Below are 71,659 nucleotides of genomic sequence, written 5' to 3' on the forward strand. Positions count from 1 at the left end.
ATTATTATTATTATTATGTTTAATTAACTTTGTTTTTGTTTAGTTTTTATGTTTAATTTTATGTTTTGCCATAGGTGTAGCATACAATGACTAAGACAGGTAATGTTGGAGATCATTATTCAGGATGTCCAGACATTATATAGAATTTGTAGGCATTCTACGGAATTTATTTTTTTTCTTCTTTATACTTTGTCAATAACACAATCTGAAAGTGACTGATTCTCCAGTATTATCCATTTTCGAGGCATATTGTCTGCTGGAGTCAGTGACGTCACCAGGGTTGGTGTCCCCCAGCGTGGTAACTCATGGTGTCGCCCCGTGGACCTCCTCCAGTTCCTGACCACATACAAACAAGGACACACATACACACACATGCAATTACATACACACAGTTACATACACATTCATGCACACACATCATACGTAATCACACATTCATGCACACACATACATAATCACACATTCATGCACACACACACAGTCACATACATGCACGCACAGTTACATACACAATCACATACATACACATAGTCACGCACACAGTCACACACACAGTCGGTCATTGCTCCATGCATGTAGGGGGGGGGGGGGGACAGCAGTTTTGGGTACAGCGCTACGGAATTTGTTGGCGCTATATAAAACAATAAATAATAATAAGACCCCAACCGATGGTGTCACCCGGTGCGGTTCGCACCCACCTAGTGACGCCTCTGATCGGAGCTGATTAGATTTGTGATAAATCTTATTGTAAGGGCCACCTTCTGCCATTTTAATGTCCCGTCTGCAGGGCATGATGTAGATGAGCCGTAAATCTAAGCGTTGCCTAATAAAAGAGGAGCCTTTAGGAAGCAGATGGAGAGGGGTCCTGTCATTATAAAGGATCGCTGAGCTTTAATTAGGCAAATATGTTGAATAAAGGCCACGGTCAGTAATGCAGAGGGCTCCAAAAAGCACCGAAGTATCATTGCCAGCACGGCGCAGGCAGGTTGCCGGCAGGCATCATTTTTTTCTGGTCTAATTATAAATATTCCAAGTGTTGCCTGGATGTCGCTGGAAGATAGGGCAGGTTATGGGGTCCCTGGTTACTGATGGGGGTTGTTTCTGCAGGAAAAACAGAGCAGTTACTATTAAAGAGACCTGGAAATATGTAACTATTACACAGAATAGAAACATAGACCCATTCAGCCCCATCTAGTCTGCTGGGAGGCTGTTCCACTTATCTGCCACCTTGTCTTTAATATAAATCTTCTTTACATTAGACCTAAGCCTCTGACCCTCTGGTATACGCACCTTGTAGTTTACACCCATGCTGATTAACCCATACTCTGCTTCTCTGAGCCCATAGTCCCCTCTGTGTATGCTTAAGTGTACTATTTTTATTTAATGTTTGGTTTAAGCTTCAGCCTATAATTCCTTGTCCTTTTGTCTAAACCAGAGCTGTACGACCAGTTTCTCAAGGATTTCGCACCGCAAAATGGTTTAAAATCTACTTATAGTAATGGAACCATAATTGATGTTACGTTAATTACATGACTCTAAAGGTTGATAATAATCTTATCTTTGTAATATGTGTGTGTATATATATATATATATATATATATATATATATATATATATATATACACTCAATGTTCAGCACTGTGGAATATGATGGCACTATATAAAACAATAAGTGATTGTTTTGGCAGACCCTTTGAATGAAGGGACTATAAGAAGCACACAAAATAAATAAGATAACTGAACGCACGTTATTAGTAGGGACCTTTATTATCAATACAAAATGCACCCTCTAGTGTCCGTTTGTGGAATTGCACGTAGGGTCTTTAGAGCTTCACATTGTAACGCAGTTATTTGGCCACTTAGTGGAAGGTGGGAGCAGCTGTAAATTTTTGGGGTCCTAAAAAAAATATTGGGTCCCTTTTTTTTTAACACAAATAGTAAAAAATAGTAAATGCAATAACCACAGCTGGACTGCCCGTGACTAAGCAGCCCTGGCACTTTAAGGCTAGAGTGTGGGTAAGTATGTGGCCCTACCAGCCACCAGCACACTAGCATTTGTCCCGTGCGTCAGACTGCAGATCCGGAGCTGACCACTCGACTGTAAATAAAGGGTTAATAATGGCAGGGCATGTTCAGCCTCTCTTGCAGGGGAAGATCGACGAGAGAAATCAATGGCTTGAAAATGTTCATCTCACCTGTGAACCGCTTTTTGATTAAATGCACCTCGGAGGCATCGACCAATACTAGGCAGAAGAAAGAAGAAACGGGTGATTTGAGCCGCATCTCTGTCATTGTCAGTCCGAGTTGATTCGTTATTTGTCATCAGGGTCTCTTTTCCAGCTTCTCTGGCGTCCGAATGGTTAATTCCCGTTGTACCTGCGCAGTGATGGATTGCAGCCGCCGCTGCGCTGACCCCGGAGTCACCCACAGATCGGCCCGCGCCTCCGCACAAAAATGAATCAAATCTTTTATTTATGGACTGCTTCGTTTTCCTTCTGATCCTGGCTTCTGCGGAAAGGAGCCGCCTGAATCTTAATGCGATTTCCGCTGGAGGATCCGGCGACAAACCGCAGCGACTATTAATAACCTAAACGTGTATATTCACTAAACCATGCGCTTTCAGTGCCTTTATCAAGCGATCCACTGCTCCGCAGGTACCCGTGATATAGCCCTTCTGTGATATACAGAGGACAGCAAACCATGTTCAGGGCATACCTCCCAAGTGACCCTCTTCAGGGGGACAAATCCCTCTTTAGAATCAAATTCCCCTTTTTTTCCTCCCCAATGTCTCACTTTCCTAGTGGCTCGGAATGTTTGCTGGGTATGAGGGTATCGCAGGGTTCTACAGCCCTAAAATCCCCGATCACGTGTATAGAAACAGCAGGGAATGTGTTTATATATTAAACTGTGACAATAAAATACACTATATTATTCTAAATATCTCTCTCAGTGACAAGCAATAAAACTAAATGGCTTGTGTGCATTAGAAACAGCCGCCATTCCCATACCGGTGAAGCTTTTGGATCTGTGAATTCTGAGGTTTCACAATCGGTGACCTGACGCGTTTTACAGGCGACCTACCGAGCTCTCCCAGTGAGATCCAAGTATCTCTCTCTCTCTCTATATATATATATATATACATATATACAACAATACACAAGTAGTGTATATACATATAGCGTACTGTAGGACCAACGATAGTCCCCAATTTCCCACTCTATCTCGCTGTCCCGCTGAGCCCTATCTCTGTTCTGTTCTCCGGGACAAAGGAAGAGGTCAGCGTGACAGCGGGATTCACGCCCCAAAACCCCACAATTTCATTCTCCGGTGTCTGGGACCCCGCAGAATGCATACTGCACGTGCTCAGAATTCTGCACATGCCCAGTAGCGCTGTCAGTTTGAGTGACACTCTACCTCCCAATCCCCGCCCTCCCACGTCCCGACTCCCTGCGGGTAAAAGTTAGGAGATACGTAGACCTGTGTATCTGAGAGCCGATCACAACGACGAAAGAACGTTTATTACTCGGAGGTTATATCAGTAATTCATCGGACTCCATTACCGTATAAAGTGGTCCTCGCCGTGATTTCATTGGCTGGAATATAACGCGCTCCTTGAGGGATTCTATTAAACTGTAGCCGATTATATTATAATATTGAGCAGATTTGAGATTTCCTCCCATACCATAGTTCTTATGGTTTAGGACTACATAGAGCTGGAAGGATAAAGAACATTATGACCTACATTTATAAAGCCGTAGGGCGCGTATTTGGTAAAGCTCTTTATACGGCTGCAACAAAAATACAGTCTAGGGGCGGGGGGTATGTGGAGTAGGGTATTTATTCCTCCCCTTAAAAGATTTATATTTTCAAAGTAACACTTATCTATTGTTGGAGCTTCGGCGAAATTCTGATTTCTGTTTGATGAGGTCCTGCAGCCAGTAAGCTCTTTTCTATTGGCAATATAGATTGTATAGGTGGAACCTATTATTTAGGAGGAATGGGCCCTCTTTCCTCCCCCGATGCCCCTCTTTTCTAGGAGCTCGGAACGTTTGCTGGGTATGAGGGTATCAGAGGGTTCTACAGCCCTAAAAGCCCCGATAACGTGTATAGAAACTGCAGTAAAAAGTAAATTACGTCAACAAAATAAATTATTTTTTCTTGCACTTTATAGCTATCACTGGGTCACAAAGTCATATAAAATGCGTCCGTAATGTTTCCTCCTAGGCATTCCTCTAACTACGACCTCACCTTCATAGCTACCAACAGTTCCAAATTTGCAGGGACTGAATAGCTGATTTGGCAACGTTATTACCCAACTTTAAACACTAACATACCGGAACCCTCCATAATGCAGCAAAAAGTGGGCGGCGAGCAAATCAGAAAGGATCATGCATAAGTGGGCAGGGCTAGCTTTAAGCTCCGCCTCTATGCAATTTTTAATTCGTTTGATCTTGGCTCGCTTTATCATCCAAAGGCATTCTCCAGCACGTCGGTTTTCCTCCCCAACGATCACTTTTGCTCTGCGTCTCACAAAGGGTTAACCACGAGTCATATTCATTGGTAAGAATGGGTGAGATGGTTGCTAGGCAACACCACGGCTATGATCTCCGATTCAAACATATCCCTCATTTAATTTAAAGGGACAGCATGATGATAAAAAAGTGCTATAATATGAAAAATACGATTATCATTTTTATTTGCTGGCAGCTGTGCTTCTGTATCGGCAGCTTTATAAACCGGCACCGCCGTCTGCCTACGTCTGGGGCAAATGTGACACATAGGGGTCTGTTATGCATTTTGGGGATACATCTATTCTCCCACCCATTACGGATTGAAATTAGAAATATATTATATATAAAACCTCTTGCGTTTTTGGTATCTGTTAAACAAATACCATTTTTTGTTTACAGAACAAAAAAGTAATTTAAAATCTATTTTCCCAATATATAGAGCACCTTTGTACGTAAAACAAAAAATGTATTTGAAAACAGCTAAATTGGAGGCAAATGGCTACATTTAGTGCAATCCGTAAATGTAGTTAATTTAGTTTATGTATGCAATAATATATCACACAGCATATGCCTTCTAGCTCTTGTCACATTAATCTTTCAATATTTCGAAAAATAATTTTATGTAAAAATTCCTGGATTTATCACCAAAACCTTTAATTCTGTATGGATTCTAGTCCAGAGATATCCAGCTGTCTACGTGATTAACCGAATTTTACACAAACTTTCTTTTGAAAAACTTTGCTAACAAAACGGTAACTCGTGTCTTGTTAAATCGATCCCAGGACGGCAAAATATTTCACATTTATTTTATTCCAAATAAAATATCACAATGGGAGATATGATCACAAAGGAGAGGTCTGGGGGACGAAGAAAATAATAATATTAATAATAAAAAAAAAAAGTGAATGCAACATACAAATATTTATATAAAAAAAGTTCTGTTTTCTATTGGAACACTAAAAATGTCCTCGAGGGGGCAAACGAAATTGACTCACATCCGTACTCTGGGGTTCTCTTGTAACCAAGTCTGCTCGCTGAAAGCACACAACCTTTCATATCCCAATCCACCAAACACATGTCCGTTTCACGGGAACCCCCTTTATCCGTCCAGTAATTTTAAAATGCTCTCCCTTTCTTTGAGGGCTTTCCAGGCCTGATCCTTCTCTTTCTTGGTCGGGGTTCTCTTCTTCTGTCGGGCCGCCATGATCTTTCGGAAGGCGTCCATAACCTCGTTGTCGGCCATGCGCACCCTTTGTCGTAGCTCCTGTTTATTCATTTCTTCCTTTGCTAATCTGCATCGGCAAAAAAACCCAAAATAATCATTATAAAAATATAGTACAAAGTAACACATTTATAACACCGGACCAAACATCTCCTGCACAGCTGGAGTGTCTGTGTAAGGGGGCTCAATTCACCAAATGGCTCTTTTAGTTAATAAAGCCCTTTATTGCAATGTAGTTTGTGACACCTGGGATCATGATATTAAAGAACGAAGGCATTGCATAGAAGCAAGAAGCCGTGGTGCGTGTCAGAGGACGTACTCTTTAGGCTGCGGTGGGACTCCTTACCTAAGCAGCTCTTGTTTCTTGGCTCGATTGTGGGCGCTCAGAGCTTTAAGCTCGGCCTGCCTCTTGCGTAATTCTGCCAACACCTCGTCTTCCGAGTCTTCGGCAGGGCGATCCTCTGACTCCAGCAGACCCTGAGCGATCAACTCCTCCTTTATCCGAACCTCTAAGGACTTTGTGTGGGGGGCACTGAAACAAAAATGATCACCGATCAGTCGTAGAAAATCTTATTTGTGTAAAATATATATGTTTAAATGAAAGAACCGCACATCCTCCTTGCCAGAAGATCACAATGTTTCAGTTTGGGCATTTATCTATACACAGGAAAGACATAGCGCTGCACGAAAAAGTTGGCTTCCACTACAAGAATGTGCAAAGGAAGGGGAAATCGAGTAATTTTATGGAAATTGCTTCATATCAGTCTTTGGTAGGCCGCAGGGGTCTTAGGGATAAAGAAAACGTACCTCGTCCACATGATTACATATGATTAATACATTAATAAAAAAACACAAAAAAAACCCACACACATTCATGCACACACACACATTCATGCACACACACACACACACTCATGCATTAAGCGGCCTTACCGGCAGGGACTTTATCATCCCCACACAGTATAAAGCATTTTGGAACATCTCTCATAATGTAGATGTTGCTTCCTCTACATACACAAATTTGTCATTCTTTCTTGGCCCCGTTTGGAAATATTGCTACTCTAAACTCCTTAAATCAACATCTTAGGTAGCGAATAACATGTTAATTACCTGAACGGTTTATTTTGGCTTCTGGGAGATGTACTTGCGCCGTCGGTTCCAGACTCCTTCCCAGATATCTCTGGAATAGACGAATCTTCTATCGGGGATATAATGTTCTCCTGGTTTGGGGAAAAAAATCCAGTAAGTTAAAAATGATTTCCATTTTTTTCCTTTTAAAATGAAGTATTTAATCTGATTTATTCATTCATAAGTCATTAAAGGACTTTCAGGAATAGAAGGGGTTGCATTGGATAAAACAAGCATGAAACCTAACCGCGCATGTTAACGTGGGCAATTACCTCAACGAGAGCCTGCAGGAGACGCTGTGTCAGGTGACCAAACGGGCAGCCGTCTTCTGGCTGATCGTGCTGGGATTCGGATTTCTTTAGCAAAGAGTCCACATCTAAAAGCAGCCAGGACAACGTGTGACATTAATCTGCCCCGGTGTATGTTACGGAACGTTACGGTATAAGGGAGGCTTTCTTTACTGAATGGAACCAAGAAGCCGTGATTGTGTTATGTACTTGCCGGGCTCTTTAGGCTTTGATTTCGCAACAACGGCTACGTCACACATTACCTTCATATTATGACGCTAAGGTTTGGGATAAAGATACGTAAAGGGCTGGCGAGTTTTAAACACAAGCCCCCGTGCCATGCTGGTGAGCAGTTAAATGCCCGTAGACACAGTTTTCATACAATGTATTCTCTAGGCATCGATGCCAATCGCCGTCTGGGAATGAAGGGTCCATTTTTAAAAGATAAGTATCTGCTGTTAATAAAACACACGTTGCCTTGTAAGTGTACTTAACCGCCACTCCAGGAATTTTAAAGTACTACTACCTTTGGAGTCGAGTTCGGTCAGCGGTCCCAGGACACCTTTCTTCTTGTCTCCGGTTAGAGAGGCGCGGGCTCCATCTTTCTGCTCTTCCTGCAGGTCCTCCTGTGCCCACCGATGTGAATAGTGTTTCCCAAGTGGTGGAATCTTAAAGCAAAAGACACAGCATATATTTAAACAAAAACACCCCCAAAAAAACTGTGCACATTAGCTTTGTGGATTTTGGATGAAGGTGCAGCACCAGCGAAACCAGTACGTGCCAAGCGCCACTCGATTCACGTTTTATTCTTACCTTGTAATAATCCGCCTCGTCCTCGGGAGGCTTCAGCAGATCTTCCAACACCTTTATCTCTTCTGAAGTGACGTCCGCACAGTAGGGTTCCACGGAGGCCCAAAACCTGCATTTCAGATCCACCAAGTCAGCCGAGAACATGCATTATTTATTATTTAGCCTCATTAAAAAATAAGAATCGCCAAAACCTTTTATTAAACGCTGCCCCTCATCCTGTCGTTAAGGATGCTTCCGCCCAACCATTCCGTACTCCAAGAGGCCTTAAAGACTCTTCATAGCGATAGGAAAAAAATGAGGTTTAAGTTAAAAATAGAAATAACGTTACCTGTTGGGGGCATCATTTTTGGGAATTCTGGGCACATCTACGGGATCTTCTGTCATCTCATAGTCCTGGATCTTGGGCTGCACGTTTCTGGATTTGGGCCGTCCGGGGCCAGTGTTGGCGGCGTGACTACCCTTTCCGTCCAACTTCTGTTTCTTGGGTTTGCTGTGTTTAATGGGTGTTCCCGGCTCGATCTCCTTCCCCACCTTGAGGAATCTTCGATCTCCTTTTTTATCTTGCCAGTCTGTCAGGATCTATAATTAAAAGAGAGGAGGGGGTCGTGAATAAAGAGCTGCAAGAGAGGAGTCAACAAGAAAGACGCACACTGCGCACTTGGAGAGAGAGACATATTCGCCATTTCCTGGACAAACATTAAATATTTGTGACCTCGAACAGCAAAAGTCACCTGGGTCTCGGCTTCCAGGACACGGAGCCGCCGGCTCGCTGATGACAGCAGAGTTTCCAGTTCCAGCTGCAACGTGTCGAGCTCCTCGATGCCGATTCCATCGTCTTCGGAGCGGGAGAGCACCGCGGTGTACCTGGGGCACAGCTTCACGTGGTCTACGGACTTAAACTCGTGGAACTGCAGCGGACAATCCTTTAATTCACTCATCATGGCAACAGAGAGGCTGAGGAAGGGGAGAAACAAACGGTTTACTGGCAGCCAACTTACTCCACACAGCAACACTACTACCACCTCACATAACACTACTGCAGGCAGTGCCCACTCACACACACACTACTGCAGGCAATGTCCACTCACACACACCACTGCAGGCAATGTCCACTCACACACACTACTGCAGAGAGAACCCACTCACACACTACTGCAGGCAATGTCCACACACACACACACACACACACACACACACACTACTGCAGGCAGTGCCCACACACACACTACTGCAGGCAGTGCCCACACACACCCCCACCCACACTACCGCAGGCAGTGCCCACACACACCCCCACCCACACTACTGCAGGCAGTGCCCACTCACACCCACACTACTGCAGGCAGTGCCCACTCACACCCACACTACTGCAGGCAGTGCCCACTCACACCCCCACCCACACTACTGCAAGCAGTGACAACGCAAGCAATAGTACCCATTCCCACACTATTTCATGCAGTGTTCACTCACACACTATTGCAGGCAGTGCCCATGCATGCCCTGCCCCCACATACCCCATCAGCCATTGTACCCACCATTCCCTCTCCAGCACTAAACACTCACACTTCCGCCCCACAGCTTGGTGGTTCCTGCCAGCCCCTCTCCACCGCCACCAGCAGATGGCAGGCCAGGGGCACCAGCGGCCGGTGTCACCTCCTCTCACTTACCGGGAGCCTCCGGCCTATACCACTGCAGAACAGGGGAGTCCGCTTGTAGATTTTAATTTACCACGAGCGCTTCACGTACATTTAATACCCCCTTCAATATACGAATTATGTACCAATACCATCAGCCGCCTCCATAAAGCTGAGTCATACTCAGGCATAACATTTACCTCAATGACCCCTCTTCAGTCACATGGATTCGCCCAAACCGCTCACCGAGAGGGCTGGCTGAGCTGACAATGGACATGTCGCACTCCGCGAGAGGGGAGACCCTCTGAATATTTTAAAAACAACAGAAACTCTGTGACATGAAATAATGTAAAATAAATGTTAAGGGACGTATGCTTTTAGATATTCGTCTTACTTATAATCTTCCACGTAATGAATGTCAGTCTGAATGGGGCATCAATCCACCCCCGACAGTCTGACTTGGTCTGATCCTTCAACATTCCATATTCCCTAATATGGCGAGAAGCTTTCAAGAAGGATACATTTTCAGGGTAGAGGGAGAGCCCATCGAATATTCATTTCTTATGTTCAAAATATACGTCGTTGAGTCAACCCGTACCAACGGTTCTTGGGTTATTTATTACTACGAATCATGCTGTCGTAAATCCCGAAGTAGCGGTTGTAATTAGAATCAAGGAGAGAAAGCAGTGGAATAGTTCCTCCCTGTCACAGGAATGGTATAGGCCGGTCGCTGGCTGTCTCAGTGAGGGGGAAGAGGGTGGTTGCGCCTGCGCAGAGCCGCCACTTCCGCTATCGGGGAGACCGGAGCGATGGTGAGGGGGATGTTGGGGTCCTCGGGGATACGGTGGGGTTGTCGGGGATGCAGTGGAGAAAGGGGCACCCAGGCCTGCGCCGGGAATACCGGAGGCATTGTGGGTGGCGGTAGGGGGAGAGTGTCCGTGGCATGGGCATGGGAGTGGCCCTGAGGTGAGTGAATCAGTCGCTGCAGAGAGCACAAGAGCGGGCCCAGCCCAGGGGCCTCCTTAACATACCGAGGGTGCAGTTTCCGGCTGTCTGCCTCTGACAGGGGTCAGTCCAACTAGCACTTAATGATTTCGGGTAAATTTGGCTTCAGGACAATCTAAATTTTGGTTCAACTCATTCATTATCCAAAAAACAAGGGCTAGTTGTGCCAGCAGAACTGGTGCAGGAGCATTTTGGCTGGCATTTGGCTGCCGAGGCACCTGGGCTGACGGGACTGTGTGGTGCCGGGGGGCACCTGGGCTGTCGGGACTCTCTGTGGTGCCGGGGGTCACCTGGGCTGTCGGGACTCTCTGTGGCGCCGGGGGGGCACCAGGGCTGTCGGAACTTTCTGTGGCTCCGGGGGGGCACTTGGGCTGTCGGGACTTTCTGTGGCTCCGGGGGGCACCTGGGCTGTCGGGACTGTGTGGCGCCGGGGGGCACCTGGGCTGTCGGGACTGTGTGGCGCCGGGGGGCACCTGGGCTGTCGGGACTCTCTGTGGCGCTGGGGTTCACCTGGGCTGTCGGGACTCTCTGTGGCGCCCGGGGTCACCTGGGCTGACGGGACTGTGTGGCTCCAGGGGGGCACCTGGGCTGTCGGGACTTTCTGTGGCTCCGGGGGGCACCTGGGCTGTCGGGACTCTCTGTGGCTCCGGGGGGCACCTGGGCTGTCGGGACTCTCTGTGGCTCCGGGGGGCACCTGGGCTGTCGGGACTGTCTGTGGCGCCGGGGGGAACCTGGGCTGTCGGGACTGTCTGTGGCGCCAGGGGGGCACCTGGGCTGTCGGGACTGTCTGGGGCACCTGGGCTGTCGGGACTGTCTGGGGCACCTGGGCTGTCGGGACTGTCTGGGGCACCTGGGCTGTCGGGACTGTCTGGGGCACCTGGGCTGTCGGGACTGTCTGGGGCGCCAGGGGGGCACCTGGGCTGTCGGGACTGTCTGGTGCCGGGGGCTCCTGGGCTGTCGGGGACTCTGTGGTGCCGGGGGGCACCCAAACTGACAGTTATGTTACCTTTGTAAAAAGAAGTTGGTGCGTTGATATCTTTAGCGCCAAAACTATCTGTGTTCAATCCTCAACTTACAGTTGCATCAGCTGTATGACTTGTGCCAAACACAAAGTCCCCTGTCTGTTTAATGCTAAGCCAGCTGTTTTCCTCACACAGCAGGAGTCCGTACGCGGCCTGGGCATCCATCATTAGTTCCAGATGTTAACATTTTAAATAACACCTATTTTTTATTTTACTCCTTAATACCGTTATTTGAAGCGCCGCATCATCTAATTCATCATCTGAAAAAGAACTAAACTCCTGGCTCGGGACAGAATTTCCAGGTTACATTGTCCTTCTTGAGTTGTAACTGAAAGATTCAGAAGAGAGAAGAAAAAAAACCCCAAAAAACAGCCTTTCCGCAGCCTTGTGGTTTCCTTATTTCTCAATCTCTTTATGCAGTCATGCTTCTGACATTTGAATCTGTTACCCAGCAAAGACGGTTCAAAATGCGGGCCTTCCGTCCCTCAAGAATAGCTGGTCTTCCGTCCCTCAAGAATAGCTGGTCGGCTGCCATGCATGCTAATAACGCAACGTATTGTGTTGACAATTAATTGTATAAAAGGGAGTACTTTATATATGTATATAGTGTGTGTGTGTGTGTCCATTCATTGTCCGGACACTTGGAATGAATGTTACTTTGTGTTTGTGTTTTCTTTGTTAATCCTTTTGTGTTGTATACATAGCCTTTGTTGTTAAATGTTTGTTCTAACAGTAAAATCCTAGAAAAGGTATAAATATATGTAATATGTGTAAATCTCTGTATGTGGAAATGCCTCGGTTTGGGCAGGGTAGATAACGTGTTGTGATAACAGATTGTGAGCTTCTTGGCCTGTATAGAGGTTAAAGGCGTGTGGTTTTAGTGAAACGTTCCAGGTAATACTCGTAGTCGTGTACGGACGCGTCGAAATGCCTGTGAGCTACTGCGTGTGTTACGGGCTTTGGGAATTTTGTAGAGGTATGTTGTGAATTCTGGTGAACATCTTACTATCTGGATCGTGTCGTTAGATCTATCTTTATGGTGATTTTTCACCCTCTTTGTAATGCTATTTCAGCCGTTATCAAATAATAAGAGAGCAGGCGTGATGGGTTTGGGTCATCCAGCGGCGGTACAGCTCCTTTACCTGCCCGTTGCTTGTTCCGGAATAGCGATTGCTTTGGTTTAACTCATTCAAAGCTGGAAAAGCTGCTTTTCTGTAACGTCTTCCATCTCTGCTGAGAACAGCCGGCTCCAAAAATAGACGCGGTTTCATTATTGCCGAAGCTTTGCCGTTATTCTGCTCGTGGGGAAGCTTGTTTGGGAAACTGTAAGATGTTTTCTTTTTTTAGACATTACAAAAAGATAAGAAGGATTTAAGTGTCAATCTGATACTTTTGCTTATTTTTGTTCCTAAAAGGAATTCAAAGGAAAGTTTGTGTTAAATAAAGAAGAGAATTTCATTGAAATAGCTGAAAGCATTAAGTAGCAATACGTATTCCGGAAGTGTTTACCATCATTTATTTATTGATACGTTTATGTAAACAGTGGGGTATTGTGTGCCGTTCCACGCTGTGTGCACAGGAGCCGGGTTATATGGATCTTTTTATGTTTGGCTGTATTCTAGGAACAGGTTCTCTGCGGTTCAGAGGCTTATCTAAGGATTTGTTTACTTAAGGCTAAAGCAGATCTATCTCTTTTCTGAGTCTTTATTACTTTGTTTACGTTCTATGCTTTTATATATAATTATATATATATATATATATATATATATATATATATATATATATATATATATATATATATATATATACACACGCATTCCGCGTTCTCAGGATCAGCCTGTGTGAGGCTAGCGGATGAGAAGGGAAGTTCAGGAGATAAGATACATTGTTTATGTTGTTTACTATGCAGTAATCGTTAACGTCTGCCATGCTTCCTCCGTAGACCGCCACACTTCGCCCGTACCTCTGCGCAGTCCGTGCCACGCTGCATGCAGCGCTATGTCTGGAAAACTTCTCGTCCCAGGTGGTGGAGAGACATAACAAGCCCGAAGTCGAAGTCAGGTAAAAAAAAAACATGCCGTGGAGGCCATATTAGTGCCCATCCATTCTTGATTAGTTTATCAGAAAGCTAGCTTTAAAACACCTGCTATTCTGTTTAACCACATTTCAAAATGCTGTGCTTATGAGTGGCAGCTGAAATATTTGACAGTGGAAATATTTCTGTTAAATACTCTTATCAAATCACTGATTAACTCTTTAAATGCAAGAGGTTGAGACATGAATAGAGAGCTCCACATAACAGCCAGACTCACAGAAGAGATCCATCTCCTGTATAAAGTAATGTGATTTGTGATTGGATGCAGGCTGCATGTTTACGAAAATAATATCCCAATATTTGCACATTTTTAAGGGAGGTTTACAAATAAAATGCGGCCTGTTTGATAACTAACTGGTTTATATAGTATCTTGTCTTTCTGCTTTTGTCACCATATAACCTTGTATTACAGGAGTAGCAAAGAGCTGCTGCTCCAGCCAGTGGTCATTAGCAGAAATGAAAAGGAGAAGGTTTTGATTGAGGGATCCATTAACTCCGTGCGCATCAGCATTGCAGTAAAGCAGGTGAGTATTCTGGAAATAGCTAACGCTGCCATTTCACGTTTTAGTTATCAGGCGCAATAATTGTTCAAATTATTAGCAGTCTGTGCTGGGGGACTGCCATCTATGCACAGGTTTCATATGGAGTATTCTGGTTGTATATTATCTGAAATAACTCTCACCAGTAACCCAGAACTTTGTCACTGGAGCATATAAAGTAGCCTTTGTGTTTGTAATTTGTTTTAAATACATCTTTTAATGATGAATCTCAGCTTGCCATAATGCGATGAGTTATCCAGGGAATATCTAAACAAATCACGTTTAAAATAACACATCATGTTGATTTTCATTCAAGTCTTAGCCAAGGCAGTGTAACTTTTTTTTTGTCTTCCTTTCAAAATACAACTTGATGTCTTCCTTCAATTCAACTACACTTCAGCAAATCGTAATTTATTTTCTCGTCTTCTCCAGGCTGATGAGATTGAAAAAATCTTGTGCCATAAATTTATGCGCTTTATGATGATGAGAGCTGAAAATTTCTTTATCCTCCGTAGAAAGCCCATTGAGGTAAGGACCAGGGGAGGGGGGGGGGGGCTACTTGTATTTTTGACTTGCTTTGCTCTTGATTGAGCCGACAATCTCTGGGTCTCTTCCATATGATCTGTAGTGTCTTATGTAATGGATCCCACCTGCAACAAGGACTTGTTGCTTATTGATCTATATAAGAATCCCCCAAAATACATTTTGTCTTAACCTCTTACCGTGTAATAGGTTTATTTTCCCTTCTGCTAATCCCCCCTCAGTCATTTATTTCACCAATTTAATACATTTTATTCCTCTATGTACATGCCCAGTTCTTTGTTCAGAATTCTTTATATAAATGCCCACATGCTGTCTGAAAGCTAATTGCTTCATGTGTAGGAGTGATGAGAAGTTTTTGCTCTATTATTGTATTGTTCTCCTGTATCTGAAGAACGTGTTCTTGTTCCCAGGGCTACGATATTAGCTTCCTGATCACAAACTTCCATACGGAGCAGATGTACAAACACAAGCTGGTCGACTTTGTGATCCATTTCATGGAAGAGATAGACAAGGAGATCAGCGAGATGAAGCTGTCGGTGAACGCAAGAGCTCGTATCGTAGCTGAGGAATTCCTTAAGAACGTAAGCTTGTATTTTCTTGGCTCTGTGATCCTTTCTGTTGGTTTTGGTAAGACTGGGTACAACCTGGCTAGAAGTCATCATTACATGGGTGGCTCTTAACACTTTTATATCTGTGACTTACTGTTTTTATTTCTCTCTTTTTGCAGTTTTAAAGGCTGTGGATCAGACTGCAGGATGTAACTTCCTCAATTCGTCCCTCGATCTCTGCCTTGCTATCCCCCCAAAAAAGGGAGCCAGGCAGGGGATAATAGGGCCAAGGGAGGGGGCTTGCATTTCGGGGCAGAATAGCGAGGCAGTGAATGTTTGTAAGGGAGACCTCCGGGGGGAAAATGTTGCTTAATGGCATTTATCTTCATTCCAAATCCCCGACAGGATGGGACAGAATATTTTTATTGTTTATTTTGAGAGAAATTATGTGCTTGTCTTTATTCTTCCTTTTTTATTGTTGCCTTTTTTTTTTTCTTCTTCAAAGACATTCTGAGAGACATGAAACCAATAACCAACCGTCATAAAAGTGACATTTAGAGGGGTTTACAAAGCCTACCTGCCTCCCAACACAACAAAATTATTTTTAAATCTTTATTCAAGAACCGATAACCTGCAGCGATACAAGTGATAAATGATACATATGATACAAGTGATAAATGATACATATGATACAAGTGATAAATGATACATATGATACAAGTGATAAATGAGTGAAAGCACAGATGATAGAACTGTTCACTTGCTCCGTGAGGCGGTGACCCAACCACCTGCACTACACGAGGTGTGTGATTAAAGTGTGGTTGTTCTGCTAATTAAATACAATTTCACTGCCCTTGTATCCGGAGGTTCTGTAATAAACACCTTTCTTTCTGCTAAGACGGCTGTGCGCCCGTTCTTATTGACAGTCGTAGTGAAGGAAAGTAATGAGTCTTATCTCTGGAACAGGCATCGCTATTTTTTTCTCTCTCCCATAGACCTTTTTTTGCCAAATACCACGGTGACTCCCTGAACTTCTTTGTAAACGATTTAAAGGTTTACATGCAGTCCAGGTCCAAATGAAAATTGGGAAGCTAAAGTTGTATCTTCTGTTTCTTCTGCTTTTTGCACTTAACTGTAGATTTTTATTTTTTTTTCTTTTTCAAAAAAATAAATAAAGCCTTTTTGTCCTGTCTCCTGTGTGCAGCTTTGTGCATGTTGCTTAAACTCGTATTTTTCAGTAGACTATTCAGTGATCAAAAATGTACATTTTACAATTTTGAGCGGATTTCTACTGCGTTTTTGCTGTTCATTTTTAGTAATGGTTATTAATGATACATCTGACCCAATAGCACGTGCATAATTTCATGGTTGAACCGCGGATGGAGCTTTCTCAGATCCAGACCCTCACCCGCCGTACTGTTTGATTTCACGTTGCGATTGGTCAATCAGAATGACAGAGCAGTTGATTTATCATCCAATTCTCTGTCAATATCGTTTAAAAGGAAACTCCACCGTCACAGTTTGTGGGTAGTTTTATTTTTTTATCTTTCTGTATTTCAATCAATATGACTGGGAATTAAATGGTTTAAAAGTAAGGAATTTGTGTTTTTCTCAAAAGACTACACAACTGGTGTAAATAACCAATATTGCCTGTTTTATATTTTTCCTCCCCACCCTTGCTAAGGCTTCCAGAATAAATTAGCTGCCACTAAAGAGAGGGAAGATATGTATCAAAGAGGTAGAAGTAATGTAATGGGGAGGAATAGTTCTCCACACCCTTTTGAACAGAAAGGTGGGATGTCTGCTCCCGCGGTAAACAGGTAAGGTGAGTTTCTAGTATACTTTTTAATGTCGTGGAACTTGAGTGCAAAGAGTGTGAGTGCCGATGGTAACACCGTTGGGGAAGTGGTCGAAGTGTTATTTCAATAACGTGTTAGTATGCAACTTCCTCTACTTAGTTCTAGCGGGCGAGCAACGCAATTCCTGATACTCTTTACGCCGCTTTGTGTATTACGCACCTCGGTGCGCTATGGGGAGATGTTGGAAACTTGAGACCAACGGATAAAATAGTAAAACAAACCAAAACCCATTTTGTTGGCGGCGCACGTTATTCAGTCTGATTTAATACAAATCAAGACAAGAAGGTGCCACAGAAGGGCCACTAAAAGGATCTAGTACAAATGGTGCTATATACTTTAGAACACTGGGCAAAACATTTTACTTGGCGTGGTGGTTGTAGCTACCGTTGACTGGTATAAGTTTCCAAGCTGTCGTATCGATGTATATTTATCACTCGTCGGCTAGATTTATCATTCGTTTACACGGGTCAATACACATTTATCGGTAGCAGGGGATCGTCTTCACTACAATTTTAGGGGTATCCATGAGGTGCAGTCAAACAAGTGGTATAATACAGGTACACACAGCCGCAGGGGTACAATCAAGGGGTATAAAAGGTATACAGACAGTAGGTAAAGGGTGCAGTCAGGGCACAGATTGTTCTCCCTCATACCTCCATTATACACTCACAAATCGCAAGGGGTATCAGCCCTCCCCACTGGCACTGAAAGGGTTAAATGCCGCCTGTGTCCTGGGGACAGTCCACAAGAGGTCACTGAAGATTGCCCGTCCGGGCCAACGTCACGATGGCTTTAGTTTACCTTGTTACCCTGGAAATGGTTGTCACGTGGACTACAAACAAAAGGGGCGGGATTACTCCGAGCAGGCAGTGTCAGACCGACTGCAAGCGACGGTGCATGCTGGGTGTACCGGGAGCCGGTGATACCCCCAACCCGGGCCAGGCCTGGGTCTGGGACTACCTGCGATGCCCCTCCTGCGATACGGTAAAGTGTATAAGTATATAAATACCCACTGCATTATATAATGAGCAGAGAGCATATTATTATTAATATTACTTTTAATATTATTACTACATATAGCATGACATCAATAAAAAACACAAAATATTGGGGTTTAGTCACTGTTATATGAAAGTTACTGCATTATGTGAAAACATGCAATTTTTGTAAATTGAGGAATAAAATAAAATAGGAAATGAGTACAAATTATAAAAAAAAAAAGAAAGATGGGGGGTATATTAATTTCTGTGTTTGGTTACCATATAGCCCCCTTTAGATAATGCACGGTAAGGGGCAGTTATGATGTTAATGCAGCCCTTTATCAGGATAGATTATTCTCCAGTATGTTAAAATACTTTTTTCTCACACAGGTCGGTGTATTTACCGTTTATCTGGTTGGACTGCGTGGCTCTTTCTGAAAGAGCACACATTTGATTACTGATTCCCGTTACCGGTTGAGTCAACCCGCCACCATGGTGGTGCAGAAGGTACCGTTCATTTTATTATTTCTAATAATGGATACATTCAATAGTGAAACAGGGACCCCTCTTCCACTGTATCAGAAAGTCCTTTTTTGGCTAAATATTGCTTTCGATTGTTTTTCCACAGATTTCTCCTGAATCGCACAAGGAAGGGGGGGATTCCATCGGGAAAGGAGGTCCCAAAACGGGTAGGAATAATGATATTGACATGACCTGTACTGTATTTAATATATATATACTTTTATACCTCTATACATTTTAAATCCTTATCTTATCCTTAAAATATATTTACACCAGCGCAAACACTGATATACAGAATTATTACACAGAGCTTTATTCAAAGGGAAAATAATACTTTTATTTTATTTATTCTCATATTACTCTAGAAAGAAGAGCATCTTCTTCTGATGGGCGTCTGCGGAAAAGAACCCTTCACTCAAGAATTAACCCGGAACAACTGAAACAGGCCAAACTCCTGGCGGATAACGCCATTAAGGTCAGCAGAACTCACTGTTACTGATTTAGTTATGTTATTTACAGTAAATCATCTATAGAATTTCCATTTCCATTCATTTTGTCATTTTGAAGCTTGGGGGGTTACTGTATGGTCTGTGTTCTAAATTAGAACTCCAAGCTCCGTATTGTTACAAACATTTCACTTTTTTCCATGGTCCTCATTTAGATTTTTAATACAATTTGTCATTTGGATGGAACAGAGACGTGCGTTCCTCAACTTTGGATGTTCACTTGCTTTTCTTTTTAATTTATTTGAAGGAAGGCTGGGGGGGGGTCCCCCGATTCGTTAGTGTAAATGTTGGCAGAGTATGATCATTTAATGTGCATCTCCTCTGCTAACACCGTCGTACAGGAGAAGAAGATTTTTACCATCCATGGCCCGTACCCAGTGATCCGTAGATGTCTCAGAGAGCGAGGATGGGTGGAGAGAAAACTCCCCAGCCTTACAAAACCTCGTAGGAAAGGCATGGACGAGGAAAAAGGTGTTGGAAGTGGGAACGACGATGAAGGTAATAATACAGAGGAGGCGCTTTACTCATCATCGAATGTCTGCCGTTAATTAATATTTTTATACCAGCTTGTTTTGACGGCTCTTTAAATTATGCTCTTATGTGTTTTTGTTTTGTGTTTTTTTAAATTATAAGATGAAGATGGTGACAACATGGACAAGGATAGTGATCTAGATGATTTTCACAACCTCACGGTAAATATTTAATTTATATATTAACGTACATTACAGATTCTTATTTCTAATCGTACATATTTCAAAGTGCCGAGAAATATGCTGATTACCACGTTAGCTGAACAATTACCAGCGGACTTTAATCATCTTTGGGGCTCCTTTTAAAGACTGAATGGGATAAGAATGAATGTATCCTTTACACGTTTCCTCTTATTTCACTGGGTTTGGATGCTTTGAGTATCCATTGTTTTTTATATATATATATATATATATATATATATATATATATATATATATATATATAAAACCCCTGGTGTGTTTTCCCCATGTAGTCATGTCTTGTCCGCAATGAAGATCCCTATTTTTTGTGGACAACCAGACGCGACTCCGTGGACTGTCGTTGCCTGCGAAAGGATCAGATAACGAACCATTACGCGCATGCTGCAGCTATTACAACCAAGGTAAGAGGATGTAAAGACTTACAGTCCATTTAAACACAGGCATCAGTACACGGAGAACTGATCTGTCTCCATCTATGAAAGCAGAACTACAAGTTATTTTTTTTTTCTTTTAATTGCTTGCAGTGGTTAAAGTTAAATCTCTGTCGAGGTTATAGAATGATCAGAGAAACCATTAACACCCCAATATATTAATCATAAATCGCCTGTAGGTAGTTGTTTGCCCCTTTGCTTTGGAAACACACTTAAGTTACTTCCTGAACTGTGGAAGAAATGTGGCGGCTGTTTATTTTTGGGGTGAAACATGCTGGAAGTCTGCTGACTTGACTGGCCTAATACTTGAGTCTCTGATAACAAATAAGTTAGCAAAATGAATTACTTTTATTATAGGTTGGCTTATGTGTGAATTTGAGAAATCTGCGTTGGTTTGATGACACTGTTCCAGACGCCTTTTTCCCGCGTTGCTACAGGCTTGGAGTTTTTGATGAGAAGCGAGCGTTTATGGGTAGGAATACTTATCATGATAACTGCGTCCTCTCTGAATTGTGATATGTTGGTCAGATCTAGATGTAATTCTAGCGTACCGAGTAATGATACATTCTGTAAGTTACAGCGAGGAGGTTTGTATCTTGCTGTTATTTGTGAAAATCTCTTTTTATTTTAAAATCAGAGGACTTTTGGCTAACTGCTGCCCAGAGTATCCTGAAGCTGGTGTCAGGAAGCCAACACAGAAGTGGCATCATTTGGGATGGTGAGTAGGGTTTATATAAGACCAGCATAGAAAAAATGTAGTTATAGAAGCTTTTGTTCCATCTAAGGCACTGAAAGCTTATGTAATTTTACATTATTTTCTATGTTGGTCTAGTAAAAGTTGTCAACTTTGCATAAATGTTCCATGTTCTCCTAAACCAATATGACTATATCCAATTTGCTTCCCAGAGATGTTAAAGTAAATATCTAGGACTATTAGACGGATTAAAACACAGAAAGCTCCAATCAATTAGTTATTTCAGCCAACAGATCTGCAAAGTGCATTCATTTTAACTCTGCGTGTTCTTCTCTCCAGGAAACCGCGTCCCAGCTCAGGTTATTGTGACTGCCCTGCAAGCCTGTGAATCGTATCTCGGCACATTGGAACATCAAGATATCGATACAGAGATTCCCATCGTCACTGACGCAGCATGGAACGAGTTCCTACGCAGCTACTATCAGATCATCCAGTAAGTGACGCCGTACAGCGCAGATCTAGCTGCGATTAGAAACTAACTTATAATGAGAGAACATGTAGAATTAAGAGCGTTTCTGAAAGAACCGGTCAATCGAATTTTTATTTGTTTGTCAACCTAAACCCAGAGACCCAACTTGGGTCGCACCAACATTCTTTCGGTGAACTGGAGCAATGGCGCTTCAGGTAAAAGTATATGAACTGTCCCCTTTTATTGTTGCAGTGATGGTGCTGCGATTGAAGACTCGGATCTGTTTGCGAATCGGTGCAACGATGTGCTGGAGAAGTTAAGATCAGTGAATCCACAGCTTGATATCGATGGCGTCAGGAACATCTGGATTGTAAAACCAGGAGCTAAATCCCGTGGCAGAGGTGAGTAGGTTGAGATGTCACTGCTAGATAGAGTTTCAACCATTGCTGAATTATAGACAACCGTAAAAAAGGAAAAGGTGAAGAATTTTTTCACTCCTCTAGATGAAGTCCAAAATAAGAAATACACGAATTCTGGGTCTCATTTTCTCTATTTACGAGTAGCTCGGCCTCCATCTGTGTCTCTCAACGCCTGTCCGGATCTTCAGAATCAGCACCTGCATTCTTTTTAATCAGGAAAGGACTTTAATCAACGGCCCAAAAAATTCCCCGTGGTATTATGATAGCTGCTTATGTAATTGCATCTGAAATGAAATCCCTGTGCATTTCACATGTTCAGTAGAATGACCAGTTTCTACTGTTATTTGAAGCTGAGAAACCTTGCATGTTGTTAGTTTGTGAATAAGATTCTAAAGTTAAATGTTTGTTCCGGGGTAGGTATAATCTGTATGGATCGCTTGGAAGAAATTCTTAAGCTGGATAGCAGTGATCCAGGGATAGTCAAGGAGGGGAAATGGGTCATCCAAAAATATATTGAGAGACCGCTGCTGATTTACGGCACAAAGTTCGATGTGCGCCAGTGGTTTCTGGTGACCGACTGGAACCCTTTGACGATCTGGTTCTACAAGAAATGCTACATTCGCTTCTCATCACAGACCTTCTCCTTGGAAAATCTAGACAGGTAAGTTAGTGGTGGGATTAATGTTATGTTATTCAAGTATCTTACTAACATTTAGTTTTCAATGTCCCATAACATACAGCCTAAACCTAGACAAGTAGTTTTTCATTGACTTGAAACTAAAAGCTAAACACCTTCTCTCGTTACTACAGCTCCATACATCTCTGTAACAACTCCATACAAAAGTATTACGAGAACTCGTGGAGCCGCCATCCTCTGGTGCCTTCTAGCAACATGTGGTCCTGTGATGATTTTCAGAAATATCTACAAGAGATGCGAGCGGGACGCGCCTATCAGGAGGTGATTGTGCCAGGAATGAAATCTGCCATAATCCACGCCATTCAGAGCTCCCAAGATGTGATGGAGCCCAATAAGAACAGCTTTGAATTGTACGGAGCAGATTTCATGTTTGGAGAGAACTTCCAACCCTGGTTGATTGAGATTAACGCCAGTCCAACCATGGAACCATCGACAGCAGTGACCACCGAGCTTTGTGCTGCGGTGCAGGAGGACACCCTGAAGGTGGTGTTAGATTGGAGACGCAACTCAAAAGCAGATGTGGGGTTATTCGAGCTCATCTACAAACAGGTATTGCCCTGAGTATCCTTTCTATATTTTGCTTTAACATATTTTAACCATGTTTTACTGTATTTTGTTCTTGTAGGCTTCTGTAGATGTTCCTCAGTATAAGGGAATAAACCTGTTGGTGGAAGGATCCACTGTTAAGAAGCCACGTCCCCCTCCACAGAGACAGTCCCACGGTGGATTTAATATGGTTATCGCTCCTAGGATAAGACAAAAGTCTTCGTCGATGGTGCAGGCCAGCGTCTCAACAGCAACTTCTCAGGCTAGTCAAGAGGCTAGTACTGGGTCACCGGCAAGCCATCTGTGTACATTAACCAGGCCAAAGACAACAGCGACTCTGACACCACCTAAAATATCTAGGGCAGAAAACAAAGATGAGCTAGGACTGGCACATGGTGGTAGATTATATAGGAGCGGAGTATCTACTTTCCATCATCATTCTCCAATCGACCTAAAACTGCGCCTGTCTGAGAAGCCGCCTGTCCTGCGTTATTCTACCGGGCTACGTGATAGAGGCTACATAGACATGAAGCTCACCAGCCTTGACTCTAAAGTCTTGCCGATTCTTAACAAAGGGGCAACAACCGGTAAGATGACTGACAGTAGAAATGTGTAGAACCAAGCGATAAAAGACCTTTTATATTTTTGTTGAGGCCTTCTCCATAAGCAAACGTTTATTGTTATTAAATACATGTTACAGGTTCCCATTATTTGATACGTTTGTTTATTTGTGTGTCCATGTTAGAAAATTCTCTTCCATAGTTTCTGTTCATTTAAAACAACGACTTGCTTTCCCAGAATTTTTTTTTCCAGTTGCTACCCCATCATAACACTTTTTCAGGATCTCCACAAGCGAGGATGTCCTGAATTCTTTGGGGTAGAGAGAACAACTTAAGGGCAGAATTGTCAACTGTAACCAGCTAAAAGTCAGATTATTCGAGACTCTGCTGAAACATCCTTATTCCTTTTATCCACAGGTCCCATTTACCAACAAAAGATGCCCAGCGTCTTCTTTAAGGGTCCGCACTCCCTGAAGATCCCCTATGTAACAGGTTCCAAAAGCGGCAGGCTACTGGCTAAATCTACCTGCTTACACCTGTCCATGACAACCAACCCTATTAAGCGCCATGAACGAGCACCACCATATATTCGGAACCCCGTTATCCCCACGCCGCTTCGAATGTGAATACCACAGACCTGTCATCTGCTGCCGAAAAAAAGTTTTTTTTAACAAACATTTACGTTTTCAGGACAAATACCTAATTGTATAGACTTGCATAATTTACTCAGGATATTTCCATGTGGGACTATGTTTATTTTTTTTCTTCTGCTTAATGCAGCCATTCAAGCAATTTATCGATATGCTGGTGCTTTAATATCCTCCCAGGCAGAGGGACAAAAAAAAACCATCAACAAAATATATCTCAGGTTTTTAACAGATTAATACCCGTTTCAATGTGGCGCAAAAGACTGTTACAGCCAACATAATGTGAATAAATTACCGATACTATGTATAAAATATACATTTTAGAAATGTGTTACAGGGATATGGGTAAAAAAAAATCAGACACTGGTTGTATGCATAACATGCAAAACACGAAGCAAATTCAAGTCAAGCAGATAAGCAGCGCACGGACTTGTATAGAATGTAGAGTCCAGTACGATTCAAAATGTCAATCTTTATTTATCTTCGTAAGGAGATGAGCATCTGATCAAATGATGAATTGCGCTGGATTCATGCAGATGTCATTTCTATGACGGGAAATCTGTCGCGGCGGCACCCGGCTGTCTGGACCTGTATTGCTGGGAGAATTGGTGGGTGGGATGCCTGGTCCACCGGGATCCATTTTTTTTTTCATGTAAAACGCAAAACTTGAACATTCATTCATTCATTCTCCAGCCCGGTACTGTACAGACCGCCTGAATCAGTGTTGAAAATTGACTGAATGGAACAATGCTCTGTTAACACAGACGTGCTGATCAAACATAAAGAGAATATACATTGTTTTTTTTCAATTATCTTTATTTAATTTTAACCCTTTAAAGACCGGGCCGTTCTTTAAATTTTGTACCCTTCATCACCGTGAGTGTTTTATCATTTCTGTTGTGTTTGTGCTTAGCTGTAATTTTCTCATTTACTGTGTTCACACACTGTTTTTTTTAGAAGGGCTTTCTTTAGATTCCATTATTTTGATTACATCGTCAAAATTACTATAAAATTAATAAAACATGGCTAACAAAAAAAACCAAAACATTTTTGTGGACTTTTGTTTAAATAATATTTAGAAATGCCTAATGTTTTTGCGTGTTACAGGGCAAAAAGTACAAGTAGCATATTGCTATTTCATAATCCTTTTCCCCCTAATCCGGTCATCCTGCACTCATGTCTTATGTGGGACTTCTGTGACTCATGATATTTCTTGTGTGTCTTTTATAAAATAAACATTTCTTAAGGCAAGAAAATTATTTTATCAGGTTTATATTCTATTTTGCTTGAATTTAAGTTATTTAAAAAATAAAGCCATCAATTACTAGTGGGTTTTTTTATGTTTTGCTATGTTTTTAAATTAGGAATAAGTCAGATTCCAGTGTCCCAAAAAGCATATTTACATCCAGCTGAATATCCTTAGGAGACCCCCGTGACAGTATACGTTCTGTTGCCTTTAGACATTACATTATTGTCCCAGGTAACTGACTTTAGGCAATCGGCTTCTTGCCTGCTATTGGAAAACACAAAATATCATTGTTGTGGCCCGGCTTCTCTTCCATGGTTAGTCCCAAGAGCTGGAGCGTCCTTTGGAAGAAAGGTGGAGGGGGAGCCGTGATGAGTCGAGATCCCTTCCCATCAGGCTTGTCTGGTATCAGGAGCTGATGTAGATGGAGGTGAAGAGGCATGCGGTGCATCTGTTGCTGAGTAAAGTGCATCCTACGCAAAATCTTCTCTTCTAGCAGCTTGTGGAACAAAGTAAAGTAAAGGCATGACTGGAATTCACAAACAATTCATGGTTTTTTACATTTTATTTTTGCAGGCCATATTTTCCCTAATTTTTTTATAGACACTGTTTATAAACTCTTAAAGATAAATTAAGCGAATGAAGAGCATCTGCATTGCGTTCTAAATACATCTAGAGTGATGCAGATATATTTCTATCACAAAAATATGTTTTTGCTCTGAATCTGTCCCTCTATTATTTTATGCCCCATATAATTAATGGCAACATTTAAACACACTACACTTATCTGAGACATATTGGGATGGAAGCGACTACCCCTTTTATGCACATAACTGCAGGAAAAATACATGTTTTTTTACTACGCCAGGACTCATCTGACAAATCAAGACTTACCTGCGTCCGGGGGACAGCATTCTCCAAAGGCACATATATATACTGCCCCAATACCCTCCCGACTCGCGAGGAGTATGTGTGATCTCCCAGCACAGGACAAAGCAACCTCGTCATGTGAACCAGAAGCTGAGACTGGAAAACTATAAATATACATGGAAAAAATATATAAATATTTATCCAAAATGCACCATCAAAATGAAAACGCTGCTGCAAGTTCTTCTGGGCCCAAATTCCAAGCATGCACTGATTTTATTTCTGACAGCCTTCATTTATAAGACATTTAAAATAAAAAAGATCTAAGATTACATTAAAAAGGAGTCTCTTTGAAAATGTATTTCAGAAAAAATGGCATTTAAGGGATTAAGGGTGTAACTTTGACCATTTGAGTCATATTGTTTCATGTTTTTTCGTGTTTGCCTGACGGAGGTTCTACGTCCTCACATATCACGCACATACCTGACATGGGCTGCAGCTGTACCAGAGAACAGCCGTCTGCGGAGTCTAGAACCTTATACCGGGTCTCTGTTCTCTTCACCTCTCTTCTCTCCAACTCTCCTTGCGTTGGATGGACAACAGGAACAACCTGTTTGTAAACCGGAGATGAGAAACACTATCAGTTAAAGTTATTAATAAATACCGTTTCACAGGCTGGACAGAATTCTATTTATTAAATTAACATGTAAAAAGAAATGGTTTTAACATTATAGTTCAGCAATAATTACACCATATAAAAATGTAAACTAAATTTTACATTTTGATTAAAATCAATGATTACATTTATTTTTTTACTAAAAATCAAAATGCATTACTCTATAGACATTGTTTCATAAAAGGTCATGCTTGTTCTGGATCGGACTACTTCCCCCAGGTCTCGGATCAGCCAGCCACTCAGTAACCCCAAGTCACCTGCAAGAGGCTCTGGCCATTAAAAAACAAAAAAAACCCTAGCCAGCGATCTGCTTAACCTAAACAATAACATCCACATCATTCCTTTCACTGGCCATCGGCATATGGTTCTTACCAGCTTTTGACCTCCAATTTGTTCCACCTTTAGTGCTACCTTCACTTCTCCTTCCAGAGGGTTAGGGACCCCGACAGTCACTGCGCTGGTAAACAGAAGCGGATTATTTGTTTATTGTTTTTTTTCTACTATCCTGTCTTCTATAAAGGTGCAAATCTTGTTAATAAAAAAATAAAAAGAAAGGCAACCTGGTTCCCCATCGGAGTTTAAATTTCCTATTCCTTAGTTTTGTTTTCCAGGTAGCCTTACATTAGTCCTACACAACTCTATGAAAATGTTAATTATACACAGATACTAAAATTATGAGTCTGAAGATGCAAGACTCTTGGAATATAGAATATTAGTATTTTTAGCTCATCAGAGATAAGTATATATAAGTGCAGATGAGTAGTTCTATACTATGGCCCATGCAGAAAGCTCAGTTACAGTAAGCTACTGATCTCAGCAGAAACTCACCAGTAAGTTGTCACTGGTGTCTGTGCTTTGCGACACTTGGCATAGAAATCTTCGAATTGCTGTGAAGTGGTATGACAGGTGGAAAGGAGAACCAGACCAGAACTTTCCCTGCATCGAGGAAAGCATGCGAGGTTACAATGGGAATCCCTGCTTCCCAAAATCTACCCTTTAATACACACACAGCAAACCGTAAAGAGGAATGATAGTCAATAAATGGGATATCCCAAAATACAGCTCTCATTAACCATTCTTTAGTCCAAACAAGAATGTGAGGACCAACTGCTGGTCTATAACATAATGCTTTGTAACATTCAAAAACACGGGATTTAAAAAAAAACAAAACAATTGTAATAAGCGTGAACGTCTATTGACAGGGATCACATATGCCTTGAGCGCACTATACACGTACTTTGATGCAGCTTTCACAATGTGCAGTTCAGAGCCGATTCCCAAATGATGCTGCAGGTGAGGGAGTAGTGAAGATACAGAGACCCCCTCCGGACTCCCTAAACATAAAAAGATATATAAAAAAATGGGACATTCATAGAAAACGACAGCGGTTATTCTCACTAGCGATTGTACTGAAACAAAAGCCATCACTGTGGCGCCAGCAGTAGCCAAATGACAGGAGTGACTCCCGAGTACAGAGATGAAACTGTACCTGTAATAGGCAAGCCTTGAGGTTTGTTGATGGCTACGATGGGACCTGAAAAATAGAATAAACGCTTCGGTTAGAATGATTAAAGTAAAGGCTTGCACTGGGAACTTTAACCGTGTGAGTTACAGGGTGCGAACCTATCCAAAAGTCACGTTAAAACACGTTCAAGACTTTTTCACTTGTAACTTGATCTATACATTTCTGCTCGTATCATTATGCCATCGACCGCTGTGCCAGTAAGAGGGGTATTCTACGGATAATGCTGCGATGTATTATATGCTCAAAGCGCACCATTTACACTAAACGTTAAAACATTAGTGGCATTCGCTTTAAACATTTACTGTCGCAAGGTACAAATATTTTCTTTATTCTATGTTTGTCGGATACACATTGAACGCTGTGTTCTTTGCAAACCACTGCGAGAGTGAGATGTCCTCATTCCAGCCTCCGCTTCCACAAACCCACCATCCGCGTGGACAACATTTTCCGTCAGGAGTTCACAAAGTTTATCTCCGGTCAGATTGAGAACCGAAACGACTCCCGGATCCCGCAGAATGCCGACTCTGCCTTCTTTCGTTGCAAAACGCGGCTTTCTTCGTTGGTCCTTTACATCTAGCTTGGTCTTATACCTTGAATTTAATACAAAAAAAACCCCATACATTTATGCAGCATGATTACTGTCAAATCACACTATGATACAATATAGCATTATATATATATATATATATATATATATATATATATATATATATATAATTTATTTTTTTATTTCATTTAAAAATCTACAGTTTTGGACCATTTCAGTTTGGCAAATTTCCACAGGAATCTTTTTTTTTAATGCTGCTAAAGTTACCAAAATTCTCTGTATACCAACTTGTGCTGTTACCGTGTCGTAGCCGTTGACTTTTCATTTCATTGATATTTCATATAAATGAGCTTTTAAAAACCTGACGGGGCAGTGCATACATGCCATCACACACAATCACACTGCCTGCCATCACACACAATCACACGGCCTGCCATCACACACAATCACACGGCCTGCCATCACACACAATCACACGGCCTGCCATCACACACAATCACACTGCATGCCATCACACACAATCACACTGCATGCCATCACACACAATCACACTGCATGCCATCACACACAATCACACTGCATGCCATCACACACAATCACACGGCCTGCCATTCACTTCTCACAGAAGTGCCTTAAATGCTCGGTTGACTTACCAGGACTCAGGGTTCTTGGTAGTGACAGCAGACATGCACCTGGACACCCTCCGGTAACCCGCCTCACATGATGCCAGCACGGCCCTGCCGAACACTACCTGCCTACACAACACAGCCATCCCTAAAACCCCGATACTTTACTCCATGCGAAAAAGAAAGATCGCTGTCCTGTACTGAATATGTCACACACTCATACTGCCTGACAGGACGCCGCCATCTTGGATTCCTCACCGCACATGCGCACAGCTCAATGCATTCTGGGATGTGTAGTTTATGTTACCCAATGAGCGCCGCCCGTGTTGCTACTGCAGTAATTCGGCTTTACCAGCAGAGGGCAGTGAGTGCTTTGGAATGGAAGGAAGGAGAAGAAGGAAGAAGAAAGAATAAATAATCAGATGCTTTCTTAGCTGAAGTGCCAGAAATAATTCAATGCTTTTATTTTTTTCCATGGGACTTCCTTTTACCTGCCAAGTGTCCCTCTTTAGGAAGGCTATTCCCTCCTTGGGATCCAAATTCCATTTCTCGCCTACTTTCTAGGAGCTCAGAATGTTTGCTGGGCATGAGGGTATCAGAGGGTTCTACAATAATAATGTGTATAGAAACAGCAAATGAAATGCATTATTCTTGGGAATGCCACACGCAGTTCCGTAAATTGCCATCCATAGGTCGCCAAGTCACGCTAATTATTTATAACACGTCACCCTTTGCCACCATGGGTGGTATGGATCGGGAGTTTTGGATGCTGGGGGTGAAGCTTTCCAGGAGACTGTTTTTATTTTTTAATTCCTTGTAACAATAGCTCTCAGAAAAGTCATCTACAGCTTAATTTCCAAGTTTATTATAATCCAGTATTAATAAAGACTTAACGAAGATGGTTTCTCGCTAGTGCAGGGAAATGTATTAAGTATAAAAAATTCTTGTCGTCAATATTACCATCAAAGGATTAATTTATGTGATTTAATTCCCTACATAGTTCACAATACAATAAAATCAGCACATGATCATAAGATGATTAGAATGTTCATGTTAACCAAAAACTGGATTCCCTGAACATGAGATATAACAAGTTCTGATACACAAAGACACTAATGAACCAATAAAGCAGTCGAACTTCACTGCCATGGTTCATAGTCCTCGTTCAGGCCATGGGGATGTAGATACTAGACTTGTGCATTCGTCTTCGGGAGAACATGGAAACGAACACGAAGAGTGCGTTTTCGTGTTCGTTCCGAAGACACGCCGAAGAGAAGACGGCGGCGGTAAAACGTAGGCGAAGACAAAGACACACACCACGAAGATCTTCGTGATCGTCTTCGTCTACCATTCCCCCCCCCTTCTAACTTACCTTGTCTTCGCGGCTTCGCGGCAGTTCCCGGAAGTGGAAATCCGCAGGTTCGCCGTCACGGGTTACAGGGCAGTGCGAATGAGCCTATTGGTCGCCTACAGGGACCAATTGGTTGATGCCAGTGGAAGACCCTGCAGGTGACCAATAGGCTCACTCGCACGGCCCTTTAACCCATTAAGGTGCAACAAGGGCACCAGGAGCCTAAAAGTCGCTCGTACAGACTTTTAAAACCCCAATGCTGCAACTTACCCGGCACATCCCACTGGTCTCCCTCCCTGTTCAATTAGTTAAATGTCCGTACGAGCGACCAATAAAGTCGCTCGTACGGACATTTAACTAATTGAACAGGGAGGGAGACCAGTGGGATGTGCCGGGTAAGTTACGGCACCAGGAGTTTAACAGTCTGTACGAGCGACCCTATTGGTCGCCAGCAGGGGGCTCGTCTGCAGCCCCCTGTAGACGCCCAATAGAGTTGCTCATACGGACATTTAAACTCCTGGCGCCAGAGCTGCTGCGGTACGTGTAACCCCGTATTAACCCCTTAACCAGAAAAACAGAACACGAAGAATGTCCACGAATATTCGCCCGAAGAGAAGACGGGAACGGGCGAATATTCGCGGAATACGAAGAATTAATTTTTTCCTGAAGACGAGCATGAAGAGCCCCCTGGTGCCCAAGTCTAGTAGATACCCCCTAGCTCTAAAAACATTGTCCATCGAGGAATCATGAGGGTCAAAGACAATTCTTCTGACATGTACGGTGAATAGGGTAGGACTGTACGGGCATGTAAGGGATCAAGCAGGTTATATTCGTCAGTGGGTTTTATGTATAGATCGGGTTTAAGTCCTGTCCTTATCCTCTTAATCAATATGTCTAAATATCAAATGGTTAAAAGAGACGAGCACATTGCATTTGTATACTATGAACGTGCCACGTTTCACATATGATGGGGAGTCGGTGGGACGGGACAGTTCAGCAGGGTTTGTTATAGAGTGCAGCGCATCGCTGATAAGGAAATGCAACCCCACCATGGCCTTGCGTTGTTCTCCGTCAGGAGGAGGATGAGGCCCCCGGGACCAGCCGACTTTCTGGGGGTGCTATTCTGGGTCCCCATGTCCACGGGCAGCAGTGTCTCCGCAGAAAACCATGTGTCTGGTATTATGGGACACGGCACTTCCCCTGCAAAGGCCCAATCAACATAGGAGCGACCCTCTGACAGGTGTAGCCTCGAGAGGACCCCGGGGCCACAAGGTGCATTTTAGAGTCGCAAGATGCTCTCGGAGGAGACCCTACAGGAAGGCCTGGGGACGGGGGGTGGTGGGGTGGAGAGACAGTGGGCGTCCTGCCTCCACCGCCTCATCTTGCTCCCTGTCCTACAGCCGTTCCGGTTATGGGGACTTGGCAACTGGATGAAAAAAGACTTAAAGGGATAGAGTGTGGATGGCCTGTTGTGAGGGGGAGGGGGCTTCTAAACCTTCAATGCACCCCTCATCCCAGATAGGGGTGAGGTGCACATAAACGAAACCCGGACAAGCTTGATGGAAGCCGTTTCCTCTGGCAAGGACGCTCCTTCTCGAGTATCCCTTTCGGCTGGCATAGCCTGGACACCCCCTTCGGGGAGATTCTTTTGTAGATTAAGTTATGGAGCACTCTTTATTTGTACTTTTTTTTTATTTTTTATTTGGACATTTACTTTGTTTAGCTAGTCAGGTTTGATCTTTTCTTAGCGCTGTCCCAGGGCCATCGGTTACCACGACAGGTTCGATCTGAGGACCTCACTAATCCATTCAACAGGTAGCGAAGGGCTTATGACCAGCACTAACTGGGAATTCCTCATTCATGGGAAATAATTGCATTTGCCAACCCCTATCATGAACGGGGTTCAGTTGGTGAAGGGTAGACACACGCTGATCCTTTTGACAAATCTATTTTCTCTCAATCTCAAATGGCAGAATGACACTTGTCCGTCTAAGAAGCTGTTGGTAGAGGCATCACCCTAACTTGGTTTCCATTCTACTTTATATTATATTGTTTGTGCCGATCATCAGTACGTTTCCAAACCTGTAAATGAGTTTTAATACAATCCACTGTTACAGTATCAACAAAACAATCAACAAATGTTGTTTTTTTTAATTTTTAACATGCCGTAAGTCTTTGATAACAAATAAGATAAAACAATGAATTATTTTTCTCCTAGATTGGCTTAAGTATGAATTTAAGAAATCTGCATTGGTTTGATGACGCTGATCCAGACACCTTCTGGATGTCCCTATCTTGATTTTGGTTATTGTGCCGCTGTGGGTTTTATTTTTCCTAAAAAAAATCTTTGATTTCTAAAAAAAAAGTTATTATATTTATTGATGTACATGGCGCCATCATGTTGTGCAGCGCTGTACAATGGGTAAACAGGACATAACAAAAACTACATAACTATTTTCACCCAGAAAAATAAAAAGTAAGGAGGGCGCTGCTGGAACGAGCTTAAAGTCTAGAAGGAGTTGGAGGAATAATCTACACAAAGCTTTATTAGGTTGTTCTGCCAAATAATTTCACTGATAACCAGTGAAAGGATCCAGTACAAACGATGGCTAAAGTCCTATACACTTAAGAACGCTGTGGGCAGACAAAATGCGTCTGGTAGTCGTCTGTTATCTCTAAACTGTGCCAGCTGTCTGTCCTGCCGGGGGCCGTTCTTTGGGTGGGATGGTTGTAGCGACAGTTGACGGGTCTGATGAAATATAGATGTCTATTTATTCATCATCAGCTATATTTATCATCCATTTACACAGATAAATACACATTTATTGGTAGCAGGGGATCGTTTTCACTAAATTTTTAGGGGTATCCATGAGGTGCAATCAATGTACAGGTAGTAAGACAAGGGCTATAACACAGTAGGGCAAGTAGCTCAAGAGGTAACCCACTGGCACCAAAGGGGTTAAACGCAGCACATGTCATGTCTACAAGAGGCTGCAGAAGGACTGTTGCTGCATGTGATGTCACAATGGCCTCAGAATGAATGTTGCAAAAGAAATGTTGCTGCTTGTGATGTCACTGTGGCCTTGTTGCTATGGAAACGGACTCCAATAAAAGGGACGGAATTCCGCAGAGCTGTCAGTGTCAGTGTCAAACTGAACGCGCTCAGATAGTGGATAGTTACTATTTGTATTAACAGCCAGTGATCCCCGAACTTGGCCTTAGCCTTTGTGCGGGACAACCTGTGATACCCCTCTCATCGGGTAAAGTGCAAAGGGGGAAATAACCCCTGTGCTTTATATATTATTATTATTATTATTATTATTATTATTAATACATGTAACATGACATCAGTAAACACCACAGAATATTGGGATTTAGTCACTTGCATATGAAAGTTAATACTTTAACAATACAAAGTAAAACATTCTGAATAAGTCAAACATCCAATAAGTAACTGGGATGGGTTAAGATGGGGGGTATATTCATTTCTGTGTATGGTTACCATATAGCCCCCTTTAGATAATGCAGGGTAAGGGGCAGTTATGAGGTTAATGCAGCCCTTTATCAGGATAGATTATTCTCCAGTATGTTAAAATACTTTTTTCTCACACAGGTCGGTGTATTTACCGTTTATCTGGTTGGACTGCGTGGCTCTTTCTGAAAGAGCACACATTTGATTACTGATTCCCGTTACCGGTTGAGTCAACCCGCCACCATGGTGGTGCAGAAGGTACCGTTCATTTTATTATTTCTAATAATGGATACATTCAATAGTGAAACAGGGACCCCTCTTCTTCTGTTTTGCTGTTCTTTTAATCATTAATCATTTTTTTTTGGGCTAAATATTGCTTTCAATTCTTTTTCCACAGATTTCTTCTGAATCGCACAGAGAAAGGGGGAATTCCATTGATAAAAGATGTCCTAAAACAGGTAGGAATAATGATACAGACATGACCTGTACTGTATTTAATATATATATATATACTTTTATACCTCTCTACATATTACATTCTTATCTTTGGATATATTTACACTGATATACAGAATAATTATTAATTCAAATGATATTTTTATTTTATTATATTACTTTAGAAAGAAGATCTTCTTCTTCTGATGGACGTCTCCGGAAAAGAACCCTTCACTCATGCGTCAAACTGGATCCACTGGAAGAGGCCAAGCTCCTGGCGGATAACGCCATTAAGGTCAGCAGAACTCACTGTTACTGATTTAGTTTTATTTTGTTATTTACAATAAGCCATTTATACAAACATTTCCATTCATTTTGTTATTTTTAAGCTCAGGATGTTACTGTATGGTCTGTGTTCCAAAAAAGAACTCTAAGGTCTATGCTGTCACAAACATTCCGTTGGTTTCCACGGCGATATCACCACCTCTCATCCCAGCACTGCTTTAGTTCTGGGTTGATTCATTTGGTCCTCAATGTGACTTTTAATACAATTTCTATTTTATTTAGCATGGAAAAAAAATGTTTTCCTTTTAATTTGGTCAGATGCTAAATGCCGACGCTTTTCACGTATGTAAAATGTAGCGTGTTCAGAGTATGATATTTCAATGTGCATCTCCTCTCTTCACTCCCTCGTACAGGAGAAAAAGATTTTCACCATCCAGGGCCCGTACCCAGTGATCCGTAGATGTCTTCGGGAGCGAGGTTGGGTTGAGCGAGAGTTCCCCAGCCTCACTAAACCTCCTAAGAAAGACATAGACAAGGAAAAAGGTGTCGGAAGTGGGAACAGCGACCGAGGTGATCTAAAGGATCTCCACAACCTCGCGGTAAATATTTAACTGACATATTAACAGAAATGACGGATTCTTAGTTCTAATTGTACATTTTCCACAGTGCTTTACAATGGAGAAATATGGTGGTTACTGTATCAGCCGAGAATTACCAGGGGACTTTAATCATCTTTGGGGCTTCTTTTAAAGACTGAAGGGGAATAAGAATAACTGGATCCTTTATACACATTTCCTTTTATTTAACTGGGTTTCCAAGACATTTTGTTGCAGATGTAGTGGTTGAAATTCATGTCTATGTTGTTGCTTTGAGTTCTTTGGATACTTTGTGAACCATTGTTAATATATATATATGAAACCTCTGGTGTGTTTTTTCCCCGTGTAGTCATGGCTTGTCCGCGATGAAGATCCATATTTTTGGTGGACAGCCAAAAGCGACTCCGTCAACTGTTATTCCCTGCGAAAGGATCAGATGAGGAACCATTACGCCCGTTCTACAGCTTTCACAACCAAGGTGAGCCACGCTGGGGAGCTGCTGTGTCCCCTCAATAAAATTCAAAAACAGTCCATTTAAAGACAGGCATCGGGACGCGGAGAACCGATCTGTCTCCATCTATGAAAGCCGAGGGTTTATTTTCTTGCAGTGGTTAACATTTTATCTTAAATCTTTGTTGCGGTTATAGAATGATCAGGGGAAACAATTAAGCCCCCACTATATTATTCCTAAATAGTCACTAGGTAATTATTTGCCCCTTTGCTCTGGAAGGACTCGTTACGTCTTAAAGTGGGCTAATAACTGAGTCTCTGATAACAAATAAGATAACACAATGGATTCTTTTTCTCCTAGATTGGCTTAAGTATGAATTTGAGAAATCTGCGTTGGTTTGATGACGCTGATCCAGACGCCTTTTACCCGCGTTGTTACAGCCTCGGAGATGTCAATGAGAAGCGAGCGTTTATGGGTAGGAATACTTATCATGATAACTGCGTCCTCTCTGAATTGTGATATGTTGGGCAGATCTAGATGTAATTCTAGAGCACCGAGTAATGATACATTCTGTAAATTACAGCGAGGAAGTTTGTATCTTGCTATTAATTTGTGAATATTTCTTTTTTTTTTTTTTTAGAGGACTTTTGGCTAACTGCTGCCCGGAGTATCCTGAAGCTGGTATCAGAAAGGCAACACAGAAGCGCCATCTGTCTGACCAGTAAGTGGGGTGAAATAAAGTGTATGCTTGGGGCTATTTGGTATTTAAAATCTTACAATACACAGCTTTCCAGCAGAGATTGAAGCTTTAGTTTAAATTGATATTTTTATTATTTCAGCATAAGAAGAGAAAATGTAATTCTAGAAAGGTTATTTAACTTTACATTATTTTCTATGTTGCTCTGGGAAAAAAGTACCAAATTTCACTAAAGACTCCATCCTCTCCTGAACCAATCTGACTCTATCCGCGTTCCTTTAGAGATAAAACGGTCATTTTAATTGGAATACCCAGGACTATTAGACGGATTAAAACACAAAAAGCTCCAATCAATTAGTTATTTCAGCCAACAGATCTGCAAAGTGCATTCATTTTAACTCTGCGTGTTCTTCTCTCCAGGAAACCGCGTCCCAGCTCAGGTTATTGTGACTGCCCTGCAAGCCTGTGAATCGTATCTCGGCACATTGGAACATCAAGATATCGATACAGAGATTCCCATCGTCACTGACGCAGCATGGAACGAGTTTCTACGCAGCTACTATCAGATCATCCAGTAAGTGACGCCGTACAGCGCAGATCTAGCTGCGATTAGAAACTAACTTATAATGAGAGAACATGTAGAATTAAGAGCGTTTCTGAAAGAAACGGTCAATCGAATTTTTATTTGTTTGTCAACCTAAACCCAGAGACCCAACTTGGGTCGCACCAACATTCTTTCGGTGAACTGGAGCAATGGCGCTCCAGGTAAAAGTATATGAACTGTCCCCTTTTATTGTTGCAGTGATGGTGCTGCGATTGAAGACTCGGATCTGTTTGCGAATCGGTGCAAAGATGTGCTGGAGAAGTTAAGATCAGTGAATCCACAGCTTGATATCGATGGCGTCAGGAACATCTGGATTGTAAAACCAGGAGCTAAGTCCCGTGGCAGAGGTGAGTAGGTTGAGAGACAGCGCTTTGGCTATTTCTGAATTATATACAACCATAAAAAGGGATAAAAGTGGAGAAATTCTACAGCTCTCCAGACTTGGATATCAACAATGGAAAAATGAGCAATTAAACAAATAAGGTTCAAAACAGGACGCATATAAATCCCGAGCCTCATTTGTCCATTGAGTAGCTCTGCCTCCATCTGCGTCCAGTCAATCCCTGTCCAGGTCTTCTGAATGACCAACCAAATGCTGTTTAATTGGGAAACAAGAGATTTAATCAACGGCCCGAATATTTCCCCATAGTATTATGATAGCTGCTTATGTAATTGCATTTCACATATTCCGTTAAATTGACCTGTTTCTGCTTCTACTCTTTATTTAACCCTTGCATGTTTTCCATTTGTGAATAAGATTCTAAAATCGAATGTCTGTTCCTGCGTAGGTATAGCCTGCATGGATCGCTTGGAAGAAATTCTAACGCTGAATCCAGGGATAGTCAAACAGGAGAGATGGGTCATCCAGAAGTATATTGAGCGACCGCTGCTGATTTACGGCACAAAGTTCGATGTGCGCCAGTGGTTTCTGGTGACCGACTGGAACCCTTTGACGATCTGGTTTTACAAGAAATGCTACATTCGCTTCTCATCACAGACCTTCTCCTTGGAAAATCTAGACAGGTAAGTTAGTGGTGGGATTAATGTTATGTTATTCAAGTATCTTACTAACATTTAGTTTTCAATGTCCCATAACATACAGCCTAAACCTAGACAAGTAGTTTTTCATTGACTTGAAACTAAAAGCTAAACACCTTCTCTCGTTACTACAGCTCCATACATCTCTGTAACAACTCCATACAAAAGTATTACGAGAACTCGTGGAGCCGCCATCCTCTGGTGCCTTCTAGCAACATGTGGTCCTGTGATGATTTTCAGAACTATCTGAAAAAGATGGGGGCAGGACGCGCCTATCAGGAGGTGATTGTGCCAGGAATGAAATCTGCCATAATCCACGCCATTCAGAGCTCCCAAGATGTGATGGAGCCCAATAAGAACAGCTTTGAATTGTACGGAGCAGATTTCATGTTTGGAGAGAACTTCCAACCCTGGTTGATTGAAATCAACTCCAGTCCAACCATGGAACCATCGACAGCAGTGACCACCGAGCTTTGTGCTGCGGTGCAGGAGGACACCCTGAAGGTGGTGTTAGATTGCAGACGCGACTCAACCGCGGACGTGGGGTTATTCGAGCTCATCTACAAACAGGTATTGCCCTAACTGAGTATCCTTTCTATATCTTTTCTATTAACACAATTAACATTATGGTCTCTTAGTTAATGTGCTTTATAGGTCAAACATGTTTCACAACACAAACCCCTTTAACATACCTTAATCATGGGTGACTGTATTTTGTTCTTGTAGGCTCCTGTAGATGTTCCTCAATATCAAGGGATAAACCTGCTGGTGGAGGGATCTGCTTTTAAGCAGCCACGTCCCCCTCCACAGAGACCTTCCCGCGGTTGTGTTAAAACGAGGATCCCTCGTAGGAGAAGAAAGAGGTCTTCCTCGATGGTGCAGGACAAGGTCTCAATAGCTTTTTCTCAGGCCGGGGAAGATGCTAGTATTGAGTCACCGTCTATTGAATCATTAGTGCCAAAAACAACGGTACTTGGGGGAGAGAAAAAAATATTAACTCCGACACCACCTAAAACACCTAAGACTGAACGCAAAAATCGGACAGGACAGGTACATGGTGGTAGATTTCATAAGATCCGAGAATCTCCTTCCCATGATCCTTCACCGGTTGACCTCGTGTTCGAGAAACCGCCAGTCCTGCGTCATTCTACGAGGCTGGGAGACAGAAGATGCATAGATGAGACGATCACCAGCCTTAACATCAAAGCCTTACCAATCCTCAGCAAAGGAACGGCAACAGGTAAGAAGACTGACAGTAGAAATGTGTCCTTTTATTTAGTGCCCAGAATTAAGTTATTGGGGTAAAAACATGTAAAATGTACCGACTATTTCATCGTAGCTACACGTAGCAGAAGAAACTAGTCATTAAAGGACCTTCAGATTTTTTGGAGGCCTTCTCCATAAGCGAACCCATCTTGTTTGCTTTGCGTCTTCTTTTGGAGATTTTTGTAATAGAGGAAATGAAGATATGATGTCATATTCCAATGTCTATTACTGAGTCTCCTGAGACCAGCTTTTCAGACTTCTGACTACAATATTTTAGTTTTCCCTTTTCTGTGGTTTGATTAGTTTGTAGAAGGGAAAAGTATATTTTTATTAAATACATATTACAGACTCCCATTATTTGATACATTTGTATATATAATTGTATCCAAGTCGTGTTAGAGAACGCTTTCCCTTCTTCCTGTTTGTTTACAAGAATGAAGTGGTGTCCTATATGAAAAAAATAGTTCTACCCCATCATAACACTTTTACACGATCTCCCCAAGTGTCCAGGGAGGTTGTCCTGAAATCGTTGGGGTAGAGAGAACAATGTTAGGGCATAAAGTGTAACAAACTAAATGTCAGATTACTCGAGTCTCTGCTAAAACATCCTTATTCCTTTTATCCACAGGTCCCATCAACCAACAAAAGTTGCCCAGCGTCTTCTGTAGGGTTCCACATCCCCCGAAGATACCCCGTGGGACATGTCAGAAAAGTGTGAGGCTACCGGCTATATCCAGCTCTATGAAGAGCCATGGGCGATCATCACCACGGAACCCAGTGATCCCATCATCCCTCTTTCTGTAAATGTCACGTCTTCTAATACTGCGGACCCGTCATCTGCCGCAGAATAAACTAGAATTTCCTAAAAAAAAACCAAACATGAATGTTTTCAGGACAAATACCTTATTTTACAGACTTTCAATGCGACGCAAAGGACGTTACAGGAAACATAATGTCAATAGAGGAATGATATTGCTTGTAAAATATACATTTTATAAATGTGTAACGGGGGTATGGGTAACAATCAGACACTGATTATATGCATAAAATGCAAAAAACATTCCTTCATACCCCGGCTGGGTGCTGAATGCCTAGCGGTGTGGGGATCAATGTTAGTGAGACTTGTGGGTACAAAGTAACGTCTATTAACCCCCTTATTCATGAACAACAAGAAAGCTTTAACCCCACTGACCTTACTTAGGAAGATGAATGAATCGCTACATGGAATGGTTATATTTAAATCCTTCACCCATTTATCAGCTATTAATAATTTATCAGCTTTTATCCAGACGGGGTCTTTTTGGTTTTCTGTTGGCCAACGCACTGTATTTGAGAGCGGTGTATATGTTTCCTTAGGTCTACTATATAGATATTTACATTTCCCATGTTCCCCCATATTGGGGAAAGGATTTAATATTGGAATCCTTTTATTCATATGCCGGTGCTATAAAATCTTTCCTGGAACAGCGGCAAACAGCACTTCTAAACAAATCAAATCTCAGGTTTCTAACAAGTTAAATCCCGTTTCAATGTGATGTAAAGGCTGTTACAGCCAACATAATGTGAATACAATGACGCTAATAGATAGACATTCATCTCTGGGACTCATGATCTCATTTGTGTGTCTTTTATAAAATATACGTTATATATCCCAAAGCAAAAAAAAAAGTATTTTAGTAACTTTATATTTTATTTTAAATAAAGTTATTTAAAAAATAAACCCAATATTTTTATTTTATTTATTGCTATGTTTTTAAATGATCAAGATTTAAATTTTTAGCTCTGACATCCATCAGACACAAGCAAAGGATTTCATGCACATCTTACTTCTTTTCTCATGATCCACACGTCTTGTAGCCAAGGTGCGCTCTCTCTCTCTCTCTTTAGAATGCACAGTCCCTCCTTCGGACCCAAATCCTCTAGATTTGGGGCAAAAACCCTGAGAGTCAAATCCTGAGGAGTTCCCAGGTATAGAAATAAGATTCAAGGAACCCACAAGCTGCAGTATATGAAGTAGTTCCAAAAAGACAGATACACATTTGCACAAAATGAATACATTTGTTTTAATATTAAACAGAAATTGGTTTATAAAAATAATAAATATGAAAGTATTACACGTTAATATCACATCCATGTAGTAGATTTAGTGCGGGGAGCGGATAAAAGTCACACACTGTGAAGCTACTGACTGAATCGCAAGCAACGCTGCTTTTAGAATTAGCTGATAAGAAATATTCTGATTTTATTTGTGTGGTGTAGTGTCTACATTACCTGCCCTATGGGGGGGGGGGGTAGGTACTGCCTGGTTAACATTTCCTTGTAAAGGTTTATGGGAAATGCAGTCAAAATGAAAGGTCGTAAACCTGTTGTAAAATATATATAATATCTTAATATGTAAGTGACCCGTGTGAGACAATTTAAGTTAAAATCGAGAACATTCACAAAATAACAGGTGGAGATCTTATAAAAATGTTGGGTTTTGATTCGGAGTATCAGAGTACTCGATAGGCGTTTGGGTCATTGAGCTGCGGGTAATAGGAAGATCCTGGAAATGCTTACAGAACAGTCCGTACGTAAATGAGATAATTACAGCTTTCATCTTTCATCTATACTGGGATTAACCTAAAGGTTATCTGTTGCTGGACTACCTTGCCCATCATCCTCTTTATCTCATAAAGCATCGTGAGAAACGCAGTTCAAAGCATTGTGCTTTTGGACACCTGTCGCCTATACCTTTCTTTAGAAACCTACTTAATATTCTCTCTGTGTTCTCTGGAACAGTCCTATGTTAACAGTCTCGTGTGCAAGCGTGATGCTCGATACAGATTGTGGCATCCAGTGGGTTAAAGTGAGGATTCGCTGCGGAGTGAATGCTTGTCCCGGCAGAAAGGAAAGCCTTCGTTGAGTTTTCATAATGTTCTCCACGTGCTTTTCAGGTGTCTACAGCAGCATTTTTCGCGGGTAGAAGGGAAGCAAGTCTTTAAGACCAGGCGCGGGTTTGTCCTCCACCGGCGTGGCCTTCTCTGTATGTTCCAGGAGCTGCTGCATGTAACACGACGTCCCCAGCAGGACATGGCCGGTGGCTTGCATGGTGAAGAGCGTCCATCGTAAAGCCTCCCTGTAATGAAGCAAAATGAGACGTATGCTTCCAAAATATCTACTGATAAATGATGGGTGTCAAAGCGGTGGGCAGTTCGTCGCTAACATCTACGGGGTCTCTACTCAGACCTCGCTAGTTACATTACGGTAATGAGTTTACCCCCTGCACTGCCAGGGGACATCACGACTACATGCAATGAGACTTATTCTCCTGCTACATTACCAGCCTCCAGTGTTATATCCACTCACTTCATCATTCTTTTCGCTCCGTAGCACTGCAAGTCGTAAGAGACAGTATACGCGCCATAAAACGTGGCTTTGACGTTCAAGCAGCCGATGAAATCCTCAGGGTGGTTCTTGTACAGATCAAAACTGAAACGGGCAACGTCGATCTTCTTCGGAGGCTTGTTGGAGAGGGAGATGTGGTATCCGGCTTTCTGTGGGACACAAGGTGATGGCCGACGGTCAGTACGTCCCGTGACATATGGAGGAACAGAAGCTGTACAAGTTATAAAGCGTTTTAACAGACTCACCCGTTCATCAGGTTTCCACTTCTGTCCTTTTGCTAGAGCCATGAAAACCGCCCCGCTCTCCAGCGACTGGAAATAGTCCTCTGTGTCCACTCCGGTCCCGTCCTCATCCAGTACTAGGGTTATAGCCTCGTTCATCAACATGGCGTCTTGTGCCTATAGAAAAAATAACCATTAAACAATTTAACCATTGTTAAAGAAAATCGGCTGAACGGTCGCCAGGAAAACATACGAGATCGCTAAAGGTCTTACCTTCTCGACCAGGTCGCCGAGGCTGTCGGCCATTATTCCTTTCCGTATGCTGCGGTCACGGTTGCACACTCGAAAGGGCCGAGGCTTGGCTGGAGGGCCATATAGCAACTGTTGAGTCATGGAAGTGCTAACGGAGACACATCTGTAAATAAAATAGATGCGTTACGTCTTTTTACTAAGACGTTGGGAGGAAGACATTCAATGAGAAATGATGGGGTACGTCAGAAACTGATCGGAGGCTTGTATCGACAAAGACAAAGTAGATCCCTGCATGGAAAAATACAAATAAGACACTTATACAACAGCTATAAGACTAAATTAATTGACCCTATAAGCTATAGGTATATAGGGTATATAAACACTAATGTTTCTTCTTGACAGTTTGACTTGAATTGAACTCTGGGGTGGAAAAATAGATGTTTTTTAGTATTCCGCTTGCTCAAAGGTTTTGTAATTTTTTTCCTGACCTTTAGTCTCGGTTTCCAGCCCCTTGGATTTTGGACACAACTTAGAACATCGATCGCAAGCGGCCAAGTTTCCGATAACCACCCCGGATTTCAAAACCAGACTGTCTGAACATGAAATGGAGCTAAAGGTGACCGTGCCCTTTAACGACTAGAGAGAATGTTCTAAATCATATCCCGATACGCTCTAATCACTCTATAAAAATCCTACTTTCAGCTTCTGAAATTGGCTAATAATCAGACAGTTTCACACGTGAATAACTCTTACTGTTCTGTGATGTTCAGCGTGTGCTGCTCAGTAAAGATCTGGAATTCAAAGCTATACATTTGTAATCTATTGCCGTGGGTTGACATTTAATATATTTATATTCCACTATTTGGAGAGGCAGCACTCTAACCTTATTTTTGGTCTAAAAATTCCATTTTCCAAAATGTATTAATCATATCATATTGGTTATCCCGAAAATCAGTACATTTCCAGATTTGTTAATGAGTTTTAATAAAATTCAATGTTGCAGTTGGATCATCTGCAAGTTTTCTATATCACCTAATAATGTTAATTATTCTTGCATTCATTTCCTTATTCTTGAAATTTTTTTAAAACAAATTGTACATATTTTTTTTAAATATTTATATACTGTGTATACACGCTACCATTCAAAAGTTTGGGGTCACTAAGCTGTTTTTATGGAAAACAAGGAAATTTCTGGCTGTAACATAATTACAAAATAAAGCAATTAGCCTTTTAAACTTAAACTTGGATCAGCGAACACAACGTGCCATTGGAACACAGGAGTGATGGGAGTGATAAAGGAGTGATGGGAGTGATAAAGGGCCATTGGAACACAGGAGTGATGGGAGTGATAAAGGGCCATTGGAACACAGGAGTGATGGGAGTGATAAAGGGCCATTGGAACACAGGAGTGATGGGAGTGATAAAGGGCCTATGTACGCCTATGAAGAGATTCCATTAAAAATCAGCCGTTTCCAGCTACAATAGTCATTTACAACATTAACCCCGTCTGAGCTGGATTTCTGATCCATTTTATGTTATTTTAATGGACAAAATGTGCTTTTCTTTCAAAAACAAAACATTTCTAAGTTCCCCCAGTTTTGAACAGTAGGGTATTATATATATAAATAAATAAATAAATAAAAGAAATGTGTTTTCTTACTTGGAGAGAGACTTTGGGGATAGAAAACTTAGAGACTTTGCTGCAAACTCCATCCTTGTCAGAATTATTTGGTCTGATCTAGAAAAAGAAAAAAAGAGACAAAGCGTTTACCGAACTCACATTTCCACAAGGTAATCAAATTCTGAGATTCTGCAGGAATAACGTAACTAACCTCTCAGCATCATTTGCATTAAATATAATAAAAACATCGCATCTAATGTATACAAAGTATACTTACGCCGAAGCCATCGTATCCAAACCAACTGCTATTGCCTCGGCCACAGAATCTCCTGTTAGTCCCCACCAGAAACCGTCCTAAATGACCTGACAGGTATCTGACCTTTGTGCCGTTGAGGAGTTGATGAAGTCACCTGAAGGGTCAAAGTCTCTGCCGGTTACTGTAACAGGCCATATGAGTACAACGTCCGTTCTGACTAATCGTTGTTAACTTAAATAATCATTGCTAATTTATTTTACATAGAGGTGGCCAACCCAGTGTAGGTTCTTGTGTCACAAGGTGGTGTTATGCTGAAGTTTCTTTTAGAAGTCATGAGATGGTCATCAGAACAAGAGAACATAGAAACACAGAACCAACCGACAGATCGGCCCCCGTCTAGTCGCCCGTTTCTCCTGCTGGAAAGACTCAAACCTTAGTCAGTCGTTGGTCTCGTCTTAGATTCAGGAGCCGTATGCCCATGCGTGTTTATCCCCCCTCGCTGTATGAACGTTCGTGGCAGACCGGGAAGGAGGTTGGGTTGGGGATGCATAAGACCCTGCGGAGTCCGCTGTGATTTAGGTTATGAAGGGAATCTTTGTGAATGTAAACCGATGGAACCTCCAACTGCACCTGATGTGTCCGGTAGGCTAAAGGGAGAGCTGACAGTCGAGTTGGGTTTTCAGATCTCCATCGTTTCACCATACATTATGAAGTTCCGACCCCAATGAGCCTCTGCTGCATGAAGATCTTAGCCAGCCCTGAATAACGCGTGATGAAATCAGTGAAAGTTCTTCAAATTGAATTATACATTATACAGGGCCAGTTCAGCCCTTCTTGCTGAGAAACTTGCCAGTGACGGACCTTCATAATGAGTGGTGAAGGGACAACTCTTCCTTTAGTGAATAGGCGCCAGAGTTTCTCAACCTTAGGTCTTCGGGATCTCCTGGCTTTCAGAATGGAAGACAGCAATAGGTCCCTATGTGCCGGAAACCTGGCCAGCTGGGGGCAATTGAGGACGGATGTAGTGGCCCCCCAAAAAAGGTTTCTCAAATGGGTCTCATATCGGTCCTCATGAAAACCTTGACTTGCCATTATTTAAAGATACACTTCACACAGTCACCTGCATTCAAGCAGGGATATCGACCATAACATCCTGGCATCAAAATGACTAATTGGGAGGGTAGAATACAAAGGGGTCGGCTCCAGTCTGGGTGACCCTAAGAATCTGCCCCTTCACGCTGAGCTTGGGGCAAAAACCCTGCGACTCAGGCTCAAATCCTGAAAGCTACGATCATAACATCACGAGGTTGTATGACATCAAATGTCAAGTTCCCAGCGATGGGCAAAAAAAAATGCAAACATAAAAAAACAAAATCAACACATGAGACGGGGACAGAGGACAAAGTGCCTGTTTTGGGGTCTCTGTGGATGATAATCCCTTAACTTCAAAATCATGACATTTATGATATATTTTACTGTTTTTACATTATTTCTTCCTTTCAATCAATTCCTTTAATGTTCGATATACATTATTATCTCTCGGTATTAGCAAAGAGGTCTCACACTCCTGTTTTTATGAATTCAGATTACAGACTCCCATAAACCGTATCCCCCCCCAATAATTAAATTATTAACGTATGTGACTGTCTGACCAGCCTTGTACTACATCACAAAACGCCTTCCTAATCCAGCCAGGGATCAGACAGAAACCTGCTTGTTTTAGGTTAAAATCACTCGCAAATCCCAGAAATACTAATTATTACCAGGTTTCTTTTTCCTCAAATTAGTGATAATTCCAAGTAAAATGAAGCTTGGCTCCAGCCATGAGTTATTATAACAGCTGTGATAACGAGCAAGCTTTTAGTTGAAAAGGAAATTATTTTTAGATCCGGATCAAAACAAAAATTGTGGGGTTTTTTTTTAATAAAAAAAACAAATCTGATCTGTAAAAAGGCTGATTTTTACATGGAAATACATCAAACACAGAGACATATAAAGCAAATATATGTGGGATACTTTGTATCATGGTATACTCACATCACAGCTGCCCGATCCTCTGTGTCTGTCTATACCTCACTGTCACCTGTCCTGTCTTGCTACATACCGTGACTGTGACTTCCTGTTGGGATGTATATGACCTTCTCTCTGCCCCACTCCCATCTACCCACCTCCCCCAACCGCCGAGTGTTTGCCCTCAGATCACAACCCAGGGAGTGTGGAAAGCGGAGCACAAGTCACTCCACATCCCACAGTGTTTTCTGCCATCAAGCAGTGCCAGCTGCTGTCTGGGACCATCCACACCCAGGCAATTTAGCCAGGGATAGAACTGACTTTTACCAAAGCTCTTCATACTGAAGCCTATTAATTTAAAAATAAATACTAATTATTAGCTAATACAGACACATAGGAGTCATGAATGTGGTTATTACGTGAAATGTATGGGTGAAAGGTGGCTGATGATGACGTATTAGTGTGAGTAACCATCGCTTGCTAATGACTGCTGGAAATGAGGCATTAAGATATCAGCCATCTCCCTTTCACGTACTGACACACATCCTGAGTGGCGCTGCTTCCGGGTGTAGCAAGATGGCGCGGGGTACTCACCGGAAGCGATCATCGAGTAGCGCTGACTGTGCTGTTGTACCTGGTCCTTGGGCTGAGGTAAGTCGTATTCATGCCTGCTGGGCTCATGTTAAAGGTTGGCATTGCATGTATTAACCCCTTGGGGTGCAGTTGGGGTAAATAATGATAACGTTGCAGATTACTTCTCCAAAATGCGGTGTGCAGAGGCAGGGCCTGCTGTCCCTTTGTGTCTCATCGATCTGGGGTAACAGGCCATTGGCAGCTCTCCTCTCTTCATGCGTGGGCAAAAAGAACAGAATCTGCCCTTGAAGCCAGCTAGGGCCTCAGCTGCAGCAGCACCTCTTGGCAGGCAGTCACGTGTTTCTTCATACATCGCAAGGAGTTCATTTTCCTGAATTTCAGTCGATTCAAATAATGGAGAGGAAATCCCACAAGAAAACCATAAAAGCCCCTCATCCGAATGCCGCGCTGCCTGGCGATATCCCCCGCTTATTAACGTGAATACGCAGCCATTATTGTCACTTGTATCCCTGACATACATTGCAGTGGAGATGCATACATTGTATGTACTATTCTTAACGCCATTTTTAATGGTTAGCGTGAGAATGAATGAAAACGACTGATCTGCGTGCGCTTAAACGGACCCTACAGCCGCCATATTCACTCGGTGCATATCGTAGCTGTGAGGTCCCTTAAAATATTCGGCGTGACCCTGTTGCAAGAAAAGAATCCCCCCCGTATGTATTTGCCCCTTTCTCCATCTCCGAAGAACTCGAAGAAAATGTTCTTCTTTTTAGGGACAGTAAAGCTTCCCTTTAACTGAAAATCATATGTAAAGACTGCATGTCTGCAACGTGCGTGTTATACGGATTGCTGACGTTCCGCAGGCCGTCGCGATATTTACCGTTATTCTACGGTACAGAATTAACTAGTAATTAAATGCATCCTCAGGTATCCGGAAATTGCTGTCGTTGTCATCTACAGCAGCAATGTCCTTTGTGAACATTTCCACGTTTATAGAACACGGCTCTAGAATTATTTATCTGATGGCATATGATGATCATGTAAATAATGTAATATTATTGTTATTTTTATTATTATAATTGAAACAATCTCTTTTTTTCTGTTCGCTCTTAGAGGTTTTGACGATGGCATCACGTGCAGGTCCCCGGGCATCTGGAACAGATGGAAGTGATTTTCAGCATCGTGAACGGGTAGCTGGCCATTACCAGATGAGGTATAAACACAGAACAATATAGAAGAGCTACTCAAGCAAGCATTTTATACATATATTTGGGCACTTGGTGGCACTGCCTGCTTGCCACAGTCTCAGCCAATTGTCATTCCAATGGCACCGCATTCCTGTCGCTGATTGGCTGCTTCAAGCAAGGTAGCTGCGGGGCTGCAGCTTCCACCTCTGGTTAGGGCTTTATTTTGTTTTTGAACAATGCGTATTAAAATACTTTAGAGTACTTTAATGTGCATTTTTCTCTAGTAAACTGCCCCTTTAATTTAAAGTTTTTAAACCCGGACTTGCAGATTTCGAGAGGCGTGCGATTGGTCGAGTTGCCATAAGGTGGCAGCGCAGCCAATTCACGTGAACCACTGGCGTTCCGCTTGTCTTCCCTCTTACAACCAGGAAGACTTTTCACCAAATAGCATTCGCTCTTCCGGTTCTCAGTAACATTGCATTTTGATAAACAGACCAAATTGTTTTTACATCCGATTTTCAACTTATGTACATTATATATAATATATATATATTTGGATTATGTTAATGTAGTTGGAACATCAGGTTGTTCACTTAATGCGTGTTTGTTTCTTTTCAGCGTATCGCTAAAGTCTGAGATCAAGAAACTAATCTATGCCCACCTGCTGATTTGGTTACTTGTAGCGGCACAGATTGGTGTTGCTCACCTAAAACTGGTGCCCCATGATTTGGTTGCAATGCCTTACCAGTGGGAGTACCCTTATCTACTGAGCATCGTTCCTTCACTCTTTGGCTTGTTTTCCTTCCCACGCAACAACATTAGCTACTTGGTGATTTCCATGATCAGTGCGGGTTTGTTCTCCATCGCCCCTCTCATCTACGGTAGTATGGAGATGTTCCCGGTGGCTCAGCAGCTGTACCGCCACGGAAAGGCTTACCGCTTCATCTTCGGCTTCTCAGCAGTCTCTGTCTTGTACTTGGTCATGGTGATCGCCATACAGGTTCACAGCTGGCAGATCTACTACAGCAAGAAACTCCTGGACTCTTGGTTCACAAGCACTCAAGAGAAGAAAAAGAAGTAAATTGGGAGTGAGACGGTGCTGAGAGACTTGGAAGTGGGTGCAGCGCATCCTCCGCATTCATGATGAATAGTCAAGATTACTTCAAACACAAGACAAAGGAGGCCTCAGAACTGTTTTCTGAAATCATTCGGAAATGTCAACCTTTTCAGGTGCAGGGCTGTCTTCAAGCCTGTGGCGCTTTGAAAGGTGGCTTCCTCGCTCACACGAAACATATAAATTGTGCTCATGGAAAAATGCTTGTGCTTTATGTCTTCTTTTTATGTTACTTGCTCTTTGTGGTCTTCAACTCATTAGGAAGAAATGGAAGACCCAAGTTCTTCTCAGTTCTTCTGTTCCTCGTTAAAATGATTACAGAACAATTTTCTTTTTGGATTTCAGTTGTCCTAAATCCGCAGAATAAACCATTCCTGATTTGCCTGTGTGTTCGTGTCTGCGTCACGTATCACAGTTTGGTCTGTTGTCCAATTGTCGATATGGAAGTCGCACGTTGACGCAATGATCACGTTGTTGGTTTCCATAACTTGATTGTGTTTCCAGTCTGGTTTGGGTTTTTTGTTTTTTTTGCCTTTTTTGGAAAGAAAATGCCTTGCCAGGCCGACATCTCATTTCTGATGCTGTTAAACCGCCTCCTTTATCACTGTAGTAAGTTACTTTAACATAGCAAGTCTTAGGCTTCTGGTCACTAATTTTAGGGTATCTCAGACCAAAACCAATACTGAATAGTTTCTACTTCCGATCTTGGATCATTATCCATTCCTACCATGACTTTGTAATGAATACATGCTGAGAAGCTGTAAAAAGCTGCTGCCTTACAGATTAAGACATTAATACTGATTAATTATACTGAATTATATATATATATATATATATACACACTGTGGAGTGACTCTTGTCTCAGACCCGCGCAGGTTCAGTGATCACATCTATATGATAAGTCTATATAGTTGCAGGGTTTCCTGGTAGCTTATCTCGAAGCCAAAGTACTAAATGAAATGGGTAATTGTGAACATTTTAGTGAAAATGAATTGTGATCTTAGTTTTTAGTTGCAATTCAGCAATATCTCCACTAGGGGATGAGAGGCACCCAAGAGCGTAAAACAGCTTATTCCTCCCCGTTTGTCTTTCATTTGAACTCTCCACGCAACAAAATGGTTAATACATCCAGGATACAATGTATGCGTGTTTTTCCCTATTAAACATTACCGTGATTATTGGCTTGCAATCAATTGGCAATGAGTTGCTTCAACACGGACCTGATAATTGACGTTGAATATAAGAACAAAATGAAACGGCTTTTGTGTCTTCCTTTAAAGGGGGAATTAGAGGCATAAACACAATGCAAAAAGTGCATCATAATTCTAATAGGAATCCGACTTTGTTTTAAAGTCAAATAAATTATTCATGTCGGACAAGGAAAATATTATGAAAAGGAAAAAAAAAAAAAGCAAACTGACGGGAATCGGTTGGCAAACGGAACAATACGAGGATACATGTCTTTGTGGGATGGGTAAAATCGGACAATACAAAGCCTTTGGCAATATTTTCTTATAACCTGGAATGATGGGTTTATATTCAACTTTCTCATTCAATTCCGGATATAACAATCTTGTTAACTGTTGTATGCAAAAGAGTAATTTGTCAGTAAATCTGGATCTGTCATCTTCTGTTATTTTTTTGTCATTTAATTTACCTACACAAACAGTCTGCTCTGCCTAATGGTTTATAAGCTATATAATTAATTAGGGAAGATTGTATCTCGGTATGTTTTGAAATGTCCTGATCCGACCTTCCTACTTCCATTACCTGTTAGCATCAGCATCCATGGTAATTTAAAGGGGACACTCGTCTATCAAATGTATTCAAGTGGAGACAGGACTGTCTTTAAAAACTCAGGGTATCGGATCCATTATAGGTGTCCCCCAATGATGACTCTAGAGCACAGTGTACAGAAGACAAAGATACATTTAGCTTAGACCATGTTCTAGGCAGTCAGCAGCTTTTTGTGAAAGTGAGTGTGAGTACCATAGAGATCTCTTCTCTCCTCTAGACAGAGTTGAGTACACCGTGTCTTAAAATTGGATCATACGCAGCAGCCAAAATATGCTTACGATGATCTTTCACAAACTATTTTTTTATGTGGGTTCTACCATTGAAGTTTAAGGTAGAATGTTAGTAAATTGGGTCAGCAGTATGTGGGAAGATGCATTCATCTTCCTCTTGGCCTACTTTTAGATGCCTGTTGTATCTGTGGGGTTATGTGGTTCTTTGACTTGACTGCAGAATGAGTAAAACCCCGTACTTGGGTTATCTGAAACCTTCCCTTCTCTCAAGCCTGTTGTTTGTCTTGTATAAGAGGAGCCTTCTACAGACTCAACGATCTAAAACAGGAATCAGGATAACAACAAGTCCTGTAAAACTTTATGAAATCCACTCACCCTACAAGATGAGTTCTAGTTCGTTTCATCTCAAATCACTACAAAAAGCAACCCCGGGATCAAACACCCTTATGGGTTTGGCAAGTAGGCTGGTAAGATGTGTCCCCACCAGAACATAGACTTCAGAAGACCACCAAGAACAGGGGTCTTGAGCCATTGAACCCCTTAGATTCAGGAACCTGATCACAGATGAAACATTTGTAAGTTTGACCCCAGGTACATCTCAGGGGCAGTTCATCAGCAAATTACTTCCATAAAACTTCATAATGAGGGCAGAAACTTCTAGTAGGTATCCCTACCTGCCATAAGACACCATTGGCAGATACCCCCTTGCCTTCCAACGCAATCTTTATATAGTTAAAAATGAGTCACTTTTAGAATACCTGTCATGGTGATAGTTTTTTGCCCTTACACACCAGGAGTGGGTAGGTGCAGGAGCCACATTACCACTAAATAAGCCCCTCCTTGAGCTCCTCTTTCCTCCCCTGATGCCCCTCTTTTCTAGGAGCTCAGAATGTTTGCTGGGTATGAGGGGATCGCAGGGTTCTACAGCCCTAAAAGCCCTGATAATGTGTATAGAAACAGCAGGACATGCAGGGCCGGCCCGACAATGGAGCCGTGTGGGGCAACCGCTCCAGGCGGCACTTTTGAAGGGGCGGCACTTTTGAAGGGGCGGCACTTTGCCGGCACCGAGACCGAACAGGGAGACTCGCCGCAGGACTGCTGAAAGGTAAGTACAAGGGGGGGGTAAGGGTAGATAATAGGGAGGGAGAGGAAGGGTAGAAAATTGGGGGGGGGGGGCGGCAAGGACATAGGGAGAGGAAGGGTAGATAAGGGGGGGGGCGGCATTTTAAAATTCATTGTGTGAATGAAATACATTCTTCTTCTTTTTGTAGATGTCTTGCCCAATTACATAGTTATAAATAGATTGTAAATGCACATAAACCCCGCCCTTAGCCCCACCTCCAACCACACCCCCAAAGCTAAAGTGTCCTTGCTTGGCCATTTGAAATATTGTTTATAGTTAACCTGAGGAATTTGGGTAACCATATTTTTAGATGTAATTTCTAGTGGGTGTTGGCCATAATTGGCCAGAGTGCATTAATGGGGTAATCAAGTGTGACGCGCGTCTTTGCGTCTCTTAGGTGCCCTTTTGCTTGACCAAACCCTGTTTATGAGTGAACGAACTAAAACAATTTACTAAGAGACACTGTGTGTCTTCATGTGATCAGCCTTCTGCCTGCAATGGTGCTTCAAACCTACATCTTCCCACCCCACCCCACCCCACGTTCCTTGGATCCTTCCAAAGTCTTTCACGTTTAGCCCTTGTTGGTACCAGTAAGACTTCCAACCTCTGCCAACACTCCTGGGTGATACAGTGAGAGCTGCTATACCCGAACTCTGTTTGGTTGCCAACCGCATACAGAATATATACGCCAAATAGGAGTGGCCCAGTTCACGCCTGAGTCATCTGGAAACTAACCTTGACTCATTACACCTTTCTGCCTAGGGCTTAGATAGTAAACAACAACACTAAGGATATTCCTATGGATATGCATGAAAGCCTGAAAGAAAATATACATAACAAAGGAGTTATGCAAAAATCTGTGTGTATGAATGACTAACGTGTATGAAACCCAACGACCCAGAATGCAGGATAGCCTTGTGAGCGAGGATTGGTCACCTGTGCGTTATGCAGTCATTGTTTATACGGATCTGAAAAGTAATTTGTAAGATTTTCAGCAGTAATTGATTCCTTTCATTGAAGTTAGAGAATGTGCTTCGAGAAATGGGCTGTGTACAGGAGAGTCCGCCAGTCCAACTTGAAGTTGAGTGTCAGCCATGCTTGACCGTTCATTGGGAGACTAGACGGTCCCTTTATGACCCTTTAAGTAATTGGCTGAAAAATTGTAGAAATTTACAAAATCATAGACTTATATAATCTGGAAACCCTCCCAAAAAACAGTAAAATACAACCTCTTAACCTTAACTGCATACTAACTCAACCAATGTCAACATTGGCACCTTGCTTGCGGCATGCGTTACAATGTAACCATTTACTAAACTTGACAGATGACCATATTAGCTGAATCAAGTCACCTGTATTAAAGCAGGGATCAGAGTCACCTCCAGACTATGTGATCTTGAGAATCTGCACACTCATCCTCAGATCTGGGTAAAACCTAGGGCCAAACCGTGACAGCTCCCATGCATGCTTATTGCGTGTTAAGGAAATCATGTGACCGAGTTGACCCGGTTTCTCTAGTTTTTAAGCGAATTCCACGTAACTGTTACCTCTCCTGTGATGCGGATCAGACCAAGACAAACCCATCTGCACAAAGACGCTTCACCTCTTACTGTCCGTGGCAGACTGTTGCATGAAGTTATGTGATTGTGTTGTTTGTATCCCGTCGCCATTGTACTTTTCTTGTGTTACATGATTCTGTGCGCTGTTCCTCATGGGTTTAGGTTGTCTTTGAATGCAGTTGTTCCAGAAAATGTTACGAACAAAGGCTTGGCCGTTGGGGTTTATGCCTTTTTTAATCATTATTTTTAATAAAAATATTGAAGCTCCAAATCCTGGCACAGATCTTTCTATAAGGGATTCCTCCTTTGAGGTCCAACTGGTGCGATGCCATATCCCGGCATCCTGCAACATCTGGGGGAGCACAGACCTCCATCACAACCATAGCATATCCATGGCTGCCGCTCAGGGGGGCCAAGGGACAGCTGCCGTGGGTCCCTAAGCCTGTATCTGGGGAGCTGTCTCTTTTTGCCCTATGTTATAAATGACCCTAATTGCAAGCCTAGCGTGCTCTTGGCATTCCAGAGAACATTTCAGCTCCAGCTACCCGGTGCCCTCCATTTTGGGGATGTGGACGGGTGGTCTTCTGACGTCGGTAGGCATTAAAGGTGTAAAGCACCTTTTAAAGCAGTCTAGGGAGCCTCTGGGCCAGTTGGGGAGACCAGAGATCTCCACTGTAACCGTCTCATTGAGCAGCAGTGCACCGGGGGTCCTCATCACCCAAGAGGGTGATCTGCCCCTCCAGTTTTGCAGGGGGACAAAATGGGCAAAACTACCCCATTAAGTTAACTTACACTCAAAGAGACGTTCCTTGGTGTACAGCTGTCAATCATGTTTGTGACCATTGTGTAGAGCGTAAAAGACCATCTGCATTTGGAAGAGACAGAGAAAAACAGCTTATTAAATGTTTTTTTAGCCCAAAGCCTTTTTTGATGTCGTCATTCAGATGCATTATTCTCCATAGTAACCATTCGCTTGGACATGGAGGAAACAAATTGTTATTTTAACAAAACGGTAATGTCCAGACTTAATCGCCCAACTAAAGAGGACGCATCGTACATTCAGTACCCGGTCTAAGTGATTACATGAATTATTAAATAGGCGATATCTGTCACATTTCCGCAATCTAATACACCAGATCAGTGCACTAAAAAACCCACATTTTATGATTACGGATGGGAATAACCAACATGTACTTTTAGAAACCCATCTTCTAAAATGCGAGCCGCCATCTTTACTTCTTCCCCATTAGGTTATCTCTCCCCTTTTGTTAAGTTGCTAATTGCTGTTGATTGGTTTAGGCAGCCTGGGGGGGGTTTGGAGAAGTAAGAGAACTTCAGGAGAGGAAATTGGTTAGATAATGCTGGATCTGCCACAGGCTTCCTCCTATCTCTGCTTTCCATATATATGAGATCAATTACGCTGGTTGACAACTGCATAGACCTCACTTGTCTGGTCAAGAGAGATTAGAGGATAGGAAAGCAGGACGAGTCAGGACTGTCCAGCAAATAACAGGATGGTTGGAATACACATAGTACATCCATATATATATAAATATACGATTAAAGGACTACATGATAAAACCAAACAATATTTTATCATCGCATGAAGCTCACACCATTGCAGTCTAATGAATTCTGTGCTGATGGAACGGAGGTCATGAGTATTGTGAAGATGTCATTTCTTACTACATGGATGTTAGAACCGAGGAATTCCAAATATCTCCATTGCTGTTTAATTTTCTGTAGGGTTAATTCTGTGACATTTTAGTTGTTTTAAACTCAATGTACCCCAATCCTGTCTGGCAGTCTTTCATGTTAAGTCTAGACACATCTTCGTTGGGTTCAAACTTCAGGACCCATAACCCAAGGAAAGATGTACGCAAAAGTAACAATGCCATGCTGCCTCCATACTGTTTAATGTCTCTAAAAATCAATTCCGAAGAAAAAGTCTAGAATATAAAACAATCTCCAAGGAAGCCAATGGAGTATTCCTGCTAACTGCTACATTTTAACATTTTTGACCCAGAATTGACCACATATAATGCACAATTTAGAATTTTATTTCATGCCCAATAAATCAATATTTGGAATCCTACCAGAACATCATAAATCATCCCATAAATCGATAACATGCATGCTGTCCTTTGATAGCATTATTTAAATTGTTATACAATATATATATATATATATATATATATATATATTTTGTTATTTTCACTCGCGTAAACATGTGTGAGCATGATTGTATACTTGTGTGTGTGTGTGAGCATGAATGTGTAATTGTGTGTGAGCATGAATGTGTAATTGTGTGTGAGCATGAATGTGTAACTGTGTGTGTGTGAGAATGTATGTGTAGGTTTAGTTGAAGTTGTGGAGCCTGGGGCAGTTTTTGCACCAGTACCCCGTGGTTTCTAGTTACACCCTGGTTATTTTTATTTGATTTGAGACTGTATGTTAGAAGCTTGCAGGTGTCCCGAAGGGCCGGGTGTCAAAAGAAAACGAATGTAGATAGAAATATTCATTCTTTTCTTTTAAAATGACTTAAGTGGTGTTATGAAGAACAGGTGTAAGCGAGGAATAAAGATACTATCCTTCAGGGCCAGGTGTATGATGGTAAACATGACATTTTATTTCTGAAGTGGAATCTAAAGCACTCAGCTTACATGCTTTGAATTATTCGGGTTTCGGGATTATTTGTAAAAACAAGGTATTATGTTGTGTACAGGCCAGCGGGGGATGGGCGACAGAGAAAAACAGATTTTGAATGGTGAATGAACATTATTGAATAAATAAGCTGTCTATGATGTAAAACGAAGAGCAGGACATTTGGGGTATTAAAGGGGTCCTTGATGTTCTCTAAATTCTCCTCAACCAATCCTTGCAAACGCTGCCTGAACCAATCAACAACAATCAGCAACATAGCAACGGGGGGGAGGGGGTAATTTAAAGGGGCACTACAGTGTCCAAGGCTGCCTAATCAAAGAAGATGCATAATTAATTACTCTACTATTCATTCTTCAATATGCTAAAAAAACACCTTTAAGAGAAGCTGCAGCTCCAGAGCAACGCAGTGCAATCCTTCTCTCCGTGGTCCTGTTTTCTCACCCAATCAGAGGAGAGAAAGCACTCCAGTTGAAATCAATGGCAGTGGTTTCTGGGGTCTTCGCAGTACTGGAGCTGACTGGTGGTGAGAATACCGCATATATACGTAGGTGCAGTAAGGTGCAATGCAAGGAGCTAAGGGGTGGGGGAAAGGGGCAATAAACATATGGGGGATTCGGCAAAATCCCTCCACGCATCTGCAAGGGGCAATAAACGAAACTTTAAAGGGACCACTCAGCTATCATACACATTAAAGTGCATATGACGACTGGAGTGCCTTTTTTTTTAAAAACAGCCACCCAGCAGAAGTGAGAAAAGTTTTAAAAAAAAGAAAGAACATTTAACCCTTTCATTGCTAGGAAGGGACGATGCAGAATACAATTAACAAGGTCTATTCGCTAAAGTGGAGAGCAGTGTTTGCTAGATGTGTTTCAGCTCATTAACTTCGCTGTTCACTATGAAGGACCAATCCAAGTGAGCTTCTGCTGTAGAAGGAGCTTGGCTGGCCCTGTATAATGTATAGTTCAATCAGAGTCTACATTACGCAGCCACGCAAAATGGAAATTCATTAATAGGGCCGGTCAGTACACACTTTAGCGGCACTTAATTCTATCTGTGGTCAAGCATGCTGACTGGTGTTAACGTATCTTTAGCATTTAAGAGCCCTGCAAAGTGACCGGCAGATTAACCAGCACTCCCATCACTACTGTGCTGAAGACACCGGCCAAACCTCTGGTCATTTATGTGCAAGAATCCATTTGCCTTCCTGACAGCTTCTTACCATGCAACTTTGTGACAGTTCCTAGTACCTACTACTACGCCATCGCCTACACAGGAATGCGGCTCTAGGTTAACTACAAAGCGCCAACATTTTATTACGCAATACCCCCCAAAGGCCATAAAGAAATTTACTAAAATAAGACAGAACCAAATAGTTGTGAAGAATGAATTTGTGACAGCAGGTGAGTCACTGGTCCCACCTTAACTTGGAAGCATGTTAGGTAAGGAGCCATCAATAGCACACATAGTGGGGTGACTATAACTCCCATCACTCCCAGCAGGCGGCAGCTGAAACTTTCTTTTATTCCCTCCCTACTGTCTAACTGTAAATGATGAGTGATGGGTGACCTCTGCAACAAAAGAAAAATGATGGGCAGGTGTGATGAAGTATGGGTGCTCATGTGCTGGCTGAGCACGATAGGAGTTTGTCAAGCAGGTTCCTTCACTGTGTCTGACAAGGAACCTGTGCTGTGAGCCACCCTCCTGACGTTGAGGCGTTGTCCTGCCACCGACAGGTTTCTTGCATTTCTGGGAAAGGTTGGGTGCCAGGAAATAAGAAGAACAGATAGTGGGAGGGAGAGAAGGGCAGGAGGAGGAGGGCAGGGGCAGGGAGGAGCGAAACGGCGAGGGACTCAGACACAAGGTAGCCAGAAGTTTGCTGGGGAGACAGGCAGGTGACAGCCCTTAAAGCAATGCGGCTCGGCCAGGTGTAGCAGCTCGGAGTTCGTCCTCCACCATGGAGCCTGACTGTCACCGCGCACTAGGAGCTCCACCATGAGATAAGCCACTGGAACCAATGGGGATCGTACTGGGATTTGGGACTTTTCTGCCGGTTGCTCTCACCCTTCCTTTACTACTCCTGCTCCTGGGCTCCAGCCACTGTTGGGGTTCCCTGGAAGAAGATGTTTGCGAAGTCAGATGGGCCAATTTTGTAAGTTCCTACAGGCAGAGGGATTATATGTTTGTTTGTCAACGTGATACAATGTATCGTGTGTGTATATTATTATTATTATTATTATTATTACTCTCATAATCACTGTATGATCTGTCTGTATATGTGTACATTGATTTATTTGTGTACAAGTGGATACAAATGGATCTGTATATATATATATATATATATCTATATATATATATATATACTGTGTATATATATATATACTGTATATATATATATATACATTATATACACACACATATTTATATATATTGATATATATATATATATATACACACACAGTATATACACATATAATATATATATATATATACCTTTCTGTATACATGATATTCGATGTGTTGCTGTCTCGTGTCACGCTGAAGAAGTTCTTGTTATTCCGGTAAATCCTGGGGTAATTTCATGCGCAGCAGTTCACGTTACTATGACACGATCATTTCATCAGAGTACCTACCTGCCTTGCGCCCTCCTTTAGGGTATCACCTAACCCCCCAAAGCCATCTGTTCTAAGAAAAAAATTCCTTCTAGCCGTATTAGCCCACGAGAAAATGTTGATACCTTTTATTGGCCCAACATAGAAAAACAAGATGCATAATTTTATGTTCCAAAGTTATATATGTTTTCGGGACCTCAGAGGTCTCTTCTTCAGATGGAATGAGGTGGAGGCCCCCTAGGTGTGTGCTTTGCTGTGTTTTAAAGGATGATACACTGGAGGATAACTCTAGTTTAACCCTTTCAGCTCCAGGGGGCGTATTTCATTTCCACTTAACATTTAGGTCCAGAAATGTTTAATTTTAAATATAAGGGAATCAATTCCTCCGGTAATTAAAATAGTTCTGGTTTTTTTCCCCCCTGTTCATTACTGAAGACCCTGCAGTAGATATTTAATCAGTAATATTTGTTGTAAATTAAACAAGAAATAAGTTGAAATCCAGGATAAAATCCTACCGTTTTAGCATCCCGGTGACACCAAAAATCGTAAATATGTTTGTTGATATTTTTGTACATAATTATAGAATTTTAGAAGACTTTATATATTTTGAAGAGAGGTGACCCCGCAGAGTAGTCAGATACCCCTCTAAATGTAAAAGATACATGGGTCAGGTCTTCCAGCCAATTAACAGTCTGCTTGTTAGAGCGTGATAAGGGTAAATCTGTAGGTTTCTGCTGTGATAATATAACATAAATGTTTATGTCAAACAGTGTCAGGGGTATAACAGGGGCTGGGGGCCCTCCGTTCCCAGGGCCCCTAAGGTTTCTTGATCTATGCCTAGTGGCGTTCATATCTGCTGCTAGTGACTCGTGCGAATACTTATTATTGATTTTATTTTGTATATACTGTGACCACCCGTTTAAAAGTCACTAGCTGAGGGTAACACCTGCAGTCAGCGGCACGAAGAGCGTAGAGATCATCCGATTGGATGATCTCTCACACTCTCTCCCTACAGGCTGTTTGATGCAGCGTGCAGGAAGTGACATCACATCCATTTCCTGCATGCTCGATCAGCCTTTATGGAGGGAGAGCATACCAAAAAAAAGCAGGCTGTTTGGGGGCTAGGATGGCACAGACAAGCTGTTTGAGGGCTAAAAAGGCTCAGGAAGGCTGTTTGCGGGCTAAGATGGCTCAGACAAGCTGTTTGCGAGTTAAGATGGCTCAAGAAAGCTGTTTGGGGGCTATGAAGGCACAGATAAGCTGTTTGGGGCTATGATGACTCAGGGAAACTATATGGAGGCTATTATAACAGCTGTTTGGAGACAAAGTTGACATGTTGCTTGGTAAAGTCGGGGGGGGGGGGACTCAAAACAACCAGCATGGGGACCCCGGTATTTTGTATTATGCCAATCATTAGTGTCTCTTAAAAAGTGTACTCATTTTTTGGGGTGGATCAGTGAAGGAAATCATTGTTTATTCACCTAGAAATCTTTCAAGCTTCTAACCGCTATTTCCAAGAGAATGTTTGGCGGTTCGCTCGCCCCCGCATCCCTCTCCTGATTAGATCTGCATAAAAGGTGAACAAAAGCAGAAAACTTCATGTTTTTTAACAATCGTCCCCGAGAGCAAAGACTTGACGGGTAGTTTCTGATTTCAACGTTCATGACGCGAAATAACTCGGAAACATGACTTTCCTCCTCGGCATTTCCCTCCGGGCATAAAGTGTTACATTTTTCCGCAGTACGTTGTAGAGTTTAAAACACCAAATTAGCCTATTTCATATAATATTACATAAAAATACGTGTTTAAATCCGCCAAATACGCTTTTACGAATCTATCCCTCTGTCCCGCTTTTTGGAGCTTGGCAGGACAGCGGCAGTGCATTGTGCAAAATTGTGTGCATGCGCAGCAGCGCTGACAGTTTGAGTGACACGCTACCTCTCAAGCTCCGCCCCCTGCACAGGTACACTTAAAACACATAGCGTGCATTAACGCGTGTACATGACTATAGATCATGCTCTACCAGGGCATATGTGCAGACCTCTCGTTTAGATACCAACTCTGCTGATCACAGGAGCCGGACGAACTACCTCCTTATTCTATATATTGAATGATCAGGTATTTGTAACCCAGAGCACCATCGCTTTTACCAAATCCTACATTTTATACTTAAGTAATTGCCCCTTTAGTTACTAAATCAACCAATTAACCAAATTGAATCAATAATTGGGTTCAATTTCACGAGACGCATCGGAGGCGTGATTACTGCCGCCTAAAAACATCAATTAGATAGAACCTGTCCAGTGAAATCTCCCAAAAAGCAGCACGTGATGCAGGTGAGAAGTCATCGCCGTCTGTCAGTCTAGAAAGCGTTACCAAGCTGTTTCTAAGGCTCTAGGACTCCGTTGCACCCAGGGAGAGCCATAATCTACAAAACCTTGGAACGATGGCGAACCTACCCAGGAGCAGCCGGCCGACCAAAATTCCTCCAAGAGCTCATCCAGGAGGTCACAGAATAACCCGACTGCCATGTAAAGTTCCGTTGGCTTCGCTTTCCTTGGCCAGCGTTCGCGATTCCACGGAAGAGTTACCAAAGGGAACACAAAGACTCTTCTCCCATTCGCCAAAAAACTTCTCGATGACCCCCAAGACTTTTGGGGTAATCCTCTGTGGACTGATGAGTCAAAAGTGGAGCTTGTTGGAAGACGTGGGTCCCGTTACATCTGGCGTTGAGCTAACACAGAGTTCCACAATAAGAACGTCACGCCAACAGTCAAACTACATGGTCTGGGGCCGCTTTACTTCTTCAGGCCCTGGACGACCTGCCATGATTAATGGAACCATGAATTCTCTCTACCAGAAAAGCATGAAGGAGAACGTCCGGCCATCATGACCTAAAGCTCAAGCGCCGTTGGGTTATCCAGCAGGACGATGATCCGAAGAACACAAGCAAGTCCACCTCTGAATGGCTGAAAAACCCAAAATGAAGGTTTTGGAGGCCGAGTCGAATCCCGACTTGAATCCGATTGAGATTCTGCGGCAGGACCTTAAAAAGCCAGCTCGTCCTCCAAAACCCTGCAATGTGGATGAATTAAAGCGGCCAAAAAAGGGACGTGAGAGACTCATTGCCGGTTATCGCGAACGTTTGATTGCGGTTGTTGGCGCCAAGGGTGGCATAACCACTTATTGGGTTTTGGGGGGGAAATACTTTTTTTTTACATGGATAGGGAAAGATTTACATTTGCAACCAACGTGCCGCGTAGAATAACACAAAAGATTCCGCTTTCTGAACCCGCGACGCGTGTTATTGTGAAACGCGTTCAACCCTAATAACAGCAGTGTGACATTGCACAAAGAAACAAAGGTTACCTACTCCAAAATAAATAAAACAAGGGAGCGCTGACGGCCGCCATATAGAGTTTGTGAAACAGAAACAAGTTTATTTTAACTGATTTTTTTAAAAAAAACAACAGACCTGCCCCAAGGATAAACTTAATATAAAATAAAAGTAATTTGCCCTTTTTTTAACGTTGGCCATATTTAAAACCTATAGTTACTTCTCTGTGCTTGGGGAATTTAAGACACACACTCCTCGAGTCCTGCACCAGTCATCAGTCAACAGAAACTATCTAAGTCAAAGTCAACCAGAAAGAGGGGGGGGGGTCAGGCACAGCGTGCTTTGAAGTTTTTAGTATTCCTCGTCCCTCTGGTACTTAAATGGTTAAAGAGGACATAACAGAGAGGTGATTATGACCCTGTTGAGCCGGTTGGTTGTGGTTTTAGGTGAGTTTAACGTAGAACGACTCGGCGGCTTTCTCAGAACTCCGAACCAAAGCTGAACCTTTGCCGACTTCTCAGTAGAAGTCAAGAACGTGCCCTAGTTTCTTGCGGTCTTGAAGTTGATCTGTGGCGGATAATCGGCAAGTCGCCACGGTCACTAAAGTCTGACAGTGGCTCAGATGCCCCTCTAGAGCAGCAACAAAACGTCATAAAAACCGTGAATATTTACGCTTACTTAAAATTTTTTTCCATCTAACCCAGCTTTGTTCTTTATTGTAAACTGGATTTGTCAAATTCCGGGCATAATGTATGGATCAAAATATATATATATATTTTACAATTCTTTACACTTCTGTGCTGCTGGCTGACATTTTGTTCCGATCAGTGGCAGATCTATTAAAAATAAATCACATGGTTGTAGTATTTATAAGCGCTAATTTGAATAGTTTCAATGGTAATTACGTAAATAAAAAAAAGAGATACAAGTTTATCAAGTTCAGCATTAGGAAGAACTTTGAACGCGATATCATTGGATCCATGCAAATTTATTGGATCCATGTAGATTTATGACCCTCCAAAAATAATTCTTTTAATAAGCCAGATTTATCCACGAATAGTGTTACACATTGCTGTTGGATGAAGACCTGGGAGATGATATGAGAGAATTAGAACGATTGCTTTACCAGTCCCTACGTGGCTAATACAGGTAGGGCTATGGCTAAAGAAACCTAGAGTTTGTCAGCTTATCTAATCGTCTCCTGCTGTAAAGACTCAAACCTTAATCAGTTGTTGGTCTCGTCTTAGATTCAGGAGCCAAATGCCCATGCATGTTTAAATCCCCCTCACTGCATTAGCCTCTACCATTTATGCCGGAAGGCTGCTCTACTTAACTACCACTCACTCACCCTCTCTCAGGTGCAAGTCAACGCTGTCTACAATATCACGTGCCTATTCCTATACAATTAAGGAAGTGTTATAGTGGACATCCTTGCCTTGTACCTTATTCTAAACCATTTGGAAAGTTATTAGGCCAAAGCTATCATTGAATGAGCACATAGCACATGTAGCCATTGTGTAGATATCTATCTTTTAGGGAGCAGCACGTCCTGTAGCTTTGTGGAGGAAAGACCCCAAAAATCCAAAATTACTCAGGGGTCGACCATTAACGTTGCTCATGGTGGACATTTAATGGGGTCTGTGGTGGACAATTTAATGATGTTCTATGGACCTCATAAATCTTGCCATGGTCGCTCAAATTGGGTCCATAGGTTCTATTGGACTTAACGCTGCCAATTAATAATGTATATTTGGTGTGTGTGAGTACAAGCGTGTGTGGGATATGGATATTGTTGTTTAAACTCCCTTGGATCTCGCCCTGTAACGCACAACCGTTTATTTCCCTGAAATAAACTCAGTTATTGACACTTATTTCATAAAATTTAGGACGTGCTTTATAGCTACCAAGACTTCCCTAAGAAAATACCTGCTGACCTTTGAAGTGTAATAAAAAAAAATTTACATCTCTGTGGACGAACATCGGTTGCCACGGTGACGAGAGCGCTTCAAACGTTAAATCAGAATATTTTTTTTTTAATATATTTTAGTTCTAAAAACCAGTTTTATCGCCATAACAGGATGAAATCACCAGGAACATTCTATTGGTTGCTATGGTGACAGGACAACATTTGAAACTTTGCACCGCAATCACTTTTTATAGAGCGGAATCCATTAGTAACGGCGGTTGTCAGGATAGTTATTTTTGTGAAATAGCGATGACGCATCGTTGGCTTCCTATAACCCCAAACATTTGGAATAATTGGTATCCACTCTATGAATAGCAGGGTATTCCACCATAACGTATGGTTATTATACAGGGCGGGACCCTATATCTTTGCATAATGTAAGATGGCGGTTACCATGTACCTGCACGCCTCGTTCCCTAATTATCTGTAGTAGGAGGGAGAGGAGTTACGACGAAGAATAAATGAAGGGAATTTCCTGAAATAATCGGTTGTCAGAGACAAACTCACGCAAACAAACAGCGATCCCTTCCGAGAAACCTCCGCAATACCTTGGAAGAGAGAGGCGTGTGTTTATTAGATATATATATGTGGGGTAAACAGCTGGGACGGCCCATTGGTTGCCATAGCAACTATCCCGCTTTTATCACTTTTATCACTATGATCTAGTGAAAGCTCGTCAGTCAGGGACACAAAGAAGTAAAACTAGAAATATCAGCTAAAATCTATAGATTTATCAGAGATTCGTTAAAGTGTGTTTTTTTTAATATGGTCTATATTTTTATTTACCCCTTATAGCCATGGGATCTTTTAGAATAGGAGCATAGATGGCTAACCCCTACGGTGCGTCATGCGAGGGAGATAGTGATGCGGATAGCCATATAGAAACAGGGCCGGAGTGGCACTTTAAGGCCAACGGCCACTCGATCGCTTGGGTGTGGATGACCGCTGGATATCCACCCTCACGCCCAACGGCAGGTCAGGCGAGTATGGGGCGCTGATGGCCAGCTGGGCTTTTGCTGATGGCCAGCCTGGGCCTGTATATAAAGAGCTTGAAGACCTATTAGCCTAGATGTAATATTATAAACGCTGGATCCTAAACATTTGTCTTATCTCGTATAGAATTCTAGGCACGTCAAAAAAACAAACTGTCTCGTAAAGGTTTCTGTGTGGTCTCCACGATCTACAAACGTTTTCCCCTTTCTCTATTTAATCGCGTAAAGCTAATTTTAGACGGCTGTAAATGTTCCTTGCAACACCATCGAGGTCGAACTTGATGGACTTGTATTTGTTTTCAACCTAAATTACTAGGTTACCATTCTGGTTAAGGTCTGCAACCAGATTTCCTCTGGTGTGAGCTCAGACGTTTCATGGTTGGACTCCTCTGCCTGTGAGCTTCTAGATCAGCGATGGCCAATGTTTAGACTCCTCTGCCTGTGAGCTTCTAGATCAGCGATGGCCAATGTTTAGACTCCTCTGCCTGTGAGCTTCTAGATCAGCGATGGCCAATGTTTAGACTCCTCTGCCTGTGAGCTTCTAGATCAGCGATGGCCAATGTTTAGACTCCTCTGCCTGTGAGCTTCTAGATCAGCGATGGCCAATGTTTGGACCTCCACCTGTAGCCCACTAGAGTCTCCAAATGGTTCTAAAGGTGGATCGTGGAATCCTCAGGGTATAAAGCTACACTCTACGGCTAGATGAATGTACAGGTGGAGGTCCAATGTTTGAACCTCCACCTGTGGCCCACTAGAGTCTCCAAATGGTTCGGTTTCTTTGTTGAAACATTAGTCTGCTGATCTAGATTGGCAGTACTATCAGAGGGTTATAAATAGGTTGACTCTCTGTTTTGTTTAGCACAGGCCAGTTCTCTTTTTGGAAGGTGTGTCCTCCGTTCTGTTCCAGATACATTGTGAAGGCCAAACCTTCCAAATCTGTTTGTGCTTGGGTTACTAATTATCATCATAAGCGGAGATCTGGTTGTACCAGGCAGTCAGGTAAATATGTGAATCTCTAGAAAACCTGGGGTTCCCCTTAGGATATGGTTGGGCAGGTAGAAGCGAGAAGTCACGAGAGAAGGCGCGTCAGGAGGCTGGTTTGACTTGTGGAGCCAACATACGAGGCAAGCTGAGTCCTCTTGGCAGATAAAGGCCTCCATGCTCACCCTTAAGATTGCCAACTAAACCCTCAAAATATTGAGCCACCTATCAATCCAGAACTTACAGGGATTTAAAATAAATATCTAAATGTTTGTGCGTTACAAGTCCGTGACTCATATGTTATGGTTTTAATGCACCCCCCAAAAAAATTATATTGATACATTTATGCCTTTATAGAAATTTTACAAAAAACAGCACATGTGATGTGAGAGAATCAGTAGAGAGCCGCGTGGAAGGTTCACCACCCACGTGATGGACCTTAAATCTATTTAATCAGCCCATTGAAGGAGATGACATTAGTTTTGTTTATATTTCAGTAATTGAGCATTCTTTATGGCTAATATTCAAATAATTGTAATTTGCGTACTCATTAGTTCCGTGTGTTTCATGCCAAGCTTTAGGGATTGAGTAAGAGACTGGTGTTATATGAATACATTTATTGTCAACATGTTAGGGCAAAGCTCTGGGATCTTCACACAGAAGAGGAATGAGGCTCCAGTTGCCTTTTGCTCCATACTCAAGCATTGAGGTTGTCCAGGGATGAAGCCTGGAGCAGGAGATCGGTGTTTCTGATGGCTTAATTACATTATAATGGGGGTCATGGAACTGGGAGATAATGTCATGTCCCTGATACTGTCTGTCTCTGAAACTGCAGAATGACAAACGATCATGGCGTGAGTGAATAGGTGCCTCAGGCGCGTTCACATGGAAAAGGAGTCTATGGTAGCATAGAGATGTCAAACATAGGCCTATTGAGGTTTCCATGAAGATGATTAGGATGGTTTGTATAAAGGAAAATTTAGCAGACATCTGGGATAGCGTTCAAGTAGAAGTAGTAACGACGAACACAATAAGTCAAAGGAATTACTGAAATGACCGTAAAACCATTAATAGGTTAAATAACTATGAGTTTCAGAAACAGGCTTATTCAATCGATCATTTGTATCGGCCATCAGATTGCTTCCATGATTCTTCTGACCAGTGACAGTTACCCAACAATGCTAGGGGGTATTAATGGGTGTATGCTTTTGGTTTGAGAAAACGCAAACTTTGTCCAGATTGATACAAAAAACAGTTTCACAAATTGGCCTGGATCGGTTCGTTTCAGACTGTCTATGGCTACATTCTAATACTGGGTATGAAGATTCTCCTGGTATAAAGCTACATTCTGCGGGTACATGACTGGGTATTCAGGGTATATGGCCGCATTCTAGAGGTGGACGGGGGAGTCTCCAGGTATAAAGCTACATTCTGCGGGTAGATGACTGGGTATTCAGGGTATATGGCCACATTCTAAAGGTGGATGGTAGAGTCTCCGGGTATAAAGCTACATTCTGCGGGTAGATGACTGAGTATTCAGGGTATATGGCCACATTCTAGAGGTGGAGGGTGCATAACACGAATGAGACGTAGGGACGTCTAGCTGAAAATGAGTTAAAGACACGAGCACGTTTGTTTCCACAATAGTAGACGTAAAGGAAGTAAGTCAGGTGTGGGAGTCAGGAAGCTTCTTGAACTCAAAGTTAAATGTCAACTGCTAGAGCTGTCACCAGAACTAACGAGGATTAATTGATGTTCGGTGTGAATTTATCGTCCAAAATAAATAAGCACTTTCTGCCTGCAGCGTCCCCGCTCTCCACATTTAACTGATACACGGAGCCAATTGCTATATAAAACCTGGTAAAATCATGTTTTTGTAGCATATGGCCCTAAAACACGCAAGACCCCGCTTTGTCTTACGCTAGGTACTGATCACTAATACCCTTTAATAGCCCATCACGGAGAGTCTATGTAGTGACTCCCCCAATGTGTTACCCAAATGGCTCTAATACCGGCCATCATGGTCCTTGTACATTTAATGGAGTCACCTGCATTCAAGCAGGAATATTAACCATAATTTACTGGTAGCAATAGCACCAACTGGGAGTCACAGTGCAGTTAAATAGGCATCTGGCTGCTTACCTACACCCTTAATTATGCCTTCAATTACCCGGTTACGCTCTATAATTATACCCTTTTACATAATCCATCGCCCCGCCACACCTCTGCTTTTCTCAGGCATACTTGCTAGAATTCCTTTTCTGGTTTCCAAATATAAGAAGAATGGAACGATAATTCACGCTAGTCAAATAAAAATAACTTTTCCTTGTTTTATATGCTTGACGCTGCTGCCACCAGGCAATGAGACAGCAGGAATCCGATAGAGCGCTTTCATCACGTGTGTCCGTGTTCATGCTACATTGTCTCCATACACGCCGCCGTTCAAATGTTTGGGGTCACTCAGCTGTTTTCATAGAAAACATGAAAATTTCTGGCTGTAACATAATTACAAAAGGGTTTTCTAACCATCAATTAGCCTTTGAAACTTACATTTGGATCAGCGAACACAACGTGCCATTGGAACACAGGAGTGATGGGAGTGATAAAGGGCCATTGGAACACAGGAGTGATGGGAGTGATAAACGGCTATTGTAACCCAGGAGTGATGGGAGTGATAAAGGGCCATTGGAACACAGGAGTGATGGGAGTGATAAAGGGGCCATTGGAACACAGGAGTGATGAGAGTGATAAAGGGCCATTGGGACACGGGAGTGATGGGAGTGATAAAAAGCCATTGGAACACAGGAGTGATGGGAGTGATAAAGGGCCATTGGAACACAGGAGTGATGGGTGTGATAAAGGGCCATTGGAACCCAGGAGTGATGGGAGTGATAAAGGGCCATTGGAACACAGGAGTGATGGGAGTGATAAAGGGGCCATTGGAACACAGGAGTGATGGGAGTGATAAAGGGCTATTGGGACACGGGAGTGATGGGAGTGATAAAAAGCCATTGGAACACAGAAGTGATGGGAGTGATAAAGGGCCATTGGAACACAGGAGTGATGGGAGTGATAAAGGGCCATTGGAACACAGGAGTGATGGGAGTGATAAAGGGCCATTGGAACACAGGAGTGATGGGTGTGATAAAGGGCCATTGGAACCCAGGAGTGATGGGAGTGATAAAGGGCCTCTGTACGCCTATGAAGAGATTCCATTAAAAAGCAGCCTTTTCCAGCTACAATAGTCATTTACAACATTAACCCCGTCTGCGCTGGATTTCTGATCCATGTCATGTTATTTTAATAGACAAAATTTGCTTTCCTTTCAAAAACAATGAAAATTTCGAAGTGACCCCAAACCGTTTGAATGGCTGAGTGTATGGGAGTTACCGTTATATACAGGAGTCAGTACCGATTTTAAATGACACCAATGCTCTTCTTTCTGAATGGATCACTAAAAAGAACTTTCTATTTGTTTTTCAGAACTACAATGTACAAGGTGAGTTCTCTTATACATTCTTCTGTATGTTGGGCACGGTATCTCTGTGTGTTTAGCTTTATACGTTTAACCCTTTCCTGGCTAACATAGAAACCCAGAATTTGGCGTCAGATAAGAACACTCTTAAAAACGTCTTATTCGTCGGCATCCCAAACTTAGTAGTCATTAACACT

The 71,659-nt window shown here is 42.3% G+C and overlaps 5 protein-coding genes across 5 annotated transcripts; 3 read left to right on the forward strand and 2 right to left on the reverse strand.

The window, feature by feature from the left end:
- Positions 1-5,610: 5,610 nt before the first annotated feature.
- On the reverse strand, positions 5,611-8,899 carry LOC149275408 (transcriptional adapter 3). The gene is made up of 8 exons (XM_089504783.1): positions 8,690-8,899; positions 8,287-8,537; positions 7,962-8,067; positions 7,675-7,816; positions 7,134-7,237; positions 6,844-6,953; positions 6,080-6,265; positions 5,611-5,803 (listed from the first exon to the last, which is right to left on the reverse strand). The coding sequence occupies exons 1-8, from the start codon at positions 8,897-8,899 to the stop codon at positions 5,611-5,613; spliced, it is 1,302 nt and encodes a 433-aa protein (XP_089360909.1).
- Positions 8,900-12,543: 3,644 nt separating this feature from the next.
- LOC149275409 (tubulin tyrosine ligase 3-like) lies at positions 12,544-24,381 on the forward strand. Its single transcript, XM_089504799.1, has 14 exons — positions 12,544-12,549; positions 13,559-13,677; positions 14,124-14,235; positions 14,683-14,778; positions 19,550-19,706; positions 19,842-19,900; positions 20,212-20,340; positions 20,728-20,842; positions 21,404-21,557; positions 21,786-21,934; positions 22,370-22,613; positions 22,763-23,198; positions 23,275-23,473; positions 24,173-24,381. Exons 1-14 carry the CDS (start codon positions 12,544-12,546, stop codon positions 24,379-24,381), a joined length of 2,184 nt encoding a protein of 727 aa, XP_089360925.1.
- A 10,574-nt stretch (positions 24,382-34,955) lies between these two features.
- LOC149275410 (tubulin tyrosine ligase 3-like) lies at positions 34,956-40,935 on the forward strand. Its single transcript, XM_089504800.1, has 11 exons — positions 34,956-34,970; positions 35,846-36,031; positions 36,378-36,506; positions 36,840-36,954; positions 37,120-37,200; positions 37,597-37,750; positions 37,979-38,127; positions 38,569-38,803; positions 38,953-39,388; positions 39,545-40,058; positions 40,772-40,935. The coding sequence occupies exons 1-11, from the start codon at positions 34,956-34,958 to the stop codon at positions 40,933-40,935; spliced, it is 2,178 nt and encodes a 725-aa protein (XP_089360926.1).
- Positions 40,936-43,024: 2,089 nt separating this feature from the next.
- Positions 43,025-45,657, reverse strand: CIDEC (cell death inducing DFFA like effector c). Its single transcript, XM_089504801.1, has 5 exons — positions 45,605-45,657; positions 43,966-44,107; positions 43,717-43,869; positions 43,433-43,620; positions 43,025-43,202 (listed from the first exon to the last, which is right to left on the reverse strand). The coding sequence occupies exons 1-5, from the start codon at positions 45,655-45,657 to the stop codon at positions 43,025-43,027; spliced, it is 714 nt and encodes a 237-aa protein (XP_089360927.1).
- A 3,895-nt stretch (positions 45,658-49,552) lies between these two features.
- LOC149275412 (protein jagunal homolog 1) lies at positions 49,553-50,696 on the forward strand. Its single transcript, XM_089504784.1, has 2 exons — positions 49,553-49,641; positions 50,234-50,696. The coding sequence occupies exons 1-2, from the start codon at positions 49,553-49,555 to the stop codon at positions 50,694-50,696; spliced, it is 552 nt and encodes a 183-aa protein (XP_089360910.1).
- The last annotated feature ends 20,963 nt before the right edge of the window (positions 50,697-71,659 follow it).

The sequence above is a fragment of the Sceloporus occidentalis genome, unplaced genomic scaffold, assembly GCF_023333645.1.
Source record: "Sceloporus occidentalis isolate IW3139 unplaced genomic scaffold, rSceOcc1.0.p SCAF_291, whole genome shotgun sequence".
Classification (NCBI taxonomy): domain Eukaryota; kingdom Metazoa; phylum Chordata; class Lepidosauria; order Squamata; family Phrynosomatidae; genus Sceloporus; species Sceloporus occidentalis.

Excerpts from the sequence above, each read along its gene's own strand:
- LOC149275408 (XM_089504783.1), bottom strand. The coding sequence starts at position 8,899 with ATGATGAGTGAATTAAAGGATTGTCCGCTGCAGTTCCACGAGTTTAAG. Across the intron at positions 7,238-7,674 it reads GACCGAACTCGACTCCAAAG|ATGTGGACTCTTTGCTAAAG; the intron begins GTAGTAGTACTT and ends GGCTGCTTTTAG. Across the intron at positions 6,266-6,843 it reads AGCCAAAATAAACCGTTCAG|TGCCCCCCACACAAAGTCCT; the intron begins GTAATTAACATG and ends TTTTTGTTTCAG.
- LOC149275409 (XM_089504799.1), top strand. Across the intron at positions 21,935-22,369 it reads AGCTAAATCCCGTGGCAGAG|GTATAATCTGTATGGATCGC; the intron begins GTGAGTAGGTTG and ends GTTCCGGGGTAG. Across the intron at positions 23,199-23,274 it reads TCGAGCTCATCTACAAACAG|GCTTCTGTAGATGTTCCTCA; the intron begins GTATTGCCCTGA and ends TTGTTCTTGTAG.
- LOC149275410 (XM_089504800.1), top strand. Across the intron at positions 37,201-37,596 it reads AAGCGCCATCTGTCTGACCA|GAAACCGCGTCCCAGCTCAG; the intron begins GTAAGTGGGGTG and ends TCTTCTCTCCAG. Across the intron at positions 40,059-40,771 it reads CAGCAAAGGAACGGCAACAG|ATACCCCGTGGGACATGTCA; the intron begins GTAAGAAGACTG and ends CATCCCCCGAAG.
- CIDEC (XM_089504801.1), bottom strand. The coding sequence starts at position 45,657 with ATGGAGTTTGCAGCAAAGTCTCTAAGTTTTCTATCCCCAAAGTCTCTC. Across the intron at positions 44,108-45,604 it reads TCCCCAAAGTCTCTCTCCAA|ATGTGTCTCCGTTAGCACTT; the intron begins GTAAGAAAACAC and ends TTTTATTTACAG. Across the intron at positions 43,621-43,716 it reads AGTGGAAACCTGATGAACGG|AAAGCCGGATACCACATCTC; the intron begins GTGAGTCTGTTA and ends TGTGTCCCACAG.
- LOC149275412 (XM_089504784.1), top strand. The coding sequence starts at position 49,553 with ATGGCATCACGTGCAGGTCCCCGGGCATCTGGAACAGATGGAAGTGAT. Across the intron at positions 49,642-50,233 it reads GCTGGCCATTACCAGATGAG|CGTATCGCTAAAGTCTGAGA; the intron begins GTATAAACACAG and ends GTTTCTTTTCAG.